Below are 56,401 nucleotides of genomic sequence, written 5' to 3' on the forward strand. Positions count from 1 at the left end.
GTTGTTTCCTTTGCTGTGCAGAAGCTTTTTATCTTCATAAGGTCCCAGTAATTCACTTTTGCTTTTAATTCCCTTGCCTTTGGGGATGTGCCGAGTAAGAGATTGCTACGGCTGAGGTCAGAGAGGTCTTTTCCTGCTTTCTCCTCTAAGGTTTTGATGGTTTCCTGTCTCACATTCAGGTCCTTTATCCATTTTGAGTTTATTTTTGTGAATGTTGTGAGAAAGTGGTCTAGTTTCAACCTTCTGCATGTTGCTGTCCAGTTCTCCCAGCACCATTTGTTAAAGAGACTGTCTTTTTTCCATTGGATGTTCTTTCCTGCTTTGTCAAAGATGAGTTGGCCATACGTTTGTGGGTCTAGTTCTGGGGTTTCTATTCTATTCCATTGGTCTATGTGTCTGTTTTTATGCCAATACCATGCTGTCTTGATGATGACAGCTTTGTAGTAGAGGCTAAAGTCTGGGATTGTGATGCCTCCTGCTTTGGTCTTCTTCTTCAAAATTACTTTGGCTATTCGGGGCCTTTTGTGGTTCCATATGAATTTTAGGATTGCTTGTTCTAGTTTCGAGAAGAATGCTGGTGCAATTTTGATTGGGATTGCATTGAATGTGTAGATAGCTTTGGGTAGTATTGACATTTTGACAATATTTATTCTTCCAATCCATGAGCAGGGAATGTCTTTCCATTTCTTTATATCTTCTTCAATTACCTGCATAAGCTTTCTATAGTTTTCAGCATACAGATCTTTTACATCTTTGGTTAGATTTATTCCTAGGTATTTTATGCTTCTTGGTGCAATTGTGAATGGGATCAGTTTCTTCATTTGTCTTTCTGTTGCTTCATTGTTAGTGTATAAGAATGCAACTGATTTCTGCACATTGATTTTGTATCCTGCAACTTTGCTGAATTCATGTATCAGTTCTAGCAGACTTTTGGTGGAGTCTATCGGATTTTCCATGTATAATATCATGTCATCTGCAAAAAGCGAAAGCTTGACTTCATCTTTGCCAATTTTGATGCCTTTGATTTCCTTTTGTTGTCTGATTGCTGATGCTAGAACTTCCAGCACTATGTTAAACAACAGCGGTGACAGTGGGCATCCCTGTCGTGTTCCTGATCTCAGGGAAAAAGCTCTCAGTTTTTCCCCGTTGAGGATGATGTTAGCTGTGGGCTTTTCATAAATGGCCTTTATGATCTTTAAGTATGTTCCTTCTATCCCGACTTTCTCAAGGGTTTTTATTAAGAAAGGGTGCTGGATTTTGTCAAAGGCCTTTTCTGTATCGATTGACAGGATCATATGGTTCTTCTCTTTTTTTTTGTTAATGTGATGTATCACGTTGATCGATTTGCGAATGTTGAACCAGCCCTGCATCCCAGGAATGAATCCCACTTGATCATGGTGAATAATTCTTTTTATATGCTGTTGAATTCGATTTGCTAGTATCTTATTAAGAATTTTTGCATCCATATTCATCAGGGATATTGGCCTGTAGTTCTCTTTTTTTACTGGGTCTCTGTCTGGTTTAGGAATCAAAGTAATACTGGCTTCATAGAATGAGTCTGGAAGTTTTCCTTCCCTTTCTATTTCTTGGAATAGCTTGAGAAGGATCGGTATTATCTCTGCTTTAAATGTCTGGTAGAACTCCCCTGGGAAGCTATCTGGTCATGGACTCTTCTTTGTTGGGAGATTTTTGATAACCGATTCAATTTCTTCGCTGGTTATGGGTCTGTTCAAGCTTTCTATTTCCTCCTGATTGAGTTTTGGAAGAGTGTGGGTGTTTAGAAATTTGTCCATTTCTTCCAGGTTGTCCAATTTGCTGGCATATAATTTTTCATAGTATTCCCTGATAATTGTTTGTATCTCTGAGGGATTGGTTGTAATCATTCCATTTTCATTCATGATTTTATCTATTTGGGTCATCTCCCTTTTCTTTTTGAGAAGCCTGGCTAGAGGTTTGTCAATTTTGTTTATTTTTTCAAAAAACCAACTCTTGGTTTCGTTGATCTGCTCTACAGTTTTTTTAGATTCTATATTGTTTATTTCTGCTCTGATCTTTATGATTTCTCTTCTTCTGCTGGGTTTAGGCTGCCTTTGCTGTTCTGCTTCTATTTCCTTTAGGTGTGCTGTTAGATTTTGTATTTGGGATTTTTCTTGTTTCTTGAGATAGGCCTGGATTGCAATGTATTTTCCTCTCAGGACTGCCTTCGCTGCATCCCAAAGCGTTTGGATTGTTGTATTTTCATTTTCGTTTGTTTCCATATATGTTTTAGTTTCTTCTCTAATTGCCTGGTTGACCCACTCATTCGTTAGTAGGGTGTTCTTTAACCCCCATGCTTTTGGAGGTTTTCCAGACTTTTTCCTGTGGTTGATTTCAAGCTTCATAGCATTGTGGTCTGAAAGTATGCATGGTATAATTTCAATTCTTGTAAACTTATGAAGGGCTGTTTTGTGACCCAGTATATGATCTATCTTGGAGAATGTTCCATGTGCACTCGAGAAGAAAGTATATTGTGTTGCTTTGGGATGCAGAGTTCTAAATATATCTGTCAAGTCCATCTGATCCAGTGTATCATTCAGGGCCCTTGTTTCTTTATTGACTGTGTGTCTAGATGATCTATCCATTTCTGTAAGTGGGGTGTTAAAGTCCCCTGCAATGACCACATTCTTATCAATAAGGTTGCTTATGTTTATGAGTAATTGTTTTATATATCTGGGGGCTCGGGTATTTGGCGCATAGACATTTATAATAGTTAGCTCTTCCTGGTGGATAGACCCTGTGATTATTATATAATGCCCTTCTTCATCTCTTGTTACAGCCTTTAATTTAAAGTCTAGTTTGTCTGATATAAGTATGGCTACTCCAGCTTTCTTTTGGCTTCCAGGAGCATGATAGGTAGTTCTCCATCCCCTCACTCTCAATCTAAAGGTGTCCTCAGATCTAAAATGAGTCTCTTGTAGACAGCAAATAGATGGGTCTTGTTTTTTTATCCATTCTGATACCCTATGTCTTTTAGTTGGCGCATTTAATCCATTTACATTCAGTGTTATTATAGAAAGATATGGGTTTAGAGTCATTGTGATGTCTGTATGTTTTATGCTTGTAGTGATGTCTCTGGTACTTTGTCTCACAGGATCCCCCTTAGGATCTCTTGTAGGGCTGGTTTCGTGGTGACAAATTCCTTCAGTTTTTGTTTGTTTGGGAAGACCTTTATCTCTCCTTCTATTCTAAATGACAGACTTGCTGGATAAAGGATTCTCGGCTGCATATTTTTTCTGTTTAGCACACTGTAGATATCGTGTCAAGACTTTCTGGCCTGCCAAGTTTCAAAGGAGAGATCAGTCACGAGTCTAATAGGTGTCCCTTTATATGTGAGGGCACGTTTATCCCTTGCTGCTTTCAGAATTTTCTCTTTATCCTTGTATTTTGCCAGTTTCACTATGATATGTCGTGCAGAAGATCGATTCAAGTTACGTCTGAAGGGAGTTCTCTGTGCCTCTTGGATTTCAATGCCTTTTTCCTTCCCCAGTTCAGGGAAGTTCTCAGCTATAATTTGTTCAAGTACCCCTTCAGCACCTTTCCCTCTCTCTTCCTCCTCTGGGATACCAATTATGCGTATATTATTTTTTTTTAGTGTATCACTTAGTTCTGTAATTTTCCCCTCATACTCCTGGATTTTTTTATCTCTCTTTCTTTCAGCTTCCTCTTTCTCCATAACTTTATCTTCTAGTTCACCTATTCTCTCCTCTGCCTCTTCAAGCCGAGCTATCGCGGTTTCCATTTTATTTTGCATTTCGTTTAAAGCGTTTTTCAGCTCCTCGTGACTGGTCCTTAGTCCCTCGATCTTTGTGGCAAGAGATTCTCTGCTGTCCTGTATACTGTTTTCAAGCCCAGCGATTAATTTTATGACTATTATTCTAAATTCACTTTCTGTTATATTATTTAAATCCTTTTTGATCAGTTCATTAGCTGTTGTTATTTCCTGGAGATTCTTCTGAGGGGAATTCTTCCGTTTGGTCATTTTGGAGAGTGCCTGGCGTGGTGAGGACCTGCAGTGCACTTCCCCTGTGCTGTGGTGTATAACTGGAGTTAGTGGGCGGGGCCGCAGTCCGACCGGATGTCTGCCCCCAGCCCACTGCTGGGGCCACAGTCAGACTGGTGTGTGCCTTCTCTTCCCCTCTCCTAGGGGTGGGATTCACTGTGGGGTGGCGTGTCCCGTCTGGGCTACTTGCACACTGCCAGGCTTGTGTTGCTGGGGATCTGGCGTATTAGCTGGGGTGGGTAGGCAAGGTGCATGGGGGCTGGAGGGGCAGGCTTAGCTCGCTTCTCCTTAGGTGATCCGCTTCAGGAGGAGCCCTGTGGCAGCGGGAGGGAGTCAGATCCCCTGCCGGAGGTTTGGCTCCGCAGAAGCACAGAGTTGGGTGTTTGCGCGGAGCGAGCAAGTTCCCTGGCAGGAACTGGTTCCCTTTGGGATTTTGGCTGGGGGATGGGCGGGGGAGATGGCGCTGGCGCCTTTGTTCCCTGCCAAGCTGAGTTCTGCCGTCCGGGGGCTCAGCAGCTCTCCCTCCCTTTGTCCTCCAGCCTTCCCGCTTTCCGAGCAGAGCTGTTAACTTATGACCTCCCAGACGCTACGTCGCGCTTGCTGTCGGAACACAGTCCATCTGGCCCCTCCGCTTTTGCCAGCCAGACTCGGGGGCTCTGCTTGGCCGGCGAGCCGCCCCTCCGCCCCGGCTCCCTCCCGCCAGTCCGTGGAGTGCGCACCGCCTCACCGCCCTTCCTACCCTCTTCCGTGGGCCTCTAGTCTGCGCTTGACTCCAGAGACTCCCTTCTGCTAATCCTCTGGCGGTTTTCTGGGTTCTTTAGGCAGGTGTTGGTGGAATCTAAGTGATCGGCAGGACGCACTGTGAGCCCCGCGTCCTCCTACGCCGCCATCTTCCGCAATCTCCGTGTCAGGCTTTTATTTAAATGTACCATTTCAGTGTTGAACATGCACTTGCCTGTTCCACAATTCATTATGTGCTGCATATGAATGAAGAAACAGTTACTGAAAGCTTCCATTATACCAGTTAGTTGGGTCCTAATGCAGCTGGAACTTTTTTGGCAAGCGCATTCATCAGTGTCAATGCACGAGCCACAATTTCTTGCCATCTGATGTGTTGCTATGACAGACAAGAGTAAATAATGTCTGCCTAAATAACTCAGAATGATGGCATACCATTGGTGGATGGCATATAAAATATACAACTGGACTGCCATGAACCTCATGGGGCCCATCTCAAATCACATTAAGGGTGAATGTGTTTTAAGAAATCGAAAATACTTTGACTCATACTATTGAAGAGAAAAAAAAGGGGCTCTGATGCAACACATAATTGCCTGTGTGAGCTTGATGTCTCTCACTATAAATGACCATGAAACCAATAACTTACATCAATAGCATGAAATATTGACTCAATTAAGCTAACTAGCCTTACTAGGAATTGGGCACTTTTTTCCACGTGGTTAACACACTATACATTGTTTTGAAACTGAAAGCAGGTCCTTTGAAAATTCTGTGATGGGATGAACAGCACTTACTAGAGATCCTTGGGGCTGCACTGGCATTTCCTTGAGGAACAGGGGGTCCCCTGTCCTCCTTATATCCCCGGTTATAAGTAGGTCCCATTGCACAGATGTCCTCGACTATCTGAGAAACAAAGTGTTCAAATGATTGGAAATCACCGAGGGGTCTCATTTCATAGGCAAGTTAATCCAACTTCATGATATCTTCAAGGCTGCCATAGCCTGTGTCAATTGTGACCATGGAAAAAGGAATCTCCTCCAGGTAGCTGAGGTAGTAACAGTCTGGAGGCATGAAGGGTTAGTCCACCTGCAAGGCTCCCTGAGCATCCTGAGTCATCATCAGCAGAGTCTGGACCAAAAGAGTTTCTTGTGCCGCATGTACATAACATGTCTCTTGCCTCAAAACGCAGGCTATAGGACAGACAGCCAGGCATCTGAATGCCTTTGCTGTGGTGCGGCTCCTTCTTGGGAATTACCACCTCAGAGGAGATGTAGCGCCATGAGGGATGCCCTTGAGAACCCTGCATAGGAGCCAGCACTGCCCAGAGTGCAAAGAGCAAGAGGGGCGCCCTCAGGGTGACCTGGCCCTCTGCCAGCCTCATGCCCCTACTCAGGGACATCTGCCAGTGAGAATGGATAAATGGAGGATCCTCAGCAAAGCCAGGTCTAGACCATCAGAGAGAACAGAGGGCTGTGCCAGGTGGCCAGCACCCTGCACATGCGGGCCCCCTGTGGGGTTAGGCAACAGTCCCAGAGTGTGGCATTGTGTGACACTGCACATCAGTTAGGCTGGGGTGGATGTGGGAGGGGCAGGTGGGCCATGGTCAAGAGTGGTCACATGGACATGGGTAGGGATTTGGACCCAGAGGCATGGCTCTAGTCAACACCTTCAAACTTTACTGAAGCTACTTGCATATGGGCTATGCAGTTATAACACCCTGAACTTCTCTACCAATTCCATGTCCTGTGGTACTGCTGGGTCACTTTCTTTGGATGACTACTTTTCCTCATTACAGAGACCACTGCTTTTGCTTCCTTGTGATTCGGAGGTAAACATTGTCAATTTTACCTTTATGGGTGATGCAAAAAATTGCTTTGTAGTTTTCTGTGTCTTATTCTCCTTGGATATTAGTTTGCAAGCCATTTGGTCCTTTTGGTTTTTGCTTTGAAGGTTCCTCTGAGTTCCCTGAGGAAAACATTTGTCAGTATTCTGAGTGATGATTTGCGAACTACAAGGTTGTATTTTAGTATTTTCTTATGCCAGCTGGGGAGAACAGAAAGTACTGCTGACCATGTGTGAGCCCCAGGGGTTTTCTCCTCTAATCCCTTATGGTGGTTCTTTCCTGGCCTCTGGCAGTCTCCTCCCATGTAGTTTGGTTCCCTCTTCAGCTGGAGATGGAGGAAGTTGAGGTTACTTTGGCAGCTTGCACCATGGAGTCTGCCCATGATCAAAAGATGGTATTGACCATGGCACTGCCTTGCTTGATTAAGTACCCTCTACTGCTTTAAAATGCCCTGGGTCAGGGAGAAACCTCAGAGGTGGCGTTTGGACAAGAGTTTGCCTTCTCCCCAGTGGCTGGCCTTCTGAATATAGCTCAAATTTGTTTCCCACCAAAACTAAAACTTTGAACATTGACCTTTCCAGCAACAGGCAGCTGAATTTGGGTTTTGATAACAATGAAATGGAGAGTGAAATGGCAGTTTCCAGGGCCTGGCATGGGGGTCAATGAGGAGTAGATATCAAGGGCTATGATTTTGTGTTATGCAAGATGATTAAGTTCTAGAGGGGTCTCCACATCATTACCCCTGTAATTAACAATACTGTAATGTATGGTTAAAATTTTGTGAAGAGTGTGGGTCTCATGTTCAGTGAGATCTTACCACAATATAAAAGTGGAAGACACGAGTTTTGCTTCTCACACAACAGTGTGCTGAACTGCATGGACACACTCTCTACTGATAATTTGAAAACAATTAAAAAAAACTTATATGTTTTGAAAACTAACCCTGAGGATATGTCATTTACAGATATCTTCTTCCATTCCCTAGGTTGCTTTTTTGTTTTGTTGATTGTTTCCTTCACTGTGCAGAAGCTTGCTATTTTGAGGTAGTCTCTCTCTATATATAATTTTCTTGTATTATATTAATGTAAATTCAAGTCTGTTAACATACAGTGTAGTACTGATTTTACGGTAGAATTTAGGGAACCATCACATACATATAACACCCAGTTCTCATTTCACCCAGTGCCCTCCTTAATGGCCACATGCCATTTAGCCCACCTCCCCACTTCCCCGCAGTTTGTTCTCTGTATTTAAGAGTGTCTTCTGGATTCCTCCCTCTCTGTTTTGATTTATTTTATTTTTCCTTTCCATATGTTGTGTTTCTTCTATTCCACTAATGTGTGAAATCATAGGATATTTGACTTTTTCTGACTGACTTGTTCCACTTAGCATAATACACTGTAGTTCCATCCATATTATTGTAATTGGCAAGATGTCATTCTTTTTCATGGCTAAGTAGTATTCCATTGTATATATTTATCACCTCTTCTTTATGCATTCATGTGTTGATGAATATTTGGGCTGTTCCACAATTTGTTTTTTGTTGATAAGGCTGCCATAAAAATTGGGATGCATGTGCCCTTTCGAATCAGCATTTTGGTATCCTTTGGATACCTTTGGTATCCTTGGACAAATGCAATTGCTTGATCACAGGATAGTTCCGTTTTTCATTTTTTGAGGAATCTCCACACTGTTTTCCAGAGTGGCTGCACCAGTTTGCATTACCATCAACAGTGCGAAAGGGTTTCGCTTTCTCTGCATCCTTGCTGACATTTTGTGTGTTCTGAATTGTTAATTTTAGTCATTGTGACAGGTGTGAGTTGGTATCTCATTGTGTCTTTGATTTATATTTCACCGATGAAGAGTGTTGTTGAGCATCTTTATTCGTGTCTTTTTGCCATCTGGATATCTTCTTTGGAAAAATATGTATTCATGTCTTCTGCCCATTTCTTTACTGGTTATTTGCTTTTTGAATGTTGAGTTTGGTAAGTTCTTTATAGATTTTGGATACTAACTCTTTATCTGAGATGTCATTTGCAAATATCTTCCCCCATTTTGTCAGTGGCCTTTTAGTTTTGTTGATTTGTTCTTTGCTGTGCAGAGCTTTTTATCTTGAGGAGATTCCAATAGTTTATTTTTGCTATTGTTTCCCTTACTTCTGGGGACACGTCTAGTAAGAAGTTGTTCTGGCCAAGTTCAAAGAGGTTGGTGCCTGTGTTCTCCTCTAGGATTTTGATGGTTTCCTGTCTCTCATTTAGGTCTTTCATTCATTTTGTATTTATTTTTGTGTGTACCGTAAGAAAGTGGTCCAGGTTCCTTACAAGTTCACGATGCTATCCAGTTTTCCAACACCAGTTGTTGAAGGGACTTTTTCCATTTGATAGTCTTTCCTGCTTTGTCAAAGATTAGTTGATCATATACTTATGTGTCCATTTCAGGGTTTTCTAATCTTTTCCATTAATCTATGTGTCCTTTTTTGCCAGTATCATCCTGTCTTGACGACTACAGCATTGTAATATAGCTTGATATGCAGAATTGTGATGCCTCCAGGTTTTTTTCTTTTTCAAGATCTTTGGTTATTTGGGGTCTTTTGTGGTTCCATGATAATTTTAGAGTTATTTGTTCTAGCTCTGTGAAAAATGCTGGTATTATTTGAGAGGAAATTGAATTACTTGCATTGAATGTCTAGATTGCTTTGGATAGTATTGTCATTTTAACAATGATTTTTCTTTTGATCCATGTGCATGGAATATTTTTCCATTTTTTTGTGTTTTCTTCAATTTCTTCCATAAATGTCCCAGATTTTTCAGAGTACAGATCTTTTACCTCTTTACTTAGGTTTATTTCTAATGTATTACGGTTTTTGGTGTAATTTTAATTGGGATTGATTCCTTGATTTCTCTTTCTCCTGCTTCATTATTGGTGTATAGAAAAGTAACAAATTTCTATATGTTGATGTTGTGTGCTGCAAATTTACTGGTTTATTGTAACAGTTCTAGCGGGTTTTTTTTTTTTTTTTTTGGAGTCTTTCAGGTTTTCTATATATGGTATAAAATTCAACTCCAGAAGTGAATAATCCCATTAAAAAATGGCCAGAAGACATGGATAAGCATTTTTCCAAATGCGACCTACAGATTGTCAATAAACACATGAAAAGATGGTCAACATCACTCCTCATCTGGGAAATGTAAATCCAAACTACAATGAAATATCAACTTACACTGGTCAGAAAGGCTGAACTCAACAGCACAAGAAACAACAGGTGTTGGTGAAGATGCAGAGAAAGAGGATCCTTTTTGAGGTGCTGGTGGGAATGCACACTGGCACAGCCACTATGGAAAACAGCATGGAGGTTCCTTAGAAAGCTAAAAATACAACTACGTTACGATAGAACAAATGCACTACTAGGTATTTACCCAAAGGATACAAAAATACTAATTTAAGGGAATTGTACCTCTATGTTTATAGCAGCTATTTCACAAAGAGCCCAGCTGTGGAAACAGCCCAGCCCAAGTATGCATTGATTGATGAACGGGTATAGAATATGTGGTATATCTACACCCCCCCTCCCCACCCCCCGCACACTGGAATATTTCTCAGCCACAAAATGAATGACATTTGCCATTTGTAAGGACAGGGATGGGCCTAGAGAGTATTATATTTACTGAAATAAGTCAGAACAAGACAAATATATGATTTCATCCATATGTAGAATTTAAGAAACAACAAATGGGCCAAGGGACAAATAAGAGAGAAGAGGCAAACCAAGAAATAGGCGATTTTTTCAATGTTCACTTATTTATTTAGAGAGAGAATGGGAGGTGGGGCAGAGGCAGATGGGAAGAGAATCCCAAGGAAACGTCGTGCTGTCAGTGCAGAAACCAAAGTGGGGCTCGATCTCAGGAATGATGAGATCAAGACAAGAGCCCAGATCAAGAGTCGTGGGCCTAACCCATGGAACCACGTAAGCCCCACGAAACAGATACTTAACTATAGGGGAAAAACTGATGGTTACCCTGGGGAGGGTGGGTGGAGGGATGGGGAGGTAGTTGATGGGGATTAAGGGGAGCTCTCATAACGAACACTGGGTGCTGTATTGCAATGTTGAATCACTATATTTTACACCTGAAAGTAATAGTACATTGCATGTTAACTAACTGGAATTTGAAGAAAAACTCAAATAATGTATTTATAGTGCCTGCAAATGGCCATGTTGGCATACAGCCCATGAAGAAGCATTTATTGCAGAAAATATACTACCAGAAAGAATACCTAGACTATTTGAATTAAGGTATGTTCTTTTCCTTTCCCACCCCAGATCAGCAAGTAGAAACTCCAGTGCAAGTAACTGGGACTATAGGCATGTACCACTGAGCCCGACTGCAACCTCCCCTCCAGACTGTTGTAGCCAATATACAGGGTTCCCGGTGACCAGCTCCTGTTCAGAGGACTCTTTCCCAGAGAGACAGGATGTCAGTGACCCTAAGCTGTTTGCTGTTGAGGCCAAGCCCCAGCAGGTGGCTGAGATGTGCGACTCACATAATAAATTTCCTAAATTTATTTTACTCCTCCGTGTTTGGGACTATAATTTTTCTTCTTCCTTCCAAGGGGAGCTCATATCTGCATTTGTGGAATTCTTCCAGGCTTCTCATCTCTTAATACTTTTCCAATGTGCTGTGCAGTTTTTGACCAAAGGAATACTTAGGTTTGTTTGTACTCTACCACATTGGGTGATAGGAGCCGCGAGACAGTATGCATCATATGGGCTTTTTATTTTTTTGTCCCCTTGTATGTTATCTTTCATATTGAATGTTTATAGAACATATAGCCCCTCACTTTCATGAACCACTAACAGTGCACATGGTTCTCTTCAAGAGACAGGAAAGGAAGACAAGTGAGCTGAGACAGCAAGTCGGGGAAGGAACCCCAGAGCTTCTCAGGAAGCGTCAACTGTCCACACTTTCCAGTTCTGCAGATGTGGGTCCCTGCTGAGGCCCAACCTGGGTTCTTGTGCAGGTGTCTGGACAAGCTGCCCATGATGTGTGGGCACAGGGGAGTTGGAAAGGGCAGCTGTGGTTTGAATTCCAGCCCACCTGGCACTGCTGTGAAAATTCATGAGTATGTTAATTTATGTCCACCATCAGTTAGGGATATAATGAATAAATGCAAGACGTTAGAGTCACTACCTTAGATTCCATTTTCATGACAATTTGTGGCAACAATTCTACCTTCCTTTTTTGCACTTTTTAAATTTTTTAAGTTTGTGTTTAAATATTTGTTAGTTAACATATTGTGTAATAGTAATGTCAGTAGTAGAATTTATTGGTTCATCACTTACTTTAACACCCAGTACTCATCACAACACGTGACCTCCTTAATCCCCAACACCCATTATCCCATCCCCCCCACACCTGCCCTCCAGCAACCCTCAGTTTGGTCTCTAACCTTAGAGTTTTTTAATGATTTCTTGCTCTTTTTCCCCTTCCCCTAGATCTAAATTCCCCATAGGAGGAAATCATATGGTGTTTGTCATCTTTGACTTACTTTGCTTAGCATGATACCCTGTAGCTGCATCAACATCTTTGCAAATGGCAAGATTTCATTCTTTTTTATGACTGAGTAATATACCATTGTATACAGATAGCAAATTAATCACTTGGTGGACTTCTGGTCTCTTTCCTCAGTTTGGCTGTCATAGTTAATGCTGCTGTAAACATTGGGGTGCATGTACTTCCTCAAATCAGAAGTTTTGTATGCTTTGGATGAATTCCTAGTAGAGCAATTGCTGGAGTGGAAGGTTGTTTAATTTTTAGTTTTTAAACTGTTTTCTGGAATGGTCCGGGCACTTTGCTTTTCCACCAAGAGTATAAAAGGGTTCCCTTCTCTCCTCATCCTCATCAATATCTGTTGTTTCCTGAGTTGTTAATTGTAGCCGTTCTGACAGGTGTGCGGTCATCTCTCATTGTAGTTTTGATTTGTAATTCCCTCATGATGAGTGATGTTGAGCGTATGTTCGTGTGTTGGTTAGACATCGGAATGCTTTGTTTGGAAAAGTATCTCCTCATGTCTTCTGCCCATTTATCCACTGGAGTCTTTGTATTTTGGGTGTTGAGTTTGAGAATTTTTTTTTATAGATTTTGGATAGTAAGCCTTCTTCAGATATGTGGCTTGCAAATACCTTTTTAATTTCTGTAGAATGCCTTTTAGATTAGTTGATTGTTTCTTTAGCTGTGCAGAAGGTTTTCATTTTGATGAGGTCCCAGTAGTTCAAGTTTGCTGTTGTTTCCCTTGCCTCTCTAGACACGTCTAGTAAGAAGTTGCTATGTCCCAAGTCCAGGAGGTTGCTGCCTGTTCTCCTCTAGGATTTGATGGTCTCCTGTCTCACATTTAGGTCTTTCACCCATTTGGATTTATTTTTGTGTATGGAGTAAGAAAGTGGTTCAGTTTCATTCTTCTGCATGTTCTGGTCCAGTTTTGCCAACACCCTTTGTTGATACGGCTGTCTTTTTTTCCCATTACGTAGTCTTTCCTACTTCATCCAAGATGAGGTGGCCATACATTTGTGAGTCCATATCTGGGTTTACTCTTCTGTTCTTTTGACCTATGTGTCTCTTTGTGCTTGTAGCTTACTGTCTTGATAAGTACAGCTTTGTAATATAGCATGAAATCCATAATCATGAAGTCTCCTGTTTCTTTGTGTAGCAGAGACATTTCAACACTACTTGCTCCTTAAATCCATGAACATTGAAGGTGTTTCCATTTCTTTATGTCATCCTCAGTTTCTTTCACCGTTTTTAGTCTTCAGAGTATAGATATTTTTTTTTTGCTTATTTGGCATTCATAAGACTATTTTATTAACACCAAGCAGATAGGAGAGGGGAAGAGAAAGCAGAGTATAGATATTTTAACTCTTTAGGTATCCTATTATATTTGTGCAGTAGTAAACGGGATGGATAGTTTTTTATTTTTATTTCTGTTTCTTTATTGCTGTGTCGAAATGCAGCAGATTTCACTATGTTGATACTGTATCTTGTGACTTTGCTGAATTTGTGAATCAGTTCTTGCAATATTTTGGTGGAGTCTTGAGTTTTTTATATAGAGGGTCATGTCATCTGTGAAGAGGGAATGTTTGACTTCTTCTTTTCCAACTTGAATGCTTTTATTTTTTGTTGTTGTCTGTTTTTGAGGATAAGACTTCCACTGCTGTGTTAAGTGGAATGATGGGAGTGGACATCCCTCTTGTGTTCCTGACAGTAGAGGAAAAGGTTTTTTTCCCCACTGAGGGTATTAGCTGTGGGGTTTTCATGTACGGACTTTATGATGTTGAGGTGTGTTTCCTCTACCCCTTGTTGAGGGTTTTTTTCAAGAAAGGATGCTGTACTATGTCAATTTTTTTTTGCATCTATTGAGAAGGTCATATCATTCATATCCTTTCTCTGATTGATGGTATGTATTACATTGATTTATTTGTGACTATTGAACCACCCTTACAGCCAAGGAATAAATCCCACCTGGTCACGTTAAAGGATCCTTTTAATGTCTTGTTGGATTCAATTTGAAAGTATTTTCTTTCTTTTTTTTTAACGTTATTTATATTTGAGACAGAGAGAGACAGAGCATGAATGGGGGAGGGTCAGAGAGAGGGAGACACAGAATCTGAAACAGGCTCCAGGCTCTGAGCTGTCATCACAGAGCTGACACGGGGCTCGAACTCATGGACCACAAGATTACGACCTGAGCCAAAGTTGGACACTTAACCGACTGAGCCACCCAGGTACCCCTGCAAGTATTTTCTTGACACTTGTTGCATTCTTGTTCATTAGGGCTAGTGGCCTGTAAGTCTCATTTTTAGTGGGGTTTAATCTGGTTTGGAACCGTGATCATACTCATCTTATAGAATGAATTTGGAAGTTTTCTTTCCATTTCTATTACTTGGAACAGTTTGTGAAGACAGGAATTTTCTATTCTACTTAAATAGAATATTTTACACTCTTCTTAAATATCTGGTAGAATTCACCTGTGAACCTATCTAGCCCTGGATTTTTGTGTGTCAGTAGATTTTTGATTAATGATTCAATTTCTTTGCTCATTATCAGTCTGTTCCCGTTTTCTATTTTTTCCTTTTTCAGTTTAGGTAGTTTACATTATTCTGGGAATTTATCCATTTCTTCCAGATTGCCCAATTTGTTGGCATATAAATCTCCAAACTATTCTCTCATAGTTGTATTTCTGTGGTGTCAGTCACGATGTCTCCTCTCAAATTCTGATTATATTGTCCTCCTTTTTTTTTTTTTTTTGAACACTAAAAATATTTATTCATATTATAATTAATAACCATTAAAAATGTGTTGCCTAAATGCTCATACATTACAGAAATTCAAAAACAAAAGTTATTTTTTTTCATATCTTTTTTTTTTTTAATATATGAAATTTACTGTCAACTTGGTTTCCATACAACACCCAGTGCTCATCCCAAAGGGTGCCCTCCTCAATACCCATCACCCACCCTGCCCTCCCTCCCACCCCCCATCAACCCTCAGTTTGTTCTCAGTTTTTAACAGTCTCTAATGCTTTGGCTCTCTCCCACTCTAACCTCTTTTTTTTTTTTTTCCTTCCCCTCCCCCATGGGTTTCTGTTATGTTTCTCAGGATCCACATAAGAGTGAAACCATATGGTATCTGTCTTTCTCTGTATGGCTTATTTCACTTAGCATCACACTCTCCAGTTCCATCCATGTTGCTACAAAAGGCCATATTTCATTTTTTCTCATTGCCACGTAGTATTCCATTGTGTATATAAACCACAATTTCTTTATCCATTCATCAGTTGATGGACATTTAGGCTCTTTCCATAATTTGGCTATTGTTGAGAGTGCCGCTATAAACATTGGGGTACAGGTGCCCCTATGCATCAGTACTCCTGTATCCCTTGGATAAATTCCTAGCAGTGCTATTGCTGGGTCATAGGGTAGGTCTATTTTTAATTTTCTGAGGAACCTCCACACTGCTTTCCAGAGCGGCTGCACCAATTTGCATTCCCACCAACAGTGCAAGAGGGTTCCCGTTTCTCCACATCCTCTCCAGCATCTATAGTCTCCTGATTTCTTCATTTTGGCCACTCTGACTGGCGTGAGGTGATATCTGAGTGTGGTTTTGATTTGTATTTCCCTGATAAGGAGCGACGTTGAACATCTTTTCATGTGCCTGTTGGCCATCCGGATGTCTTCTTTAGAGAAGTGTCTATTCATGTTTTCTGCCCATTTCTTCACTGGGTTATTTGTTTTTCGGGTGTGGAGTTTGATGAGCTCTTTATAGATTTTGGATACTAGCCCTTTGTCCGATGTGTCATTTGCAAATATCTTTTCCCATTCCGTTGGTTGCCTTTTAGTTTTGTTGGTTGTTTCCTTTGCTGTGCAGAAGCTTTTTATCTTCATAAGGTCCCAGTAATTCACTTTTGCTTTTAATTCCCTTGCCTTTGGGGATGTGCCGAGTAAGAGATTGCTACGGCTGAGGTCAGAGAGGTCTTTTCCTGCTTTCTCCTCTAAGGTTTTGATGGTTTCCTGTCTCACATTCAGGTCCTTTATCCATTTTGAGTTTATTTTTGTGAATGGTGTGAGAAAGTGGTCTAGTTTCAACCTTCTGCATGTTGCTGTCCAGTTCTCCCAGCACCATTTGTTAAAGAGACTGTCTTTTTTCCATTGGATGTTCTTTCCTGCTTTGTCAAAGATGAGTTGGCCATACGTTTGTGGGTCTAGTTCTGGGGTTTCTATTCTATTCCATTGGTCTATGTGTCTGTTTTTATGCCAATACCATGCTGTCTTGATGATGACAGCTTTGTAGTAGAGGCTAAAGTCTGGGATTGTGATGCCTCCTGCTTTGGTCTTCTTCTTCAAAATTACTTTGGCTATTCGGGGCCTTTTGTGGTTCCATATGAATTTTAGGATTGCTTGTTCTAGTTTCGAGAAGAATGCTGGTGCAATTTTGATTGGGATTGCATTGAATGTGTAGATAGCTTTGGGTAGTATTGACATTTTGACAATATTTATTCTTCCAATCCATGAGCAGGGAATGTCTTTCCATTTCTTTATATCTTCTTCAATTACCTGCATAAGCTTTCTATAGTTTTCAGCATACAGATCTTTTACATCTTTGGTTAGATTTATTCCTAGGTATTTTATGCTTCTTGGTGCAATTGTGAATGGGATCAGTTTCTTCATTTGTCTTTCTGTTGCTTCATTGTTAGTGTATAAGAATGCAACTGATTTCTGCACATTGATTTTGTATCCTGCAACTTTGCTGAATTCATGTATCAGTTCTAGCAGACTTTTGGTGGAGTCTATCGGATTTTCCATGTATAATATCATGTCATCTGCAAAAAGCGAAAGCTTGACTTCATCTTTGCCAATTTTGATGCCTTTGATTTCCTTTTGTTGTCTGATTGCTGATGCTAGAACTTCCAGCACTATATTAAACAGCAGCGGTGACAGTGGGCATCCCTGTCGTGTTCCTGATCTCAGGGAAAAAGCTCTCAGTTTTTCCCCGTTGAGGATGATGTTAGCTGTGGGCTTTTCATAAATGGCCTTTATGATCTTTAAGTATGTTCCTTCTATCCCGACTTTCTCAAGGGTTTTTATTAAGAAAGGGTGCTGGATTTTGTCAAAGGCCTTTTCTGCATCGATTGACAGGATCATATGGTTCTTCTCTTTTTTTTTGTTAATGTGATGTATCACGTTGATCGATTTGCGAATGTTGAACCAGCCCTGCATCCCAGGAATGAATCCCACTTGATCATGGTGAATAATTCTTTTTATATGCTGTTGAATTCGATTTGCTAGTATCTTATTAAGAATTTTTGCATCCATATTCATCAGGGATATTGGCCTGTAGTTCTCTTTTTTTTACTGGGTCTCTGTCTGGTTTAGGAATCAAAGTAATACTGGCTTCATAGAATGAGTCTGGAAGTTTTCCTTCCCTTTCTATTTCTTGGAATAGCTTGAGAAGGATAGGTATTATCTCTGCTTTAAATGTCTGGTAGAACTCCCCTGGGAAGCCATCTGGTCCTGGACTCTTCTTTGTTGGGAGATTTTTGATAACCGATTCAATTTCTTCGCTGGTTATGGGTCTGTTCAAGCTTTCTATTTCCTCCTGATTGAGTTTTGGAAGAGTGTGGGTGTTTAGAAATTTGTCCATTTCTTCCAGGTTGTCCAATTTGCTGGCATATAATTTTTCATAGTATTCCCTGATAATTGTTTGTATCTCTGAGGGATTGGTTGTAATCATTCCATTTTCATTCATGATTTTATCTATTTGGGTCATCTCCCTTTTCTTTTTGAGAAGCCTGGCTAGAGGTTTGTCAATTTTGTTTATTTTTTCAAAAAACCAACTCTTGGTTTCGTTGATCTGCTCTACAGTTTTTTTAGATTCTATATTGTTTATTTCTGCTCTGATCTTTATGATTTCTCTTCTTCTGCTGGGTTTAGGCTGCCTTTGCTGTTCTGCTTCTATTTCCTTTAGGTGTGCTGTTAGATTTTGTATTTGGGATTTTTCTTGTTTCTTGAGATAGGCCTGGATTGCAATGTATTTTCCTCTCAGGACTGCCTTCGCTGCATCCCAAAGCGTTTGGATTGTTGTATTTTCATTTTCGTTTGTTTCCATATATGTTTTAGTTTCTTCTCTAATTGCCTGGTTGACCCACTCATTCGTTAGTAGGGTGTTCTTTAACCCCCATGCTTTTGGAGGTTTTCCAGACTTTTTCCTGTGGTTGATTTCAAGCTTCATAGCATTGTGGTCTGAAAGTATGCATGGTATAATTTCAATTCTTGTAAACTTATGAAGGGCTGTTTTGTGACCCAGTATATGATCTATCTTGGAGAATGTTCCATGTGCACTCGAGAAGAAAGTATATTGTGTTGCTTTGGGATGCAGAGTTCTAAATATATCTGTCAAGTCCATCTGATCCAGTGTATCATTCAGGGCCCTTGTTTCTTTATTGACTGTGTGTCTAGATGATCTATCCATTTCTGTAAGTGGGGTGTTAAAGTCCCCTGCAATGACCACATTCTTATCAATAAGGTTGCTTATGTTTATGAGTAATTGTTTTATATATCTGGGGGCTCGGGTATTTGGCGCATAGACATTTATAATAGTTAGCTCTTCCTGGTGGATAGACCCTGTGATTATTATATAATGCCCTTCTTCATCTCTTGTTACAGCCTTTAATTTAAAGTCTAGTTTGTCTGATATAAGTATGGCTACTCCAGCTTTCTTTTGGCTTCCAGGAGCATGATAGGTAGTTCTCCATCCCCTCACTCTCAATCTAAAGGTGTCCTCAGATCTAAAATGAGTCTCTTGTAGACAGCAAATAGATGGGTCTTGTTTTTTTATCCATTCTGATACCCTATGTCTTTTAGTTGGCGCATTTAATCCATTTACATTCAGTGTTATTATAGAAAGATATGGGTTTAGAGTCATTGTGATGTCTGTATGTTTTATGCTTGTAGTGATGTCTCTGGTACTTTGTCTCACAGGATCCCCCTTAGGATCTCTTGTAGGGCTGGTTTCGTGGTGACAAATTCCTTCAGTTTTTGTTTGTTTGGGAAGACCTTTATCTCTCCTTCTATTCTAAATGACAGACTTGCTGGATAAAGGATTCTCGGCTGCATATTTTTTCTGTTTAGCACACTGTAGATATCGTGCCAAGACTTTCTGGCCTGCCAAGTTTCAAAGGAGAGATCAGTCACGAGTCTTATAGGTCTCCCTTTATATGTGAGGGCACGTTTATCCCTTGCTGCTTTCAGAATTTTCTCTTTATCCTTGTATTTTGCCAGTTTCACTATGATATGTCGTGCAGAAGATCGATTCAAGTTACGTCTGAAGGGAGTTCTCTGTGCCTCTTGGATTTCAATGCCTTTTTCCTTCCCCAGTTCAGGGAAGTTCTCAGCTATAATTTGTTCAAGTACCCCTTCAGCACCCTTCCCTCTCTCTTCCTCCTCTGGGATACCAATTATGCGTATATTATTTTTTTTTAGTGTATCACTTAGTTCTCTAATTTTCCCCTCATACTCCTGGATTTTTTTATCTCTCTTTCTTTCAGCTTCCTCTTTCTCCATAACTTTATCTTCTAGTTCACCTATTCTCTCCTCTGCCTCTTCAAGTCGAGCCATCGTGGATTCCATTTTGTTTTGCAATTCGTTTAAAGCGTTTTTCAACTCCTCGTGACTGTTCCTTAGTCCCTTGATCTTTGTGGCAAGAGATTCTCTGCTGTCCTGTATACTGTTTTCAAGCCCAGCGATTAATTTTATGACTATTATTCTAAATTCACTTTCTGTTATATTATTTAAATCCTTTTTGATCAGTTCATTAGCTGTTGTTATTTCCTGGAGATTCTTCTGAGGGGAATTCTTCCGTTTGGTCATTTTGGAGAGTCCCTGGCGTGGTGAGGACCTGCAGTGCACTTCCCCTGTGCTGTGGTGTATAACTGGAGTTAGTGGGCGGGGCCGCAGTCCGACCGGATGTCTGCCCCCAGCCCACTGCTGGGGCCACAGTCAGACTGGTGTGTGCCTTCTCTTCCCCTCTCCTAGGGGCGGGATTCACTGTGGGGTGGCGTGTCCCGTCTGGGCTACTTGCACACTGCCAGGCTTGTGTTGCTGGGGATCTGGCGTATTAGCTGGGGTGGGTAGGCAAGGTGCACGGGGGCTGGAGGGGCAGGCTTAGCTTGCTTCTCCTTAGGTGATCCACTTCAGGAGGAGCCCTGTGGCAGCGGGAGGGAGTCAGATCCGCTGCCGGAGGTTTGGCTCCGCAGAAGCACAGAGTTGGGTGTTTGCGCGGAGCGAGCAAGTTCTCTGGCAGGAACTGGTTCCCTTTGGGATTTTGGCTGGGGGATGGGCGGGGGAGATGGCGCTGGCGAGCGCCTTTGTTCCCCGCCAAGCTGAGCTCTGCCGTCCGGGGGCTCAGCAGCTCTCCCTCCTTTTGTCCTCCAGCCTTCCCGCTTTCCAAGCAAGGCTGTTAACTTATGACCTCCCAGACGCTAAGTCGCGCTTGCTGTCGGAACACAGTCTGTCCGGCCCCTCCGCTTTTGCCAGCCAGACTCGGGGGCTCTGCTTGGCCGGCGAGCCGCCCCTCCGCCCCGGCTCCCTCCCGCCAGTCCGTGGAGCGCGCACCGCCTCGCCGCCCTTCCTACCCTCTTCCGTGGCCCTCTAGTCTGAGCTTGACTCCGGAGACTCCCTTCTGCTAATCCTCTGGCGGTTTTCTGGGTTCTTTAGGCAGGTGTAGGTGGAATCTAAGTGATCAGCAGGACGCGCTGTGAGCCCCGCGTCCTCCTACGCCGCCATCTTCCGGACAGACCCTGATTATATTGACTTTCATCCCTTCCCTTTTGTTTTTGCCAAGTCTGCCCATGGGTTTATCATTTTTATTTCTTCTTACAAAAACCAACTTACAGTTTCATTCATCTGTTCTACTGTTTTTCTTTGTTTCTATATCCTTTATTTCTGCTTTAATCTTTTTTGTTTACCTGTTCCTGCTGGCTTTAGGGTTCATTTGTTGTTCTTTTTCTAGCTCCTTTAGTTGTAAAGTGGTTGTGTGTTTGAGACCTTTCTTCTTTCTTGAGTTTGGCCTGTACTGCTATATATTCACTCTTCCATCAACTTTGCGGCATCCAGATGGTTTGGAACTGGCATGTTTTCATTTTCATTTGCTTCCATGTATTTTTTATTACTTCTGTAATTTCCTGAAAATCTCGTTCAGCTTTTACTACAATGTTCTTTAACCGAATGTATTGGCAGTGTTGTTCAAATTTTTCTTGTGGTCGACTTCAAGTTTCATAGTGTTGTGGTTTGAAAATACGCATGGAATGATCTCAGTCTTTTTGTATTTGTAGAGGGCTGATTTGTGACATAGTATGTGATCTGTTCTGGAGAATGTTCCATGCCCACTCAAAAAGAATGTGTATTCTAGTGCTTTAGGATAGAATGTTATGAATATATCTGTTAAGTCCATTCAGTCCATGTGTCTTTCAAAGCCATTGTTTTCTTATTGATTTTCAGCTTAGATTGTCTTTCCATTGTTGTAAGTGGAGTGTTAACATTCTCTATTATTACTATTGTCTATTATCAATGAGTTTCTTTATGTTTCTTATTAATTGAGTTATATATTTCAGTGCTTACATTTTTGGGGTATAAATATTTAAAGTTTCAGATCTTCTTGTTGGATAGACCCCTTTATGATGATATACTGCCTTCCTGATTTCTTGTAACAAACTTTGGTTTGAAAAGTAGTTAGTGTGATATGAGTGTGGTACTACAACTTTCTTTTGACGTCCATTAGCATGATGAATTGTTCACCCTACCCTCACTTTGAATCTACAGGTGTTTTAGGTTGAAACACCTATGTCTTTTGATTGGGCATTTTGTCCATTTACATTCACAGTAATTATTGATAGATATAAACTTAGTGCCATAGTGTTACCTCCAAAGTCATTGTTTCTGGAGATTTTCTCTGTTTATTTCTAGTCTTTGTTACTTTTAGTCTTCCTTTCCTACCCAAAGGGTCCCCTTTATTTCTTGCAGGGCTGATTTAGAGGCCATGAATTCCTTTGGTTTTTGTTTGGGAAATTCTATCACTCCTTGTATCTGAATGACTGCCTTACTGGAGAAAGTATTCTTAGCTGCATAATTTTCAATTGTGCATGTTGAGGATATGATGCCACTCCCTACTTGCATGAAGGTTTCTGTAGGGATATCTGCCATAGTTTTTTTTTTTAACCTTCCCTTGTTATTTAGCAACTTCTTTTGTGTTGATGCTTTTATGGTTTTTCTTTATCTGGATATTTTGCCATTTTCTTATGATATGTCTCAGTGTTGGCCTGCTTTTTTTTTTTTTAATTTTAATGGGTGTTCTCTCTGCCTTCTAGACGTGGATGTCTGTTTCCTTCCCCAGTTTGTGGAAATTTTCACTATATTCCCTCAGCTAAAATGTATCCCCCTTTTTCTCCCTCTTATTCTTTTGGGACTCCTTTCAAAAGAATGTTATTACAGTTTATGGAGTTGCTGATTTCCCTAAGTGTATGTTTGTGATGCAATATTTTAATTTTCCTCTTCTTTCCAGCTTCATCTCCCCCATACTTTTATCTTCTATGTCCCTTCCTCATTCATCTGCTTCTTTCCGCCTTGAGGTCATTATATCCAATCAGTTTCACATCTCGGTTACAACATTTAAAATTTCATCCTGACTAGTTTTTAGGTCTCTTCTGTTTGCAGTAAGGGTATCCCTCATGTCTCATATATTTTCCTCAAGCACAGCTAGCATCCTTATGATACTTTTTGAAAATCCTGTTTCATTATGAGAGTTTTCAGAAATTCTGTTTGAGGCACATTAGTTTATGTGTTTTAATTATATCCCTCACAATGACCTTTTATCATTTTTTCTTTTAGGATGAGTTCCTCCATCATGTTGTTGTCTATGTCTCTGCCTTCTTAAATGTTTTAGAAAATCCTGTTATCTGTTCTGCTTCTAGGGTAGTATCTTTGTTGAGCAGTGTTCACATACTGTCCAGGGCCTGACACTTCATGAAGCATTTGTTTTATGTTCCGTGGCACTGGGCTGTCGTGTTTTGGCTGCTCTGTCCCTCAGGACAGTCCTCTGCGGATTTTCTTCTTGCCTCCAGTGGGGAGTGTTGGACTTTGTGTCCAGTGTTGTGAGTTTTAACTAGGTGAGTTTGGTCTGCTTGTTAAAAGAGGCTAATTCCTATCTCCCCTAGAGGTGAGGATATGCGTCACTGTATGATCAGCTGACTTGGTGTGTGTGGGGGTTTACGGTGGTCTTTAGAGGAAGGGGTGCAGTGGTGGTCTGGTTGCCAGGCACTCTTTCCTAGTAAGCAAGCACTTGATGGGGGCTGGAGTAGGTGGAGCTTGGTGTTAGTGGCTCAGCTTGCACTGGGGATGCTGTGCTGCTGAGTGAAATCTGTCCATGCTGATTGGTGGAAGGAAATATTGGCATCAGCTCCCTCTCTAGTCCCTGGAGTTGGAGGTCCCAGCCTCCCCTGTTCAGGAAGCCCTCACACAGAGAGAACACTTGTGGGTCCCAGGCTTCTGTCAGAATTGCTTTCACCCTGTCTGCGTCCAAGCCATTGGCCCATCTGGTGGCACAGGGCTCTTATGTTTTATCTCAGGAGCTCTAGCTGGGTTTGAAAACTCCAAATTGTGTGAACTCAATATGACAGGGACCCCACTGATCCTCTGGGAGAGGGTCTTGATGTGCTGTGCCTGGAGCTGATTTACCCCAGATGGGCAGCTGCATCAATACTAGGGGCTTGGAGTGCATGGTGAAGAACAACCAGAAGGCAGTGTCCAGCTAGCTGCTCTCAGAAGAGGCTCCTATGCTAATGATCAGGGAACTTTAATGGTGCCTGTCAGCTCTCCTGTCCTATGAGAGGCAATGCCCCGTCTCCCAAATGCACTCCACGAAGGGAATTGTCTCTCCCCATGCAACCCAGGGGATACTCAGACCACAGTTCCCCTTATGGGCCTCTGCCCTCCTCCACAGGAGCACTGCTGTGCCCACCAGACTCCACCCCAATGATGGGATTGACTTTTAAATCTTCAGTCTTTGAGCTCCACGTTTACAGGGGGTTGACTTGTCATGATTAACTTTATATGTTATCTTGACTGTGTCATGGGTGCCCAGATTCACCACTGTTTCTGTGGATGTCTGTGATGTGTTCCAGAAGAGATTTGCATTTCCATCCATGGCTTCTTTCTGCCTGGGCACCACCCATTCCATTAAGTTTGTGAATAGAATCTGATGCAGATGGAGGATGAATTCCCTCATTTTTACTTCCCATGTGCTTGTTTGAACTGGAATATTGGTCTCCTCTGGCCCTTTTTCTGAGAGTTACATCATCAGCTCTCCACGTTCTGAGACTAGACACTAGTCAGAATCAGACAAGAATTACATCACTGGTTTTCCTGGGTCTTCAGCTTGTGACAGTAGATCATGGGTCTTCTCAACATGTTTAGTTATGGAAACCAATGACCTTTGGGTTCTGTTCCTCAGGGGAATCTTGCCTAATACATGGAGATTGTTTGTCTCTCCTTTAGAGTAATTGAATAAAGCTGTAGCTCATTTAAAGTCCTGAGTAGCAAAGGGCTATGAAGAAAGTGTCACGTTGTTTGACTGGGACAAGGGCTGGGTGAGGATAAGGAGGAGCTGTGGGATCCTGTGGTCCTGGCTGCACAGGGAGCGCATCTGGGAATTCTGTAAATGTGCAGCTGTTGTGCCTCAGGAAATCTGTAATTCACTCATGTTGAGGGACCGGAGTAAGCAAGTGCAAACAACTGTGTCTTTGTGCATGTTCGTCTAGTTTCCCTATGACAACCCAGTTGCTAATTCAGAGAGTTAATAGGTAAACACAGAATCATATAACCAGGGAGGCTCCCTGGGGAAACTGCTGTGTGGAGAGGAAGCCCCAGACCCTGACAGGAAACCTTCCTGTAACGTCCATCTGCACCTGCGCCTGGGAACACAAAGGAGAATTGTGCATAGTGTGCGCCCCCTGGTGGTGCTGATCCCCTCCTGCAGGGAGGTTTGTGTCTGGGCTCCCAGTGAGGTCCCCTCACTGTGTCTTTCGCACAGTAATATGTGGCCGTGTCCTCGGTCTTGAGGTTGTTCATCTGCAGATACAGCGTGTTCTTGGCGTTGTCTCTGGAGATGGTGAATCGGCCCTTCACGGAGTCTGTGTAGTCTGTGCTACTTCCATCATATTTAATATATGCGACCCACTGCAGCCCCTTCCCTGGAGCCTGGCGGATCCAGTACATCCAATATCTACTGAAGGTGAATCCAGAGGCCACACAGGTGAGTCTCAGGGACCCCCCAGGCTTCACCAGGTCTCCCCCAGACTCCACCAGCTGCACGTCACACTGGACACCTGCAGACACAAGACATGTTGGTCAGGAAACTGTCACACATCCACTCTTTCACTCATATCCATTCACAGACTCAGTGTCCCTCCTTCACCATGAATTACCTTTTAAAAGAGCAACCAGGAAAACCCAGCCCAGCACAAACTTCATGGTGAGGTGTCTGTTCTGTCCTGATCAGAGAATGGGAACACCTGGGACTCCCGGGGCTGGGGCTCCTCTCCCAGCTGCAGAGTCTGGGATGGACTGGTTTTATCAGCACAGAGAGGACCCCATTTGCATGTGCTCTGACATATATATCAAGCTCCAGTCTTAGATTTGATTCTTTAAAAGTGAACTACAGGGTTAGGGACGCACTTGTAGTTTAGTTTGTGTAGATGGTGCTGTGACAATTTGAATAATTGTATTCAGTGAGTACAGGTGTATTTGCAGTCCTGTGTGCATTTTTACAGGTCTTTCATCAACATAGATCATTTTCACTCTACAAGTGTTTTACATACTTTTTGAAGTTTAACCCAAAATACTTTATTCTGTGCCATTTTCACTTGTATAATTTTGTTATTTATTTTGCATGTATTTTCATGCTGGTGTGTAGAATCACAGGTCGTTTATTTTTATTTATTTTCTTTGTTCATTTTGCATCCTGCTCTTTTCCTCATTTAAAAAAACTGGTTCTAATATTTTTTTGTGGTATCTCTAGGGTTTTGTTATGTTTAAGATCAATGTCACCTGCAAACAAGTAGTTTTCCTTCCTCCTTACTGATTTAAATGTCTTTTATTTTTTTTATTCCATATTTTTTTTTTCTGGTTATTTCTTCCAGTGGTAGGAGAAGAAAGCTTTTCCCTTCTTTTTTTCTGGGATTTAGCCAGTGTAAGGATTCAATTGACATAAGAACTATCTACAGGAGAGAATAAATTTCATTTTGTAAGTGCATGTCCTTCCTAATGACATGACACTCAGAGAAAGGACAAAGCAGGTGGCACTTGTGTCTTTCAGACAACAAAACATTGGATTTGGCAAGAGTTAAGTTTGGGGTATTATGTTAGTCACCAAGTAAGTAGGTTTGTTTGCATAGCCTTCTTGTCCCTGTGTTCCTTATTCTGGTGCTAACGATGGTTCTTCCCTCTTGGTACACGGGAGGGAGATTTATATCCTGCTGTCAAGGGACGATGGAGAGTCTGAGTGTACTTGGACTCTTTCTCAAGTGACTTTCACCCAAATAAGCAGTGTGACAAGATGACATAGTTTGAGGTGGCATATGTATTCTTCACGTTATCATGGGGAACACTTATGTTAGGGGTGACCATCATTGCCTGGCTCCTGATTTGACAGGAAAGCCTTCAGCATTTTACCGTTCAATATGCTGTCAGGTGTGGGCTTTTCATAGTGGCCATGATCATGTGGAGGTAATTTCCTTCAGTCCCTTTTTAATTGGGTTCTTTTTAAATGATGAACATGTGTTGAATTTTGTCTAATGTTTTTTTGAATCAATTAATGATGGCTTTGATTCACTCATTCCCTCTGGTAATGGAGGACATCACATTTATGCATCTGTGTATGTTGAAGGATCCTTGCATCCCTGGAGTGAATCCCACTGGATTATGTTGTATGATCCTCTCAATGTTCTGTTGAATTCAGTATGCTCAGATTTTGTGAAGGAATTTTGCATGTATGTTCATTTGAGATAGTGACCTGTAGTTTCCCTTCTTGTGGTGTCTTTCTTTGGTTTTGGTGTGAAAACAATGCTGTCCTCACAAATTTCATTTGGGAGTGCTGTTTTTTTTTTTATCAGTGTTCTGTAATAGTTTGAGAAATATTAGCATTAATTCCTCTTTAAATACTTAGTAGAAGTTTTAATAAAGCCATGGACTCCTAGGCGGTTTTTTTGGAGGGTGAGGTTTTAGATAGAGAAATCTTATTAATTTTTCTTTTGTTCCTTTTGTATTTTTCCATGAAGCAGTCTTGGTGGCCTACATTATGGCATAAAATGTGTAATTTGTTCCTGGTGATCTAATTGTTGGCCTATAAATACCTAAGTTTTTCTTTAATGATCCTTTTCATGTCTTTATTTCAGTTTTGTCTCCATTTTCAATTCTGATTGCATTTGTTTGAGTCTTCCTTATTTCCCCAGGCTACCTATTTGTTTCAAATTTTACATACTTTTCCAAATACAAATTTTTATGTAATTGATTTGTTTTCTGTATTTGTGATAGTCTCTATTTTCTGTCTGCTTTATCTTTTTATGGTATTTTTATGTTTATCTTTTTATGTCAATAAAAATGCCAATGAGTTTTTTAAGGAACCTGAAAAATATACAATTCATGTGAAAGCACACAACACATGGAAGCAACAAAACAATCATGATGTCGAGAGAACCTGGAGACATCACACTTCTCTCTTTCTAAATATATTGCAGAGGTACATTAACCACAACAGTGTGCTTCTGGCATCAAATGAGATATTTAGACCAGTGGAGCTCATTACGGAGCCCAGAAGTAGAAGTTTGCAGATGCAGTGAGCAAATCCTCCACGAGATTTCCAACAATGCACAGTGGGGAGAGGATAGTGTCTCTTAAACGTGGTGTTGACTAGGGGCACCTGTGTGGCTTGGTAGGGTAAGCATCCCACTTCCACTCAGGTCTTGATCTCATGGTTTGTGGGTTCGAGCCTCACATCAGGCTCCTGCTGACAGCTCAGGGCCTGGATTCTGTTTCTGCCTCTATCTCTGTGCCTCCCTACTCATGATCTGTCTCTCCCCCTCAAAAACAAAGTAAAAATTAAAAAATAGTATTGATATATACATGCAAAATAATATTTGGCCATAATCTTGCTTCATACATATATGTCGACACAAAAAAAATCTCAAAATGGATATAGGATTAAGAAGAACACTTGAACCTAAATGCCTTCAAAGAAAACATGAAAGATGAATATGATGACATTCACTTGAGAATGATTGATTTGATATAAAAGCAAAGTCACAGAGAACAAAGCATGCAAGGGGGACTACACCATACTAGAAAAGGGGCAAGCAAATATTTGTAGAGCTAGAAGGAAGTCTATGGGCGGGTAGCCCCTCCCTGCCCACTGGGGCTCTCCAGATGGATTTGACAAATTGGCTTCCTCATTGGTAAATGGCTGCTTGTTTGGTGGATGGACTGATTCTGTCTGACTGGACATGCCATTGCCACGACTGTGGTAAAGAATGTAATGCCTGAAATGGTTCCTGGATTTGCCATTCCATTATGGATTTAGCCAGACCAAGGAACTCACTTCAGCACATAGACAAACTACATACTTGCAAAGACTTGGGGGTGATAATTAGAATTTTCTACCCCACATCATCCTTAATCATCACAGAAGCAGACGATGAGGATATGTGGATTAGGGGAACAGATATGGAACATGAAAAACTAGACACAAAATTCCTTCAGGAAAAATCCACCTGGAAACTGGCCTGGAACATCCAGAATCATTGTCCTTGGCCCTTAATGAGATTTGGAATGCTCCAAATAGCAGGCAGGGACTGACCCCCTTTGCAACAGTATTTTAGAAAGGAGTCCTTAACCCTTTCTTCCCTGATTGAGTGAAATTTATGATAACTCATATGACCAAGTTGATGCCATGCATAGCCATGTCCAAGAAGTAACAGGTGCACTTGGGGTATATCATCCATAGACAATAGGAACATGGCCTCTGCCGCTGACTAGCCATGCAACCCTTTCTACAGAATATGGGACGCTCATCAGGTCTTCAGAGAGCACCCAGTGCCACCTCGCTGAGAAGGACCTTATGACGAACTGCTAACCGACTACACTGCCATCAGAATTAGGGAAAGATTCTTCTGGATTCATGCCAGCTGCACAAAATAGTTCCAGAAAATGCCATCGTCAAGATCCTGGATGGCCATCCCCACAACGACCATAGGTAAGGATTCCCAGAGCCAATTCCCAGGCTCCGGAACACATGGCATCACATAGTAGGTCATGGATCAAAAAACTGCATTTCCACCTAGTTTCATTTTCCGGCTCTTTCCTGTCAGGAAAAAAAAAAAAAAACTTTTTAAAATGGAGCCTACCCTTTCCCCCACTATTAAAAGACTGACTACATTTCCTGCTTTCCCTCTGAACCTCTATGACTGTCTGTCTTCAGACTGTATCTGCCCCATTCACCTGTGTAGTTATCTCAGCAGGTCAGACACAGACCCTTACAGCAGTTTTCCAAGTCCCGTCTACAGTAAATAATCAGTCTGATTGTCAATTGTTTTGACATCAGGATAGCAAGTAAGCCCCCAAAGTAGTGGTATTTCCTGCCAATGCAAGCAGGTGAATGCACCATGTGGATGGACAAATGGAAGGGTGTGGTATCCACAACCAGAACGACAATGTCACTCTGCCTTTCCTTCCACTGCATTGATTGGGACCACAACTTTGATGGAAGCTTCAGGATGATCCTTTGCTCAGGTGAAGTATTGGGAGAGAATACTTCCCTTTGTATGAAGACAGTCATGGTGCTAGGTTCTCTCTCTTGGTGACATAGCAAGGCAATCTGGTGCCAGGTGGTCACAAGGTGCTCCAGCATAACCCCCATGGCACAAACACTTTTCAGATCCCAAAATGTTTCATTGGCACTCAGACTACCTGTGCATCAAGTGACATAGCTCAGCCACTTCCAGGTAAGGCTTCCTAACAGCACAAGTCATATGAGAGTAGACCGAAAATCTGGAGTAGCTCAGTCAGGTGACAAAACCCACCTTATAGCTGCTGAAGGACTGCAGGCCTGCCATGTCTCACAAACTTTCAGGAATGCATGATAATTGACCAGTGACAGTGACCCTCAATTGCCCAGACCAGTGGGAACTCATGACAGGCTCTACATGAGCTGGTCAGCCTAACCTCTTGGCACTCTTTGGCCTGTTAGGAATTCCCAAGGCAGCAGGGTAGAGATGTACAGGTTGAGAGCAGACTGTGGCTGGGACTCCTTGGTCATCGATGCTGAATGGGACATACTGGCTAGCTCAGTCATGACAGAGTCTCCCCTGTGGCCCTTGAGATACCCTCAAATGCCTAGACAGTCTTGGGAATGTGAGCCATCTTATGGACAGCTGGGCATTTACATTTCAGTAGTCAACTGTAAAGCACCACCTGTTAGGAGGGGCTTTAATGCCCGTCAAGTGGGCAGACTGAAAGGAGAAATGGTGTGTTTAATGTCCCCCCTCCTTCAGCAAATCTTGAATTATGGGGTGCAATTACTCAGTCCTCTATTGCACACAATATTGATGTGCATATACTGTCTTAATTGGATGTAGGGGGGTGCAATTTGCAGTCCTACAGACTCCTGATATGTAGTTCCCCCCAGGAAAGCCAGGCACTGGGTTTGTTCCCACTGGCCTTGATGGCATGTGAGGGCATCCACATCATTAACAAGACAATGCACGGTCAAAGGGGCCACCATTGCTAAAAGGGATTCAGTAAAGATTCTTCCAATAGTGACATCAAAGGGATGTTGAGACCCTTCTAATATCCCTCCCTTTATACCTAGTAAGCTAAAGGGCACCACACTTATATTTGGAGGGGTTCCTGGGAAGCACTGTACCTTGGCTTCAGGGTCAATGAGAGAAATAAAGTGTTGTCTGTGTCTGTGTCCTACACGGTAATTACAGAAGTATACAGGCAGTTGTCCCAGGAGGAAGGACATACTCCACAAACCTCCGGGTCCCTAGGCAGCGGCCTTGGCATCTCCCCACCCACTGGGATCCCAGCTCCCCCCTACCAGGTCTTTCATGTCCAGAGAAGTGATGGCACCCACCCAAAGGGTAGGAACAGCATTCTCTTGAAGATCCCAAAGTGTCTGATCAAAGTTTCTGACTTGTGTTCAGGCTGTCCTGAGATTAAGTCACTAGGGACCCCTCTTCTCAGAGCTGTGCATAAAGAGAAGTGTGGGCATCATCTCTAGAGCAAGAGATCTGGGTTGAAGTTCCACCCCTTGAATGGGGCACTGCTGGGACCCTCCTGTGGGCTCCTATCTATGGAGGTGGTGATCCCATCACCATTTGCAGCAAAGAAGTCTTGGGCTTCTTGAAAATTCTCCTTTTCACATCTGACTATGGCATGCATGCTAATGCCTGCTACACTAAAGCTCGTATTTCCATGAATTGTATTGGCACAAGGCTTAAGATCAGAGTGGACCTTCAAGAAGAACTCCTTAGATTCTGTTGTCAAGTGCCTCTCCTCCAGGTGGAAATGGACAAGGGCTCATGGGCACATGACATAAGGGAAACAAAACAAAACAAAACCCAAATCCCACACCCATTGAATTGTCCCTATTCTATCTTAGAGTTGGATTGCATCACCTGGCCTTGACCTCTCCCAGTGGGCCTGTGCTGTCGTGCCATAAAAATCCAAGTCTGGAGAATCAGAGCTTCTTTCTTCCTACCTCTGTGGACTCTGGGGCCCTAGGGAGCCCCTTCCTCAGAGGCTTCCCCTTTTTCCTTGGTGTGTGTCTCTTGCCATGTGCCTTGGGGTGATTGTCAGAGCCTTTTGATACAGTGAAAAGACTGGAAGCTCCGTAGGTTGTCTCTAAGTAAACAGGCCATTGATACCTTGAGCTTTTCAGTGATTTATGAATCTGGGGCACTTGGACCAATCCAGACAGCTGTAGTATGTCAAGCTGTAGTATGTCAAGTATGTAGTATGTTGCGCTTAAAGCAACAGCTTGGAGCCAATTGTGAAGACCCACTAGAGCCAATCAATATCCTTGTCTCCCTCCCTTTGGACAAATGATTCCAGGAAACCTTGCATTTTCATGAGGGTGTAGTGCCTGTCACCATTTCTCTCTTTCACACTGGTCCGTGGATATGTTGGTGTAGTGAAGACCTGGGATAGAAGTTAACTCTTCTCAGACACGTGTGATTAGGCCTCCCACGCTGCAGTGTCCCCATCAACACCTGTCAAATAGGGAGCCATTGTCAACAGCAGTGACAAATACAGCCAGTAGGGGGAGGTTGCCTTGGCTGTGTCCTCCGCCCAGGGAGACATGATGCTTCTGGTAGAGTTGCCTCTGTCACTAGGTAGGCATGGCTAAGCAAACACAACACCAGGGTACTGGCTGCAACACAGTGGACCCAGCAGCTGGCGTCTTCTTCGACACTAATCTAGGCATATGGTCTTCGGTGTCCAGCAATATCTCACTTGGAGATGAGTAGGAAATACACACCTCTGGAACCCCAGGAAGGTGCCTGATTGTTGGTCTCTGCAGGGAGTCTGACCTTTTATGGCACTGGTAACTTAGGGTAGGGGTTTCTGGCAACACCTGGCATCAGCCCAAAGCAAAGCTACAGACCACCGGCAAGCTCCAGCTCCTTCCCAGAGCAGCTGAGATGTGGGGGTGAGAAACGAGTGAGCCATTTTCAGTGCTAACACATTGTTGGAGGGCACCACCTAGGCCCCCAATCCCATCCCTGGGGACAAATGTGTTGGGGACCCCAGCTGTTGTACAAAATTAAGAACATGTAGACTGTATCGTGCTGAAGGAATAGGGAAGAGCCATTGCTCAGGGGGTGGATAGGCAGCTCCCTAGGCATCTGAGCTCTGGCTTTGGATACATGAGATGCATGGGGCCCTCCTGACTCAAGGTGGGGTTTCCGTGCACCCCCAACAAAGGAAATGGAGGCACAGGATTTATGACTCACAGGGCCCAGAAGCAAGGGTACACAAGGACCTTGGGAAGGGCAGGCCTCCTTCACACAGTCCCAGTGATCAGGGCACAGAAAACAGGGTAGCAAGTACCTGATTACTTGAGAATGCATGGGGCTGAAGTCCCTAACTTTTCACAAGCTCACCTCTGTGTGGTTATTCGAGAAGGCTCTCAGAAAACCAGTGGGAATCCTAGGCAGATCCTTATCTAAGGTTAAACTCACTGAAAAGTAGGCAAGAGAAAGAGAGCAGGGATTCACATTCATCGGGCTCCAACTGGATGCCAGAGTCATCCATAGGCACTTGTGCCTACTTTTCTTATTCATTTGGTGCTCCTTTAAACCTCATGGTCTCAGTCTCCCACATTTGAAAATGTGCTCTCCAGGGAGGCACAGCTTGTGCTAGGTGGAACCTAATGCCAGTCCCCTTCCCTCACAGCCCACAGACACCCCAGTGTGGAACAGGCAGTGTGGGTGGGTGGTAGCCCTCCATTATCCTGAACCCACATTGGGACTGGGGGAAGACAGATTACCTGGAGAATGAGAAAATGTTCAGTGTGCAACCGCACAGTTTTGGAGACAACTCATGAATTTGTCCCTGAAAGAGCTTGTGTGAACGTCTCTTAATTCTGGAAGCATATACCTCAGTTCATGACCCAGATGCTGACTCAGGTCCTCTGCACATAACCTTGGGCTCAGTTTGGGCTCTTGGAAGCTTAGATATATACGTAGAGGCCACAAGCATGCAGTGTTTAAGTTTTATTTCAGCGTTCTGGTCAGTGAGCCATGAGAGATGTGTGTCAGAGCCGTGATGTGCCTGTGGACCCCTGTGTCTCCTGCAGACCCCCGAAACGTGGATGTCAGCTCTGCAGCCTCATTACTGTATTCTCACACATGTGCCAGTTGGATTGTCTATAGTTGTTCAGCAGTCAGGAGGCTAATTATGGATTGTCGTCAGCAACAATCAGTCCCTTAACTTTCTCGGGGTTGATAATTTGACATTTGTGGCGACACCACAAGGAATGCAGCTATTATGGCTTAAATGGGACCAAAAACCGCTCTGAGATATAACAGGGATTCATGACTTTGCCTCACTGGCCGCCTTCTTCTTGGAGGAGTCCACTGCCTGTGCTCCCCCCAGTGCCTCGTCCAGTGCACCATGGAGGATCCCAGCTTATGTGGCAATGGCAGTTCCTGTCATTGTCACACGACCCTCTGTGACTGCATTTCTCCGGGATACAGTCATAGTTCAGCTGAGCCACACTTACAGTGCAGTAGGTGTCCTGACAGAGCTTTCCAGAAGCATAGGGGGTACCAGTTCTCACATGACCAATCTCGGTTGTTCCTGTGCTACTATGTGAATTCAGCCGCCAACACCAGAACCCTGAGATCTCAGATGGATGGAATCCAACATGCTCTTGCAGCTGAGGGAGATGTGTGACGATCCTACACTGCAGCCTTCCACACGGCTCGTCTGTGTGGGAACAGGGTTCAGCGTTGAATTCCCCAGGGTCTTCTGCAGTGTCCATATCGGCTGCTTTTTTTGATTTATGGTATAGCAGACATCTTCACCTTTCCAGAATTTTGCAAAGATTTCTTGGCAGCGCATAGTGCGGTCAGTGCAGTTCCCATGATAGCAGCATCCCTCTTCAGTGCATGGGGTTCCATCTTGCCTATGGAAGTCATCAGGGTACGCCAAGGACACCCCACAACCCTGCCTTCATCCTGTCTGTGTCGAAACCATTGGCCCTCCTGGCATCTCAGGGCTCTTATGTTTTATCTCAGGAGCTCTAGTTGGGTTTGAATACACCACATTGTATGAACTCAGTATGACAGTGATCTCACTGATCCTCTGGGAGAGCTTCTCGCTATGCTGTGGTTGGAGCTGGTTATCCCAGAAGGGCAGTTGCATGAACACTAGGGCTTGGAGTTTATGGTGAAGAACAACAAGAAGCAGCGTCCATTTAGCTGCTCTCAGCAGAGGCTCCTATGCTAATGACCAGGGCAGTGCAACGGTGCCTGTCAGCTCTCCTGCCCCATGAAAATGCACTCCAAGAAGGTAACTGTCTCACCCGATGTGACTCAGGGATCCTCAAACTGTAGCACTCCTTGTGGGCCACGGGGCTGCTTCTCCCCTGGAACACTGCTACGCCCACCAGACTCCACCCCAATGATGGCATGGACTTCTAAACCTTCAGTCTTTGAACCGCACATTTACAGAAGGTTGACTTGTCTCGATTACCTTTATGTGTCATCTTGACTGCGTCATGGGTGCCCAGTTTCCCCACTGTTTCTGTGGATGTCTGTTAACTATTCCAGAAGACACTGGCATTTCTATCCATGGTTTCTGTCTGCCTCGGCATCACCCACTCTGTTAAGGTTCTGAAGAAAATCTGATGCAGAGGGAGGAAGAATTCCCTCATTTTTACTTCCCATGTGCTTGTTTGAACTGGAACAGTGGTCTCCTCTGGCCCTTGTTCTGAGACTTACATCATCAGCTTTCCACGTTGTGAGACTAGAGAGTAGTTCAGAATTAGATGAGAATTACACCTCTGGTTTTCCTGGGTCTCCAGCATGTGAGAGTGGAAGGTGGGGTTTATCAATGTATTCAATCATGTAAACCAATGTGCTTTGGGCCCTGTGCCTCGGGAGAATCCTAATAAATGGAGATGAATTATCTCTTCTTTAGAGGAATTGGAGAAAGCTGTAGCTCATTTAAAGTCCTGCGTAGCAACAGCCAGGTGGGAAGTGTCATGTTGTTTTATTGGGACAATGGCTGGGTGAGGATAAGGAGGAGCTGTGGGATCCTGTGGTCCTGGCTGCACTGGGAGTGCATCTGGGACTCCTGTAAATGTTCAGCTGTTGTGCCTCAGGATATCTGCAATTCACTCATATTGAGGGACAGGAGTAAGCAATGCAAAGAACTGTGTCTTTTGTGCACGTTAGTGTAGTTTTCCTATGACAACAAGTATCTAATTTAGACAGTTAATTGGTAAGCACAGAATCCTGTGTCCAGAGAGCCTCCCTGGCGAAACTGCTGTGTGGAGAGGAAGCCCCTGACCCTGACAGGAAACCTGCCTGTAACCTCCATCTGCACCTGCCTCTGGAAACACAAACCAGAATTGTGCATAGTGTGTGCCCCCCTGGTTGTGCTGATCCCCTCCTGCAGGGAGGTTTGTGCCTGGGCTTCCATTGGGGTCCCCTCTCTGTGTCTCTTGCACAGTAATATGTGGCCGTGTCCTCGGTCTTGAGGCTGTTCATCTGCAGATACAGCGTGTTCTTGGCGTTGTCTCTGGAGATGGTGAATCGGCCCTTCACGGAATCTGCGAAGTACGTGCCGCTTCCATCAGTATCAATCCGTCAGACCCACTGCAGCCCCTTCCCTGGAGCCTGGCAGACTCAGTCCTTGCTGTTGCTACTGAAGGTGAATCCAGAGGCTACAACGGTGAGTCTCAGGGACCCCCCAGGCTTCACCAGGTCTCCCCCAGACTCCACCAGCTGCACGTCACACTGGACACCTGCAGACACCAGACATCTTGGTCAGGAAACTGTCACACATGCACTGGTTCTCACTCATACCCACTCACATACTCAGTGTCTCTAATTCACCATGACTTACCTTTCAAAAGAGCAACGAGGAAAATCCAGCCAAGCACAAACTCCGTGGTGAGGTGTCTGTGTTCTGTGCTGATCACAGAATGGGAACACCTGGGACTCCTGGGGCTGGGGCTCCTCTCCCAGCTGCAGGCTGCAGAGGGCACTACAGAGGGCTACAGAGAGGGCAGTATTTGCATATCCTCTGACATATATATCAAGATTCAGACTTAGATTTGATTCTGTAAAAGTGAACGACAGGGTTGGGGACGCATTTCTACATTAGTTTGTGTGGATGGTGCTGCGAAAATATGAATAATTTTAATTGGTGAGCACAGGTATATTTGCAGGCACGTGTGCAGTTTTACATGTCTTTCATCAACATTGGTCATTTTCGCTCTACAATTATTTTACATCCTTTTTGATATTAATCCCAAATACTTTTTTTCTGTGAAATTTTCACTTCTATAATTTGGTTATTTGTTTTGCATATATTTCCACGCTGTTTTGTAGAATCACGGGTGGTTTATTTTTTATTTATTTATTTTTGTTCATTATGTATCCTGCACTTGTCCTCATTTTTAAAAACTGGTTCTAATATTTTTTGTGGTATCTCTAGGCTTTTGTTATGTTTAAGATCATGTCATCTGCAAACAGGTAATTTTTCTTCCTTCTCACTGTTTTAAATGTCTTTTATTTCTTTTTATTGCCAAAGTTTGTGAGTAATTCTTTCAGTTGTAGAAGAATGCTTTTCCCTTCTTCTGGGGTTTTACCTGGTGTAAGGATTCAATTGACATAAGATGGATCTCAAGGGGAGGATAAATTTCATTTTGCAAGTGCATTGTCTTCCTAATGATATGACACCCAGAGAATGTACAAAGCAGGTGGCACTTGTGACTTTCAGACAACAAAACATTGGATTTGGCAAGAGTTAAGGCAAAGGTGTGGGTTTGGGGGTATTTAATTAGTCAACAAGTAACTAGGTTTGTTTTCACAGCCTTCTTGTCCCTGTGTTCCTTATTCTGGTGCTAAGGATAGTTCTTCCCTCCTGGAACAGGTAAGGGAGTTTTCCCAAGGGAGATTTATTTCGTGCTGTCAAGGGACAAAGGATGGTCTGAGTGTCCTTGGACTGGCTGTTTCTCATGTGACTTCCATCCAAATCAGCAATGTGACACGTTGATATGGTTTGAGGCAGCATGTTTATTCTTCACGTTATCATGTTGAATACTTATGTTGGGGGTGATCATCATTGTCTGATCTTGATGTAGGAGGAATGGTTTTCGTATTTTTCTGTTCAATATGCTGTCAGATGTCGGCTTTCATAGTGGACATGATCATCTGGAGGTAATTTTCTTCTCCTTTTTTTTTCTTTCATTAACATGTTTGTTTTTTTATTTTTTTAAATTTATATCCAAATTAGTTAGCAAATAGTGCAACAATGATTTCATGAGTTGATTCCTTAGTGCCCCTTACCATTTAGCCCATTCCTCCTCCCACAACCTCTCCAGCAACCCTCAATTTGTTCTCCGTATTTATGAGTCTCTTCTGTTTTGTCCCCCTCCCTGTTTTTATATTATTTTTGTTTTCCTTCCCTTATGTTCATCTGTTTTGTCTCTTAAAGACCTTATATGAGTAAAGTCATATGATTTTGTCTTTCTCTGACTGACTCATTTCACTTAGCATGATACCCTCCCGTTCCATCCACATAGTTGCAAATGGCAAGATTTCATTCATTTTGATAGCCGAGTCATACTCCATTGTATTGATATACCACATCTTCTTTATCCATGATGGATTTTTTTGTTTTTTTTTCTTTTGAGTGTTGAGTTTGATAAGTTCTTTATATATTTTGAATACTAACTCTTTATCTGATATGTCATTTTCAAATATCTTCCCCCATTAGTCAGTTGCCTTTAGTTTTGTTGATTATTTCCTTGCTGTGTAGAACCTGTTTATCTTGATGAGATCCCAATAGTTCATTTTTGCTGTTGTTTCCCGTGCCTCTGGGGACAATGTTTAGTAAGAAGTTGCTCTGGTCAAGGTCAAAGACGTTGGTGCCTGTGTCCTCCTCTAGGATTTTTATGGTTTCCTGTCTCACATTTATGTCTTTCATCCATTTTGAATTTATTTTTGTGTGTATTGTACAAAGTGGTCCAGTTTCATTACAATTCCATGTTGCTGTCCAGTTTTCTCAACACCACTTGTTGAAGGGACTCTCATTTTTCCATTTGATACTCTTTCTTGCTTTGTCGAAGATTAGTTGACCATAGAGTTATGGGTCGGCTTCTGGGTTTTACAATCTGTTACGTTAATCTATGTGTGTATTTTTATGCAGGTACTATACTGTCTTGCTGACTATAGCATTGTAATATAGCTTGATATCCAGAATTGTGATGCCTCCAGTTTTTTTCTTTTTCATGATTGCTTTGCGGATTCAGGGTCTTTTATGGTTCTATGATAATTTTATTTTTGAAATGTTTTTATTTATTTTTGAGAGAGAGAGAGAGCATGAGCATGGGAGGGGCAGAGAGAGAGGGAGACACAGAATCTGAAGCAGACTCCAGGCTGTGAGCTGTCAGCACAGAGCCCAATGTGGAGCTCGAACTCACGGACTGTGAGATCATGACCTGAGCCGAAGTCAGACGCTTAACCACCTGAGCCACCCAGGGGCCTCAACCATTATAAGTTTAGAATTATTGGTTCTAGCTCTGTGAAAAATTCTGGGATTAGTTGAGAGGGATATTTGCTTTGAATTACTTGCATTGAATGTCTAGATTGCTTTGGGTAGTATAAACATTTTAACAATGTTTTTTTTCTGAGAGAAAATGGGAGGAGGGGCAGAGGAAGAGGGAAGGAGAATCCCAAGCATTTTCTGTGGTGTCAGTACAGGAACCAGTGTGTGGCTCGATCTCAGGAACCATGAGTTCAAGACATGTGCCCAAATCAAGAGTCATGGCTTTAACCCATGGAGCATGTAAGCACACCAATTATACTCTTAAGTATAGAGAACAAACTGATGGTTACCAGAGGGAAGGTGAATGGAGGGTTTGGGGAAGTAGGTGATGGGGATGAAGGGGTGCACTCATAATGAGCACTGGGTGTTGTATGGGAATTTTGAATCACCATATGTTACACATGAATCTAATATTGCATTGCATGTTAACTAACTTGAATTTGAATAAAAAAATCAATGTATTTTAAGTGTCTACAAATGGCCTTGTTGGCATACAGCCCACTAGGAATCATTTATTCCAAAAACTATACTGACAAAAGGAACAGCTAGAATTTTGAGCTAAGGTATGTTCCTTTCCTTCCCCACCCCACCTCAGCAAATGGAGAATCCAGTGCAAGTACCTGGGACTATAGGCGTGTGCCACTGAGTCTGGCTGCAACCCCCACGCCAGATTGTTGTAGCCAATACACAGGGTTCCCGGTGCCCAGCTCCTGTTCAGAGGACTCTTTTCCAGAGGCACAGAATGTCAGTGACCCCAAGCTGTTTGCTGTTGACGCCAAGCCCCTGCAGGTGCCACCGAGATGTGGGACTCATTGTATGCAGCCCCACTTCCAGGATGGAGGCTTTGCCCTGGGCACAGTCCACTAGGGATGCTGGGAGCCTGGTCGCCCCAGACCTGACTTATATGGCAGGAGTCTCATGCCACCAGGACAAGCAAGCCACAAGGAAATGAAGGTGCCACCCACCCCTAAACCGATCCCTCCTTTTTTCCCCACCTGCAGCTTCAGAGTTTTGCTCAGGGCAGGGGGGACCTGGAGCAATCCACTAAACCAAGGTGAAAATCTGTTCTGGTACAACCGAGTTCATTTCCAGCTGAGTGTGAGGAAGGTCTGGGCCTCATGTTGTGGGAGAGTCAGGTGCAGGAGACAAATGGCTTCAGTGGAGGATTCCTAACCTACTCCTGCTCACCAGCAGGAGAGAGCAAGAGCCAGGGACAGTGGAGGGAACAACTGCTGTCAGAACACATTTGAGATTCTGTTCTCAGCAACTCTCCATTCAGAGGAGTCCGAGGTGGTGAGGTTCAGGCTGTGGAGACTCCATACATCAGAGCATTGTTGAACATAGGACAACATTCAACATGCAGCAGAGGAATTTATCATGTGGGGGTGGGTCAGAAAGTGATAAAGTCTAACCAAACACTGTCGCCTAGGCTGTCACATCTAGGCTGGCTGTGTGAATGTCTCAGGCCACACCACCTCTGTAGTCTTTGAGACTACTTTCATTCCCTCACATCATGTCTTTGAGGTTATCCTAGTTTCAGGTCTGCATCAATAGTGTCACATTTCTGTGGAAAAGCATCCCATTGATGGAAGTTTTATACTTGGTTTATTCCTTTATATTTAGAACGACTTTTGACTTATTCTTAGCTTCTAACACTAAGAAAGATACTATACATATGTACACACCATGTATTTTCAGAGCATGGGATTTCATTCTGGAGAAAATTCTCGGGAGTGGTATTTCCAGGTTACATGTTAAGTCATCCATGTATAATTTCATGAGTAACAGCCAATGATTTTCCAGATCTGGTGTTCATTTTTTATTCCTACGTGCAGTGTTTGAGGCCCCCAGAGTGCTGGATGCCCACCTGGATTGTGTTGCCAGTGTTCCCTTCATACCTGAGCCCTCAGGGTGTGTGCATAAGGCATCTATTGCATTCTTGATTAGAATTTCCTTGCCAATCGATGGTGTGAAGAGACTTTTCCTGTCCTTCCTAATGTGTCTACAACCTCTAGGATGGGATGTTTACTACGCAAGGCTGTGCTTGTTTTATAGAGGGTTGTTTCCTTTCTTCCTATTGACTGTCGAGGGTTCTTAGCATATTCACGATGCAGGTCCTTGGTGGTTATGCAATTTGTGAATATTGTCTCTTCCTATGTAACTTGTCTTACTGCTATTTCCTCATTGGCAGAAAAAAACATCCTATTTTCACAAAATGTAATTATACCATTTCTTCTTATGGGTCTTGTGTTCTGAGCTTTAATTTTGGTTTTCATGATGATTAATTGTGACTAATATCTATTTTGTAATGTTTATACTTGAGAGAGAGACAGAAGGTGAGTGGTGGAGAGGCAGAGAGCGGGGAGACACAGAATCTGAAGCAGGCTCCAGGCTCTGAGCTGTCAGCAGAGAGCCTGACAGGATGCTCAAACTCTTGAACTGTGACATCACGACCTGAGCTGAAGTAGATGCTTACAGCGACTGAATCACCCAGGCACCCGACTTATTTCCTGATTTACAATGTAAATAAAAGCCTTTTTTTCTGGTTTCTCTCAATGTTGAATTGTTCCCTAAGTGGTCTCTGGTGACTTAGTGTTTTGTTGTTTCAGTTTATGGACTCCAGTAACTCAGTTTCATGGCATGGTTTTTTGATAACTATATGGTCAATTCTGTTGTCATGCTGTAATTGAACTTCAAATTTCATAAGAGATTCTGTGCGTGTCTCTTTGGACAGATTGCTCATCACATATGATAGATGTGCTCCTGGGGTCAAAAAACGCGTTTACCTTTCCAGGTGTTGGGCTTTCTCTATGTCTCAGGAGTCATTGAGCTCTGTGCACACAACCTAGTTCTTGACACAGGATTTTCCCTTCACAATTCTATGTAAAACCCTGAAAATTCATATTATGCATTGTCACTGTCAGACACTTCATGAATAGAACACACTGCAATGTTATATCATTTCCTGAAACTATTTCCTAAAATTATTTTACTCTTGCATGTTTGGGGGTATGATTTTTCTTTCTCCTTCAAAGGGGAGTTCATATCTGCATTTGTGGAATTCTTCCAGCCTTCTCATCCCGTAATGCTTTTCCAACATGCTGTACAGTGTTTCACTAAGTGCATATTTAGGTTTATTTGTACTCTGCCACATTCGGTGATAGGAGTGTAAGACAGGCTGAACCATATAGCTGGGTTTTTTTGTTGTTGTTGTTGTTGTTCGGTTCCCATGTAAGTGATCTGTCATATTGAATGTTTATAGAAAAGATAGCCCCTCACTTTCATACACCACTAACAGGGGACATGGTCCTTTTTAAAAGAAAAGGCAAAGGAAGACAAGGGAGCTGAGACACAAGGTTGGGGAAAGAAACCTACAGGCTGGCAGGAAGGGTCATCTCTCCAGACTTTCCAGTTCTGCAGATGTGGGTCCCTGCTGAAGCCCAACTTGGGTTCTTGTGCAGGTGTCTGGACAAGCGGCCCATGAGATGTGGGCACATAGGATTTGGAAAGGGTTGCTGTAGTTTGAGTTCCAGCCCGCCTGGCACTGCTGTGAAAATTCATGCATATGTTAACTTATGTCCACGACCAGTTAGGGATAAAATGGGTAAATTCAGGAAGTTAGGCTCACTACCTTAGATTCCATGTTCATGAAAATTTGTGACAACATTTCTCCCTTCCTTTTTTTTTTTTTTTTAGTACTTTAATTATTAAATTTGTGTTTAAATTTTGGTTAGTTAACATATTGGGTGATATTAATTTCATTAGCAGAATTTACTGATTCATCACTTACATTAACACCCAGTACCCATCACAACGCATGGCCTACTTAAACCCCCTCACCCATTATCCCATCCCCCACACACCTGGCCTCTAGCAACCTTTAGTTTGTTCTCTAACATTAGAGTCTTTTATGTTTTTCTTGCTCTTTTTTCCCTTCGCCTATGTTCCTCCATTGTGTTTCTTAAAATCCCCGTATGAGGAAATCATATGATGTTTGTCTTTCTTTGACTGACTTACTTCGCTTAGCAAGATACCCTCTAGCTACATCAACATCTTTGCAAATGGCAAGATTTCATTCTTATTTCTGACTGAGTAATATTCTAGTCTATACATATAGCACATTCATCACTCGGTGGACTTTTGGTCTCTTTCCTCACTTTGGCTCTCATTGGTAATGCTGCTGTAAACATTGGGGCACATGTACCTCCTCAAATCAGAATTTTTGTATTCTTTGGGTGAATACCTCATAGATCAATTGCTGGAGTGTAAGATCGTTTCATTTTTAAGATTTTGAACTGTTTTCTGGAATGGTCACACTATGCATTTTCACCAAGAGTATAAAAGTGTTTTCTTTTCTCCTCAGCCTCATCAATATGTCTTGTTTCCTAGTTGTTAGTTTTAGACTTTCTGACAGTTTGAGGTTGTTTCTCATTGTGGTTTTCATTTGTATTTCCCTGATGATGAGTGATGTTGAGCATCTTTTTGTGTGTCGGTTAGCCATCGGGATGCTTTGTTTGGAAAAGTGTGTAGTCATGTCTTCTGCCCATTTCTTCACTGGATTAGTTGTATTTTTGGTGTTGAGTTTGATACATTATTTATAGATTTTGGATAGTAAGCCTTTATGAGATTTGTCATTTGCAAATACCTTTTTCAATTCTGTAGGTTGCCTTTTAGTATAGTTGTTTGTTTCTTTAGCGCAGAAGCTTTTTATTTTGATGGAGCCCCAGTTTTTAATGTTTGCTATTGTTTCCTTTGTCTTCTGAGATGCGTCTACTAAGAAGTGACGATGTCCAGTGTCAAAGAATTTGCTGCCTGAGTTCTTCTCTAGGATTTTGATGGTCTCTTGTCTCACGTTTAGGTCTTTCACCCATTTTGAATTTATTTTTGTGTATGGGGTAAGAAAGTGACTCGGTTTCATTCTTCTGCATCTTCTGGTCTGGTGTGCCCAACACCATTTGTTGACAAAATTGTCTTTTTTCCATTACATACTCTTTCCTGTTTCAGCCAAGATGAGGGGACCATACATTTGTGAGTCCATATCTGGGTTAACCTTTCTGTTCTATTGACCTGTGTGTCTCTTTTGTGCTTGTAGCATACTATCTTGATGACTACAGCTTTGTAATATAGCATGAAGTCTTCAATCACGAAGTCTCCTGTTTCTTTGTGTAGCATAGACATGTCAATAATATCTGCTCCTTCAAACCTTAACATTGACTGTGTTTCCATTTCTGTCATCCTCAGTTTCTTTCATCATGTTATATAGTTTTCAGAGTATAGATCTTTGAACTCTTTAGGTATCCTGTTATTTTTCGTACAATAGTAAACGGGATGGGTTTCTTTTTCTTTTTTCTTTTTTTTGATTTGTCTTTCTGTTTCTTCACGATTGCTGTATAGAAATGCAATAGAATTCTGTATGTTGATTTTTTATCTTGTGACTTTGCTGAATTGGTGTATCAGTTCTTGCAATGTTTTGGTGGAGTCTTGTGTTTTCTATGTAGAGTGTCATGTCATCTGTGAAGAGTGGAAGTTTGACTTCTTCCTTTCCAATTTGAATGTCCTTGTTTCTTTTTGTTGTCTGTTTGTGTGGATAAAGCTTCCAGGAATATGTTAGGTAGAATTATGAGAGTGGGCATTCTTGTGCTCGTGACATTAGAGGAAATTTGTTTTCCCAGTGAGGATATTAGCTGTGGGGTTTTCATATATGGACTTTAGGGTGTCGAGGTATTTTTCCTCTATCCCTTGTTGAGGGTTTTTATCAAGAAAGGATGTTTTACTTTGTCAAAAGTTATTATTATTTTTGCCTCGATTGAGAGGGTCATCTAGTTGTTATCCTTTCTCTTATTACTGTGATATATTACAGTGATTTATTTGTGAATATTGAACCACCCTTACAGCCAAGGAGTAAATCCCACCCTATCATGGTAAATGATATTTTAATGTATTGTTGGATTCGATTGGAAAGTATTTTCTTGAGAATTGTTGCATCCATGCTCATTAGGGCTAATGGCCTGTAAGTCTCGTTTTTAGTGGGGTTTAATCTGGTTTGGAACCATGGTCATACTGACCTTATAGAATGAGTTTGGAAGTTTTCTTTCCGTTTCTATTATTTGGAATAGTTTGAGAAGACTAGAATATTCTATTCTACTTAAATAGAATATTTACACTCTAATTATCCGGTAGAATTCACCTGTGAAGCCATGAAGCCCTCGACTTTGTGTGTCAGTAGGTTTTTGATTACTGATTCAATTTATTTTCTCCTTTCAGTCTGTTCAGGTTTCCTATTTCTTCACATTTAAGTTTAGTTAGTTTATATCATTCTGGTAATTTATCCATGTCTTTCAGACTGACCAATTTTTTGGCATATAAATTCCAAAATATTTTTTTATAATTGTATTTCTCTGGTGTTAGTTGTGATCTCTCCTCTCAAATTTGTGATTATATTTACTTAGTCCTGGAGGAAGATGGCAGTGTAGGAGGACGTTGGGCTCACTGGGTCCTGCTGATCACTTAGATTCCACTCACATCTGCCTAATTTACCCAGGAAACCACCAGAAGACTAGCAGAATGGACTCTCTGGAGCCAAGCATAGACGAGAGGCCCACAGAAGTGGATAGGAAGGTTGGAGAGGCGGTCCACGCTACATGGACTGGGTGGAGGGAAAAAGGCAGTGGAGGTGCAGCCAGCCCACCCAGCAAGGCAGAGCCCCCGAATCTGGCTTGCAAAAGCAGAGGGGCTGGATGGAGTGTGTTCTGACAGCCAGTGGGAATTAACATCTGGAATGTTACAATTCAACCGCGCTGCTCAGAGAGCGGGAGGGCTAAAGGACAATGGGAGAGAGAGTTGTTGAGCCCCACAGGATAGAGCTCAGCTTGGCGGGGAACAAAGGCACAGGGAAGAGCCATTTCCCTTGCCCATCCCCCAGCCAAAATCCCAAAGGGAACCAGTTCCTGGCACGAACTTGCTTGCACCGCACAAATACCCAACGCTGTGCTTCTGCGGATCCATCCCTCCAATGGGTCTGCCTCCCTCCCAGTGCCACAGGGCTCCTCCTGAAGTGGACCACCAAAGGCAAAGCGAGCTGAACCTGCCCCTCCCGCCCCTGTGCATCTTGTGGATCCATCCAGGCTAATATGGCAGATCCCATCAAAGCAGCGCCCAAGCCTGGAAGTGTGCAAGTAGCCCAGAGGCCACACCACTCCACAGTGAGTCCTGCCCCTGGGAAAGGGAAGATAAGGTACACAGTAGTCTGACTGTGGCCCCAGCGGTGGGCTGGGGGCAGATATCCGGTCTGACTGCAGCCCCGCCCACCAATGGAAGTTACTCCAGACAGCACAGGGGAAGAACCCTGCAGTTCCACGCCACTCCAGGGACTCTCCAAAATGATGAATCGGAAGAATTCTACCCATCAGAAACTACAGGAAATAGCGACAACTAATGAACTGATCAAAAACAATTTAAGCAGTATAGTAGAAAATGAATTTAAATTAATAGTCATAAAATTAATCGCTGGTCTTGAAAAAAGTATAGAGGACAGCAGAGAATCTACTAATACAGAGATCAAGGGACTAAGAAACAGTCAGGAGGAGCTAAAAATGCTATAAATGAGCTGCAAAACAAAATGGAGGCGACCACAGCTCAGATTGAAGAGGCAGAGGAGAGAATAGGTGAATTAGAAGATAAAATTATAGACAAAGAAGAAGCTGAGAAAGAGAGATCAAAAAATCCAGGAGTATGAGGGGAGACTTAGAGAACTATGTGACATAATTAAATGAAATAATATATGCATATTTGGGATTCTAGAGGAGGAAGAGGCAAAGGTGCTGAAGGTGTACTTGAAGGAATTGTAGCTGAGAACTTCCTTTATGTGGGGAAGGAAAAAGGCATTGAAATCCAAGAGGCACAGAGAACTCCCTTCAGATGTAACTTGAATCGATCTTCTTCATGACATATCATAGTGAAACTGGCAAAATACAAGGAGAAAGAGAGAATTCTGAAAGCAGCTAGAGATAAACATCCTCTAACATATAAAGGGAGACCAAAAAGACTAGTGACGGATCTCTCTACTGAAACTTGGCAGGTCAGAAAGGAATGGCAAGAAATCTTCAGTCTGATGAACAGAAAAATAATGCAACTGAGAATCCTTTATCCAGTAAGTCTGTCATGTAGAATAGAAGAAGAGAAAGAGGTCTTCCCAAACAAAGAAAAACTGAAGGAATTCATCACCACTAAACCAGCTCTAAAGAGATCCTAGGGGGGATCATGTGAGACAAAGTACCAGAGACATCACTACAAGTATGAAACCTACAGATATCACAATGACTCTAAACCTATATCTTTCTATAATAACACCGAATGTAAATGGACTAAATGCTCCAACCAAAAGACATAGGGTATCAGAATGGATAAAAAAACAAGACCCATCTATTTGCTGTCTACAGTAGACTCATTTTATACCTGAGGATACCTTCAGATTGAAAGTGAGGGGATAGAGAACCAACTATCATGCTATTGGAAGTCAAAAGAAAGCTGGAGTAGCCATACTTATAACAGACAGACTAGACTTTAAAGGCTGTAACAAGAGATGAAGAAGGGCATTATATAATAATTACAGGGTCTATCCATCAGGAAGAGCTAACAATTATAAATGTCTATGAACCAAATACGGGAGCCCTCAAATATATAAAACAATCACAAACATAAGCAACCTTATTGAAAGGTATGTGGTAATTGCAGGGGACTTTAATACTCCACTTACAACAGAGCATAGATGATCTAGACACAGGATCAATGAAGAAACAAGGGCCCTGAACGATACACTGGATCAGATGGACTTGACAGATATATGTAGAACTCTGCACCCCAAAGCAACGGAATATACCTTCTTCTTGAGTGCACATGGAGCCTTCTCCAAGATAGATCATATACTGGGTCATAAAAGAGCCCTTCATGAGTATACAAGAATTGAGATCATACCATGCATACTTTCAGACCACAATGTGATGAAATGAAACTTGAAATCAACCACAAGAAAAAGTCTGGAAAGCCTCCAAAAGCATGGAGGTTAAAGAACACCCTACTAAAGAATGAATGGATCAACCAGGCAATTAGAGAAGAAATTTAAAAATATATGGAAACAAATGAAAATGAAAATTCAACAAACCAAACGCTTTGGGATGCAGCAAGGGCAGTCCTGAGAGGAAAATACATTGCAATCCAGGCCTATCTCAAGAAACAAGAAAAATCCCAAATACAAAATCTAACAGCACATCTAAAGGAAAAGAAGCAGAACAGCAAAGACACCCCAAACCCAGCAGAAGGAGAGAAATAATAAAGATCAGAGCAGAAATAAACATACAGAATCTAAAAAAACTGTAGAGCTAATCAATGAAACCAAGAGTTGTTTTTTTTTGAAAAAATAAACAAAATTGATACACCTGGAGCCAGTCTTCTCTAAAAGAAAGGGAGATGACCCAAATAGATAAAATCATGAATGAAAATGGAATTATTACAACCACTCCCTCAGAAACACAAGCAATTATCAGGGAATACTATGAAAAATGATATGCCAACAAACTGGACAACCTGGAAGAAATGGACAAATTCCTAAGCAGCCACACACTTCCAAAACTCAAACAGGAAAAAATAGAAAGCTTGAACAGACCCAAAACCAGCGAAGAAACTGAATCAGTTATCAAAAATCTCCCAACAAATAAGAGTTCAGGACCAGATGGCTTCCCAGGGGAATTCTACCAGACATTAAAGCAGAGATAATACCTATCCTTTTCAATCTATTCCAAAAAATAGAAAGGGAAGGAAAACTTCCAGACTCATTCTATGAAATCAGCATTACTTTGATTCCTAAACCAGACAGAGACCCAGGAAAAAAAGAGTACAGGCCAATATCCCTGATGAATATGGATGCAAAAGTTCTCAATAAGATACTAGCAAATCGAATTCAACAGCATATAAAAATAATTCTTTACCATGATCAAGTGGGATTCATCACTGGGCTGCAGCGCTGGTTCAACATTCGCAAATCAATCAATGTGATACATCACATTAATAAAAGAAAAGATAAGAACCATATGATCCTGTCAATCGATGTAGAAAGAGCATTTGACAAAATTCAACATCGTTTCTTAAAAAAAAAAAAAACCCTCAAGACACTCGGGATAGAAGGAACCTACTTAAGCATCATAAAAGGCATTTATGAAAATCCCACAGCTGATATCATCCTCAATGGGGAAAAACAGAGCTTTCTCCCTGAGATCAGCAACACGACAGGGATGTCCACTCTCACCGCTGTTGTTTAACATAGTGTTGGACGTTCTAGCATCAGCAACCAGACAAGAAAAGAAAATCAAGGCATCAAAATTGGCAAAGATGGAGTTAAGGTTTCGCATTTTGCAGATGACATGATATTATATATGGAAAACCTGATGACTCCACCAAAAGTCTGCTAGAACTGATACATGAGTTCAGTAAAATCTCAGGATACAAAATCAGTGTACAGAAATCAGTTGCATTCTCATACACTAATAATGAAGCAACAGAAAGACAAATAAAGAAACTGACCCCATTCACAATTGCACCAAGAATCATAAAATACCTTGGAATAAACCTAACCAAAGATGTAAAAGATCTGTATGCTGAAAACTATAGAAAGTTTATGAAGGAAATTGAAGAAGATATAAAGAAATGGAAAAACATTCCGTGCTCATGGATTGGAAGAATAAATATTGTTAAAATGTCAATACTACCCAAAGCTATCTACACATTCAATGCATTCCCAATCAAAACCGCACCAGCATTCTTCTCGAAGGTAGAACCAGCAATCCTAAAATTTGTATGGAACCACGAAAGGCCCCAAATAGCCAAAGTAATTTTGAAGAAGAATTCCAAAGCGGGTATCACAATCCCAGACTTTACCCTCTACCACAAAGCTATAATCATCAAGACAGCATGGTATTGGCACAAAAAGAGACACATAGACCAATGGAATAGAATAGAAACCCCAAAGATAGACCCACAAAACTAATCTAGACCTGCGAACTAATCTTTGACAAAGCAGGATACAATATCCAATGGAAAAAAAAGAGTCTCTTTAACAAATGATGCTGGGAGAACTGAGCAGCAACATACATAAGGATGAAACTAGATCACTTTCTTACACCATTCACAAAAACAAACTAACAATGGATAAAGAACCTGAGTCTGAGACAGGAGACTCAGACTTTCTCCTAGAGGAGAAAGCAGGGAAAAACTCTGACCTCAGCTGCAGCAATTTCTTACTTGACCCAACCCCAAAGGCAAGGGAATTAAAAGCAAAAAGGAACTATTGGGACCTCATGAAGATAAAAAGCTTCTGCACCACAAAGTAAACAATCAACAAAACTAAAAGGAAACCAATGGAATGGGAACAGATATTTGCAAGAGACATATTGGACAAAGGGCTAGTATCCAAAATGTATAAAGAGCTCACCAAACTCCCCACCTGAAAAACAAATAATCCAGTGAAGAAATGGGCAGAAAACATGAATAGACACTTCTCTAAAGAAGACATCCAGATGGGCATCAGGCACATGAAAAGATGCTCAAAGTCGCTCCTCATCAGGGAAATACAAATCAAAACCACACTCAGATATCACCTCATGGCAGTCAAAGTGGTCAAAATGAACAAAACAGGAGACTATAGATGCTGGAGAGGATGTGGAGAAACGGGAACCCTCTTGCACTGTTGGTGGGAATGCAAACTGGTGCAGCCTCTCTGGAAAACAGTGTGGAGGTTCCTCAAAAAATTAAAAATAGACCTACCCTATGACCCAGCAGTAGCACTGCTAGGAATGTACCGAAGGGGTACAGGAGTGCTGATGCATAGGGGCACTTGTCCCCCAACGTTTATAGCAGCACTCTCAACAATAGCTAAATTATGGAAAGAGCCTAAATGTCCATCAACTGACAAATGGATAAAGAAATTGTGGTTTATATACACAATGGAATACTACGTGGCAATGAGAAAGAATGAAATATGGCCTTTTGTAGCAACATGGATGGAACTGGACAGTGTTATGCTACGTGAAATAAGTCATACAGATAAGGACGTATGTTTTCACTCCTATGTGGATCCTGAGAAACTTAACAGACGACCATGGGGGTGGGGAAGGCAAATAATGGTTGGAGAGGGAGGGAGCCAAAACAGAAGAGACTCCTCAAAACTGAGAACAAACTGAGGGTATATGGGGGGTGGGACGAGGGGAGGGTGGGTGATGGCCACTGAGGAGGGCACCTGATGGGATGAGCACTGGGTGTTGTATGGAAACAAATTTGAAAATAAATTTCATATTAAAAAAAAAATTTACTTAGTCCTTTCTCTTTTGTTTTTGCTAAGTATGGCCTCGGTTTATCATTTTTAGTTATGCTTCCAAAACCCAGCTTATAGTTTCATTGATCTGTTCTACTGTTTTTGTTTGTTTCTTTATCATTTATTTCTGGTCTAGTGTTCTTTATTTACCTTCTCCTGCTGGCTTCAGGGTTCATTTTCTGTTCATTTCCTAGCTCTTTTATGTGTAACATGGTTGTGTGTTTGAGATTGTTCTTCTTTCTTGAGTTTGGCCTGTATTGCTGTATATTTCCCTCTTCCAACCAGTTTTGCTGCATCCAGATGGTTTGGCACTGGCATGTTTCCGTTTTCATTTGCTTCCATGTATTTTTTACTGTTTCCTTAATTTCCTGAAAATCTCATACAATCTTTACTACAGTGTCTTTAACTTCATGTATTAGTGGTGTTGCCAAAGGTTTCTTGTGGTTGACTTCAAGTTTCATAGTGTCCTGGTCTGAACATATGCTTGGTATTATGTCAATCTTTTTGTACTTGTAGAGGGCTGATTTGTGACATAGTATGTGATCTGTTCTGGGGAATGTTCTATGTGCACTCAAAAGGAATGTGTATTCTGCTGTTTAGAATGGAATGTTCTGAATATATCTGTTAAGTCCATTTGGTCCAGTGTGTCTTCCTTAGCCGTTGTTTCCTTATTGATTTTCAGCTTAGATGATGTGTCCATTGTTGTAAGTGGAGCGTTAAAGTTCTCTATTATTATTATTGTATTATTATCAATTAGTTTCTTTATGTTTCTTATTAACTGATTTATATATATCAGTGGTTACAATTTTAGCATATAAAGATTTAAAGCTTTGTATCTTCTCATTGGATAGACCAGTTTATGATGATATACTGCCTTCCTCATCTCTTGTAACAGATTTTGGTTAAAATCTAGTTAGTGTCATACGTGTATGGTACTACAACTTGCTTTCGACGTCCGTTAGCATGATAAATTGCTATCCCTCCCCTCACTTTCAATCTACAGGTGTTTGGGTTGAAGATGAGTCTATTGTATGCAGTGTATAGAAGGTCTTTTATTTTTTTATCCATTCTGTTTTCCTATGCCTTTTGATTGGAGCATGTTGCCCTTTTACATTCACAGTGGTTATTGATAGATATAAACTTAGTGCCATTGTGTTACCTCTCAAGTCACTATTTATGGAGATTTTCTCTGCTTATTTCTAGTCTTTGTTTCTTTTAGTCTTCCTTACCCACTCAAAGAGTCCCATTTAATATTTCTCAAAGGGTTGGTTTAGATGCCACGAACTCCTTTGGTTTTTGTTTGGGAAATTCTCTCTCTCCTTGTATCTGAATGACAGCCTTGATGGGTAAGGATTCTTGGCTGCATATTTTTGAATTGGGCATGTTGAGGATATCATGCCACTCCTTTCTTGCCTGCAGGTTTCTGTGGAGACATCTGCCATAATCTTTTATGTCTTCCCTTTTTAGTTAGCGACTTCTTTGGACTTGCTGCTTTTAGTGTTTTTCTTTCTATGTGTATTTTGCTAATTTTACTGTTATATGTCTCTCTGTTGCCTGCTTTTTTTTTTATTTTAATGGGAGTTCTCTGTGACTCATAGATGTGGACGACTGTTTCTTTCCCCAGTTTGTGGACATTTTCCACTATAATGCACTCAGATAAAACTTTTCCTTTTTTTTCTCCCTCTCGTTTTGCTCAGGGACTCCTTTTTTTTTTTTCACTATATGAAGTTTATTGTCAAATTGGTTTCTATACAACACCCAGTGCTCATCCCAAAAGGTGCCCTCCTCAATACCCATCACCCACCCTCCCCGCCCTCCCACCCCCCATCAACCCTCAGTGTGTTCTGTTTTTAAGAGTCTCTTACACTTTGGCTCTCTCCCACTCTCACCTCCTTTTTTTTCCTTCCCCTCCCCCATGGGTTTCTGTTAAGTTTTTCAGGATCCACATAAGAGTGAAACATATGGTATCTGTCTTTTTCTGTATGGCTTATTTCACTTAGCATAACGCTCTCCAGTTCCATCCATGTTGCTACAAAAGGCCATATTTCATTCTTTCTCTTGCCACGTAGTACTCCTTTGTGTATATAAACCACAATTTCTCAGGGACTCCTTTGAAAATAATTTTATTTCACTTTTTGGAGTTGCTGAGTTCCCAAAGTATACGTTTGAGAGGCAATATTTAGTTTTCCTCTTCTTTCCTGCTTCATTTCCCCCATAATTTTATCTTCTATGTCACTTACTCACTCATCTGCTTCTTTCCACCTGAGGTCATTATATACAATCAGTTTCACATCCCGTTTATAGCATTTGTAACGTTTCAGACTGACAAGTTTTTAGGTCTTTTCTATATGTAGACAGGGTATCCTCCTGTCTTGTTTGCTTTCTTGAAACACAGCTAGTGTCCTTATGATAGTTTTTAAAAATTCTTTTTACTTATTATAGTTTTTAAAAATTCTGTTTGAGGGGCGCCTGGGTGGCGCAGTCGGTTGGGCGTCCGACTTCAGCCGGGTCACGATCTCGCGGTCCGTGAGTTCGAGCCCCGCGTCAGGCTCTGGGCTGATGGCTCGGAGCCTGGAGCCTGTTTCCGACTCTGTGTCTCCCTCTCTCTCTGCCCCTCCCCCGTTCATGCTCTGTCTCTCTCTGTCCCAAAAATGGATAAAAAACGTTGGAAAAAAAAAATTAAAAAAAAAAATTCTGTTTGAGGCATATTTGTTATATGTGTTTTAATTATATCCCTTACAATGACCTTTTATCGTTTATTCTTTTGGAATGCATTCCTCCATCAGTCTGTATGTCTGTCTCTGCTTTCTTAAGTTTTTCGGAAAATCCTGTTATGTTTTCTGCTTCTAGAGTAGTGTCTTCATGAGAAGTGTTTACATACTGTTGAGGACCTGATATTCTGGAAGCATTTCTTGCATGTGCTGTGTGCACTGTGCTGTCATGTATTGGCTGCTGTGTCCCTCAAGTCAGTCCTCTGCAGGTTTCTCCTTGCCTCCAGTAGGGAGTTTTTCAACTTTGTCCAGTGTTGTGTTTTAACTAAGTGAGTTTGTTCTGACTGTTAAAAGAGGCTAATTCCTATCTCCCCTAGAAGTGAAGCTTTGCCTCACTATATGGTCAGTAGACTTGGTGCCTGTGGGGGTAGATGGCGGTCTGTGGAGGGAGGGGCGTGGTGCTGGTCTGGGTTCCAGGCAGTCTTTTCGTAGTAAGGAAGCATCTGAGTAAGACAAGGGGGGTGGATCTTGGTGTCAGTGGCTCAGCTTCTACTGGGGGGTGTTGTGCTGCTCACTGAACTCTGTCCATGCTGATTGGCGGGGGGAAATATTGGCATCAGCAACCCCTCTAGTCCCTGCAGTTGGAGTTCCCAGCCGCCCCTGTTCAGGAAGCCCTCCCACAGAGAGAAAAATCTGTACTCGTTGGTCCCAGTCAGAACCCTGCCTTCACCCTGTCTGTGTCCAAGCCATTGGCCCACCTGGTGGCACAGAGCTCTTATATTTTATATCAGGAGCTCTAGCTGCGTTTCAAAAGTCCAAACTGTATGAACTCAATATTATAGGGACCCCACTGATCCTCTGGGAGAGGGCTTTTCTCTGCTGTGGCTGGAGCTGGTTATCCCAGAAGGGCAGATGCACGAACATTAGGGGCTTGGAGTTCATGGTAAAGAACATCAAGAAGGCAGCGTCCAGTTAGGTGCTCTTAGCAGAGGCTCCAATGCTAATGACCAGGGCAGTGCAATGGTGCCTGTCAGCTCTCGTGTCCCATGAGAGGCAATGCCCCCTCTCCCAAATGCACTCCAAGAAGGGACTGTCTCTCCCTATGCCAGCCAGGGGACCCTCAGATCGCAGTGCCCCCCCATTGGTCTCTGCTCTCCTTCTTCACAGGAGCACTGCCATGCCCACCAGGCTCCACCCCCCGTGACAGCATGGACTTCTAAATCTTTAGTCTTTGAACTCCATATTTACAGCAGGTTGACTTCATGATTACCTTATTTTAATCTTGACTGCGTCATGGGTGCCCAGATTAACCACTCCTTCTGAGTATGTCTGATATGTGTTTCCAGAAGAGATTGGCATTTCCATCCATGTTTTCTTTCTGCCTAGGCATCACCCATTCCATTATAGTTTTAGTAGAACCCGAAGCAGAGGGAGGAAGAATTCCCTCATTTTTACTTCCCATGTGCTTGTTTGAACTGGACATTGGTCTCCTCTTGCCCTTGTTCTGAGAGCTACATCATCAGCTCTGCAGGTTCTGGGACTAGAGTATTTCATAATCAGGCGAGATTTACACCATTGGTTTTCCTGGGTCCCCAACTTGTGACAGTAGATCATGGGACTTCTCAACATATTTTGTCATGGAAACCAATGTGCTTTGGATTCTGTTGCTCAAGGGAATCCTGACTAATACATGAAGATGATTCATCTCTTGTTTAGAGGAATTGAATAAAGCTGTAGCTCATTGAATGTCCTGCGTAGCAAATGCCAG

The 56,401-nt window shown here is 42.2% G+C and overlaps 1 gene segment (V, D, J or C); it reads right to left on the reverse strand.

Annotated features, from left to right (window-relative positions):
* Nucleotides 1-5,743: 5,743 nt before the first annotated feature.
* LOC109261715 (immunoglobulin heavy variable 3-74-like) lies at nt 5,744-25,700 on the reverse strand. The segment is given in 3 exon segments: nt 5,744-5,825; nt 25,217-25,547; nt 25,647-25,700. Coding segments are annotated over 3 exon segments (459 nt in total).
* Nucleotides 25,701-56,401: the final 30,701 nt, after the last annotated feature.

Source organism: Panthera pardus, unplaced genomic scaffold (genome assembly GCF_024362965.1).
Source record: "Panthera pardus isolate Hobbes unplaced genomic scaffold, ASM2436296v1 HiC_scaffold_24, whole genome shotgun sequence".
Taxonomy (NCBI): domain Eukaryota; kingdom Metazoa; phylum Chordata; class Mammalia; order Carnivora; family Felidae; genus Panthera; species Panthera pardus.